Genomic DNA, 72,089 nt, shown 5'->3' on the forward strand with positions numbered 1-72,089 from the left:
ATGGTAGGCGAGGAGGCAATTCAAAGTGCTGCGCGTTAAAAACCCCATCATGCGCTACCACGCGTTAATTGCATTGGACGGACTGCCTAAGCCTGGAGGTTTTGGTTTTGCACCGCGCGCATTCTCAGTACCAAAGTAGCAGAAGATTATGCTCGCTGGGAACTGACGGAATTTTTCCATCGCATACTACCTATCACAATACTGAAAGGTTATACGCACGTTTCTTTTTTCTTTTTTTTTTAACATGGCAATGTAATCTTCACCACACAAATCAAAAAAGGTATTAACATAAAAGTCAAACATCGGCAAGTCCGACTTCTTGCATGTAGTTATGATGTCAAGACCCGAACAGATGGGATAGGATACGAAGATCGGAAAAAGGGCCGGTTTGCTAGGAACAGCGTCTCAGCTTAGAATGGTTGAAAGAAAGCACTCCGCGATTATTTGGCCAATCAAATAAGATTTGAATCGAATACTGTAAATGTATTCTCCGCCATATGTCCACTAACACCAAATTGTTTGTTGACCTGTTTCTATTTACTCAAATAAAAATATATTCTGAGCTATAATCTAGGAGAAGAAGGAATGCCAGCACGGCGGACGCCGTGCATGATGTCAATCATCTCCTCTCGAGTGTCAAACGCCTGTCTTTCCCAATAATATGATTCGAATCAAACTATCGAACTTCGCAATATCCGTACAAATGAAGTACGAGCGACGCAACCCAAACATGTCACAAAACGCCAAGTAACAAGACTACGAAAAAAATAAAAAATAGGCTTCCTCGTCGTCCGAGAGGGTGATATTTTTCGGCCGGTTTTCATCTCAGCAGCGTCTATCAAATGATCAGCGGTGCGCGTCGGGACACCCGGCGCAAACAGGACGCAATTGCCGGCGTCAATCAGATAGATCCGCGCTAAAAAGGGGGGGCGGGAGGGGGGGGGGGGGGGGGGACGACACCGTGTGGCATCGAGCTTTGAAAACACAAGCTTTCAGTTCAACGACGTTTCTTATCTCCGATTATGATCGGACTATTTCGCAGGACTTCGTGCGGATCTTTCAACAGCATGGGTAGGCGCGATCGAAAATACCGTAATATAATGGCGGAGGATTTCCGAGCGCAATTCAAGCGTAAAAAAAAAATGTATAAAGAACGAGCGGAGTTTCTATTTTTTGCTATCGCTTTCCGCTCTTACAGGCGAAGCTTTAGGCGTCTTCCTGTAATATTGTTCTGTGTGCAGAGAAAGAAAAAACAAAACAAGTTATTTTTCCTTTTTTTGCTGAAACGTACACTCATAAAATTTGACTCTAACAAATGCATTAACTAAAGACACATTGATGAAGTGTTTCATGGCACTGCGGTCATTGGTTTATTTATAGATTGTTTTTCACCCGATTTGCGTTTAGAAACACCTTGTATACTAGTCATGGTGTTTCAGCTGCGCCAAAACGTAACGAAAGCAGCTGCACGCTACGCTTGTCGAACCAACAAATAATTTTTCCCAGTCCTAATAAGCAAGTCAAGATATATATATATATATATTTGCGATGAGCCATGCTGGTTAGTAAGAGAAATAATTAGCTAACTAACATCAATGGAGAAATCCAGAGCCGGCAAAAGAGTGACTCTCCCTACAACCTACGGTAGCGAGTGTGGACTGGGTGGTCTCTCACGTGCCTTTCGCTGGTGTCAAATTGTGAGGCAGCGAATTATTGCCCGATGGTCAGCTCCGTTGACGACTTGCCCCCTCCTCCCAACCTCCACAGATGGTCATGTTAACTGCCGCTCATGGCCTGCTCTTCAGTGAACCGTCTCCACAACACGTGGTTTATTACCGAGGGTGGAGTGCCCCCGTCTTTGATGCCAAAAACTGCCCGTTATTTGGTGCGTCAGCGATGCGGCACTCGGCTCATCTCTTGCAAAATCAACCTGACCCCCCGCGTTCTCAACACGCGGAGCGCGGAGATGGAGAAAACGGAGGAGGAATTGCCTCTTAAAGTGTCAAGTGGAGTTAGGCTAGCGAAGTTCTGAAAACTGGGTACGTTATGGCTTTCGCCCCGTGGCGATAGTTATCGTTATTTCCCTGTGCCCTTGGCACAACTTTTCCAAACCTCCCTATTGATGTCCGCACGGTTCCGGCCACCCAGCGCACACGACGATATTGAGGGAATATTTCGACGGACATGTGAATGCTGATGTAAGGGTACGCAAGAATTAAAGGGCCCGAAGGGAAGTTGAGAACTTGTTTTTTGGGCTGTTTCACCAACTTTCTACTCGGAACTTGAGTTTGGGCGTCGTCCCCACTGAGCGTTCATTGCAGGGATTGCGGTGTTCTCAGAAACGGGTGCGCCCTACTTAGGTTAGGGGGTGGGAATTCGGAGAGGCAAAAAGTAGAGCTTGGTTGTCCTTTTCTTTCCATTTGTTTCTTCCACGGAATGCTGGGCAAGACATCTCCTTCTTTTGATGTTCTGATAGTTGCTCTAGATTTTATTTTTAAATTGTTTTGGTGTTTTTTTCGATTGTCAGCGAACCAACGGTCACCCCGCTTGCTTGGGGTGCCCCTTTTTCACTCCCCCCCCCCCCCCCTGTTCACGCCCATGCATGTAAGTACGGTGTAGGCACGAGACGGGGCATAGAAGCCTGCAGACTTCACCCCCTCCACCTAAATTGCGTCTAATGGCGTAAATATTTCACAAAAATACTTTTTCTAGATTTTTTTTTTAGAGCGCAGCTCTTAGGCGCCCGTTTCCAGCTTGAGCGTCGTCGCCGCCGCCGTCGCCGTTGGCGTCGCCGTCGGCGTAACCGCGCGGTGCATTATGGGTAAATTTCCCCGCTAAATCTAGCGGAAAAAATTTCCTCGCTAAATCTAGCGGAAAAAATTTCCCCGCTAAATCTAGCGGAAACAATTTCCCCGCTAAATCTAGCGGAAAAATTTCCCCGCTAAATCTAGCGGAAAAAATTTCCCCGCTAAATCTAGCGGAAAAAATTTCCCCGCTAAATCTAGCGGAAAAATTTCCCCGCTAAATCTAGCGGAAAAAATTTCCCCGCTAAATCTAGCGGAAAAAATTTCCCCGCTAAATCTAGCGGAAAACTTTCCCCGCTAAATCTAGCGAAAAAAATATCCCCGCTACATCTAGCGGAAAAATTTTGGTCACGTGACCCGGGGGGTCACGTGACCTGGGGAGTCACATGACCCCCTCCCGAGGTCACGTGACCTCTGAGGGGGCACGTGTTTGCCCCCACGTGACCCCACCAAGGTCACGTGCCCTCGGGGGGGTCACGTGACCCCCCCCCCCCCCCGAGAACACGTGGCCCTCAGTACCCTCCCCTCCCCCTCCTCAAGAGCTGCGCTCTAATTCGGCGTTACAGGGAGTGGTAAACGACTTTCACTTTCTAATATTCGTGTTTCATCTCAATATTTTAGAAGAATTTTTTTTTTCATTTTATTGTTTTTTTAAGGCAGCCAAAACGCATACCGAAATGAATCACTGTTCTCATCGAATGTTACTTCTCAGGTAAGGTATGTGCACATCTTGCTGTTTGAATTTAAAAATATCTTGTGGGTTTAAAAAATACGTAACTTCTATTCTGATAGCCTATGTTTTAGGTTCGCTCACGTCATTTAATAGTAAAAAAAATCATAAAAAGGAACCATCGGCTGCCACCTTAGCGCTGTCGGCAACTTCTTCACCTCTGATAATAAATATTGGACGTCTACTCGAGAATACACTGGCCAAAACCGAAGCACATCCCCCTTTGAATGTCGGTTTTTGTTACCTGCGTGTTTTTCTTTTTAAAGAACGTGTCTTCCGGACTGTAGTCCTCAGACTACACAGGTTAATGCGCCGATAGTCTACGCAAGGAGACTATGCAAGGGCTTGCTCTGACGGATTTTGTGAAAAACAAAATATTTCAATTTTGATTTTGTAGGAAGGCGTCATAAATATTCTAATATATTGTGCACTAATAAAGCAGGAATTTTGGAAAATGTAATACGTAAAAAGTTTTTTTTTTTTTTTTGCATGCGGATTATACACTAGGTGCATAGTCCGCGTGCCGGGAGCGTACTATCTAAGCGAATTTTTTTTTCTTGAACCAAAATTTGCCTTGGTGGTCTACACACAAGGTGCGAGTGAGGAAAATACGCAAACTCAACCATGCGGCCTTCTCGCAATGGCACCTCAGATCTACGCCGACATTATTATATCTGGAAGGGACGAGTCTCTCCAAAATTATTTTGCGAATTTTCTGAAATATACGAGAGGCTTCCACGATGGCGAGAGTCCGGGGGCTCAAACCCTGTGAGTTGAAGCCCATCACGTCGTTTTCAATCGCGTGATCGATTAATCTGGCTTCGCCGGGAGGCCCGCGGTCTAAACCTGGAACGCTGACCTCTGAGCCAAATCGATAACTATTTCCAACTGGAAAGAGCTCAACGGCGCTGACCGGATCCTAAACCTCCGGCAGCGGCCACGGCGTAGAAAGCCTTCGATTCTTTCATCGTGAGTTTATCTCTTCTAATGGTTGTCACCGGGAGCCTAGAAAAAAAAACAGTTTCGGACAACGAGATTGCTGGAAGACTGTGTTTGTTAAAAACAAAACAAAAACGAAACAAAAACCTATCTCTCATTTCGTCGCTGTCCACCATTTCACTCGGAAAGTTTGACGAAGCAGAAAAACCTGTTAATGGATGACGCTAAGCCTTCTTTCCCTCTACCTGGATGACGGCTTTAACGAATAAAATAACATCAAAAACAAAAACAAAAGCACAAAAGGATTTAGGAGCCAAGTGATCACCGCTTACTCAGAAAGAGAAAAAAAGGGAGAGAGATCCTGCTGAAAAATAGTTTTCGGGTTTCTCTTTTTAAGCTGCGTTCTTCCCAGTGACTTTAAATTTCTTTTATTTTATGTAAGTGCTCAACTTGCACTTTCTCGGTAAAAAGAAACACACACACACACGCACGCACACAAATAAAACGTAGGAAACTTCCTAATTTTGTACCCGTTTACTTTATAGTTAAGAAGTCAGCGTTTTGTCTTTATTTGACTTTCTGATTTGGCAAAAGACAAGAAAGTAGTTGCGATGAATTGTAAAAAAAAAAGCAAAAAAGAAAAAGAAACTTGCTTACCGTAATAGAAAAGGAGTTTTTTGTTCACGCTTAAGTTTCACATTTGATATAACTGAATAAGGTTGGACTTATCTGATATAACTGGATAATGTTGGACCGCTGATTATAAGAATAACTCGTTTAAACGTCTAACTAACAAAAAAAAAAAAGATCTGAAAGTGCATTTGCGTTGTCCTTTGATTATTTATTTACTGCGTCACCGAGCCAAAATTTTTTTTTAATGAAAACCAGGACGCAAGAGTGCATCAGCGAATAATATCACGGTAATCCACTTAACTCCAAATAAACGCCTTTAGTTTTGCGCGTAAATAACTTCGGAAGTCCAGGTCTAATTACGTGTCACAATTATCGTTCGTTTTCGCGTACGCGTAGAATTTAAAACAAGGACAAAATAATACGGACCTTATATAAAGTTATTTTTTTTATGCAATTATTGAATATTCATCGTACGCCATATGGGCAGTGTTGGGAAGTACTTTAAGTACATTGTACTTAAAGTACTACTTTCATGCAGTTTAGAAGACGTGTACTTTACTTGAAGTGCATTCTCTGAGCACGTACTTGTACTTCACTTAAAATACCTTTTCTTCTGGTACTTTGCTAGGAATGTATACCTCCTGACTTCAAAGAATATTCCCCAGATTTGTTCTTATTAAATTTGTATAAAAAATGATGCTTTGCCAACTCTTCCCCTGTCCTTGTATTAAAGCGCAATCATATTTTCTCACGTAAAATATCAACTCGCCTGGCAATAATCACTTGTCAATATTCGCCGCCATTTACGATAATAATTGCTGCACCCCCGATTACCCCTGGGGCAATGAATACCAGTTAATAAGCACTGCATGGGGGAATAAAAGGGCACTATAAAATATTGTGTTACAAAGTACTTGGACTTTACTTTTAAAGTATATTGCATTTAAATTACTTTACTTCAAGTACATTGCGCCCGGTGTACTTCCTTCTTTAACCGAAGTACATAACCTCTAATTTAATTTTTAGATTAGTTCGAGTACTTTTTATATATACTTTAGCCAACACTGCATATTGGAAGTCAATGTTCGCAACGCATGTTCGGAACTAGCTTCCATTTATCGACTGCTAAGAACAACAATTCAGATTGGGTTCAGTTCACTCCATAATGCGTAATCGCGCATTCCTTCCAGTCAAGATGTTTGTTTTTGGAAGAAGGTTAATGAGAACGAGTTGAGAGGATATGTCAACGATAAAAATTATGTCTTCCTGTAAATACCCTTCATACACAAAGCTAGTGGTGATCACCACAAATACTGCAGAGAGAAAAAAAAACACAAGGTAGGGAGTAAAGTTAAGACAAAATTGCCCTGAGGATAGGCCATATAACAAAAACAAAAACAAAAACAAAACATTATTGCAGGCAGTTTGCGTTGAGAACACTTTCGGCAGTGTGTGTGGGTCTGAATTACTTCGGATAAAACGCGACAGTGTCGTTTCGTCGCATCTCGCATCTCTGCGTAAAGGTGGTTGAGTATGATTGCATTGCGGGTTTGGCCGCGTGGTCTCCTGTAAATGTGTATGTTCTTTGCATATAAAAATGCTTAAAAAAAAAACTTTGCGCAGAAGCTTGTGGTTGAGAGTGGCTGTTTGGGTATAAATAGGATGCTTGAGAAAAAAAACCAGTTAGCCGACCTAAACATGTTCGCTTTTGCAGGCCACGTGCAATGCAAAACTGGAGCGCTATTCGCCTTTCGAAGCGAAATGACGGGAACATACCTACACAAACTTTATGGGAGCCAAACGCCCAATTGCCTACGGCCGAATGACTTGCCGATACTTACCTGTGTTTAACTCCGTTCACCTTTAAGTTGAGACTAAGAGCTCCGCATTCAGCGCGAGCTTTCTGCCCTTACTAACACAAGTGTGAACGCGAAATCGCGCGCAACCAAAGCACTGCGGAACCCAGCGAGCTCTCGCTGAAGACGAAGCTCCTAGTCTCTGCTTAGGGTATTCACACGAGGGACAAATCCCGGGGATTTCTCCCCGGCACGGGCATCCCACGACGAAAACATCAGGCTTTGCGATGTGTAAAAGCCTCGCGTTTTCGTCTCGGGATACGCGCGCGCCGGGGAGAAATCCCCGGGATTTCTCCCTCGTGTGAATACCTCTTTAAAGGGCCTCTGACAAGCCATAAAAATTCAAAGTGCCCGCCAGTACCCAGTGACGTGTACCGCAAGGTGTCAGGGCGGTCAGAAGGGAGACATCGACTTACGTCACTAAACGTGGGTTCGCCTGAAGTCACGTGAGTTCCACTCCTCGTGCTCTCCACAACCGTGCCTAATACGTTTCTTCTTCTTTTTTTGTTTGTCCTGGTCTTCTTTACAAGCCATCGTAGAAAACGAAGTTTCAGTTCCACTAGCTTTTTATCGCTGCACCGTTGGTTAGTTTGCGTGCTGTAAAAGGTGAGGACGAAGAGTCGGTGGATCGACGTGATGGAGGTCAATGATAAAAGCGTTGCCAGTGCAAGCCAGTGTATGAGCGAATGCCGTCATTTTGGTGGTACAGGGCCATACTGGGCACAATAGAAGCTATTGAGTTTAAAAAAAAAAATATTTTAGAACGCTCGCAGAAATTAGGATTGCTCGCATACAACACACCCAATCGCATTGTCGAAGGTTCAGACACTGAGGTCGTCGAATCATCGGATGCTCTCCAGGCTGAAGATGCGAAGTGGTGAGTGTACCAAGTACAACTAAACGTCGAGCATAAAACACGTGTTTTGTCTAGGACACTAGTAGAACTTGTTTACTAGGTTCACTGACTTTTCTCCTTCTACCTTTACAGCAACATTAGGCGATGAAAAAGCAAATAAAAGAAACCTTGTATGCTTGGATTGCTCGCGGAAATGCGGAGAATACCAAAAATATAAAAAAAAATATTACACGTGTTCGCGGTAAGCACGAGGAGTGAAACAACTCACGTGACTTCCGGTGATGCCTCCCTTCTGACCACCCCGACATCTTGTGGTCCAGTGTTACGTCACATGGCACTGGCGGGCACTTTGAATTCGGCTTTGTATTTGTATTTTTAATACAAAAACTACGCAACTCAAAAGTGAAACAATTTTTTGGTGATGCCCTGATACACCATTTTATCGCCCAGCATGAAAAACTATTCTTTTTGGCGTGTCAGAGGCCCTTTAAGGATGAACGGAGTATATGCATCTTCTCAATATTGAAACCATGGTTGCAATCACAACAGTCAGCCGATTCGCAGAGCAGCGCGGCCACTTTTACAGGAACCAATATCTTTATTCGCCATCAACACACGCAAAGGAACAAATCAAGACAGATAAAGCAACATTGTTGACGTGGGACGCTAGACCTTGGCCGTCCATATATGAAAACAAGCACCCCCACAGAGCTTCCCAAGGCTCGTACTATCGACAGTTATTTGCTGAAAACTAGGTCAGTTGACAATATCTTTCTTTAAACTTTCCGGTAAAGGCAGAATGACTGGCACTTTTTAAAATAAAAGAGCCATACGAGCTACGCTCGTTGAGCACGCCCGCAACGCCGGCAGCCATGTTTGTTAACGTTTGAAACCGAAGCGGAAAGGGAATGTGGGAATATTTCCGAAAACAGGAATGACTATATCTAAATTATTTGTTTCGGAAACATAAAATAATATTATCTATAAAAAAATGACACCAGGAAGAAACATTGCTAAGAACGAACAATCTACACTTCAATCACCTTCATTCGATGATAGCTCAGAAACGCAGCGCAGCTGGCCACGTTCCGGAGAGGGACTCTTTACTTCAAAGTCAGAGAAAATATGTTCACGAATTCACGCCCATTGAAATAACCGTGCCCAAAGACACTGTTCTGTGAAAATCTATTTCCGGCTTTTCTTTATTTTAGAATGTGCAATGAAGCACCACAGTGTTTTGTATCGTTTTATATGTATTTTCTATTTGATATTTGTTATTGCCTCAGGTAGGTAACAGGAGAAGATATCGACTTTGAAAACCCAAGGTCGTTCCTGTATCCCACGTACGTTTTTTGTGGGTTCGCCATCGCCGGTGTCACCCACTAGGTATTTCGATGAGACGTTGCAGCGTTCTTAAATTGTAGTCACACCGCTCACTGATCCCAAAGAAAGCGACGGAGTCAACTGCAGACATGCTCACACAGGAGTATCTAAAGGCACGTCTTGAGTATGATCGAAGCATGTTTGCCTCATGTAGATGTACGATTCGAACATGTCTGTAGACAGTTTCTTTGCATGATTAATGCTTCGGGACACGCCATACAAGCAAAAAATGTTCAACGATCAATGGGATTGATACGGTGGAAATACCTTATCATTGGCTCTTTCTCACCCCCTTTTGACCTTTTTTTATTTAGGAGCCCTTGCCATTCATTTATCACCGATTTCCTGTCTTTAATTAATGTCTTTCTTCTTCGCTTTCCGCTGCACACTTTCACCGCCTTGCCTCTGCGGCAGCAGCCAAACGAATGCTTACGCTTTCTTCCGTCGTCGCTCCTGAATACGGTCAGCCACACCACCCGTGGAAAGAACCACATCCATCACCGGAGCGGCAACTGAACTGGGCCGCGTTCCAAAGCGGCACGGCGGTCGCTCGTCTCTGACTCCGCGCCAGCTGTGCGACACTCGTATTGGTCCGAAGCGCTGACGGTAGCACGCGTTACCATCTTCCTCTCTCTCCGCCGCCGTAGTGAGACATTGAATTTGTACACACGATACCTCTTCACCACCCCTCACTCCTCGCGACGTTAAATATGGCGCCGACAAACGGACGCGTGGACTGACACCGGCGGGCTTTCGTGAAAACGAGTGTTCTAACGTAATTAAACATGCCTTAGACAATCTCTGCAGACTTCAATTTGTATGATGTACTGGAAGCATGACCGCGGCTTTACGGTTGCCGTGATACGAAGCAGTAACACGCAAATATTGACGAGCGCAGACAAGGGCCCAAAGCGCGCACACGCAGACACTAAAAGGAGCAAAGTCATCGGCGCGCATACTGCGGTTAATTGGATTAACCGGTATCTGTAAAGACGCGACGTCGCGCTCTCAGTCGACTATGTTGCACTGCACCTTAAATCTAAGCGCAGTCAAAAAAAGAAAAAGAAAAGAAAAAAAAGTGCATACACGTCTAGAAGCGTACAGCCACGACGCACTCCCTGCGTTTGAGTGGAAGAGCCGGTGGATAAACACGCACAGGAAGACGGCGAGCGCCGTGTCATTGCGCTTTAAACTCTGCTTGAGCGGCCCTTCGGCTCGTTCTTGCGAGGGAATAATTGAAGCTAACACGGGGAGCGATCGAATTTTTCATATTGAAACAACAACAACATCGAATTCATCTTGGAAGTACGACCTCTCTTTGTTATATTTGCATTCGTGGGTAAGCAACAATCTTACTCATTTTATTATTACATACGTGTGACCCTTTTCCGGTTCAATGTAAAGGAAGAATTTATTATTGATAAATTGTTTATAAACATGCGAGCTGGTTACGTTGTATTGACTCATCTTTTTTTGGCGTTAAAATAAATAGAAACCTTTTTCTAACTTATTATAACATTTAAATTAAAGAGTGAGTCTAAGGTAACGCGTTTGATTTGAAGAAAGCATCGAAATAAGCCCGCTAGTACGACCTATTTTTGTTATAGTACGACGACTGTGTAATCGAAATTTGAAGTTGTTCTAAACCTGCTTCCGATCAAATGCCTAGGGTTATTTTAATGGCGAGAAAAAGAAATAATTAAACGTGACAGCTGGTTACGTTGTATCAACTCAAATTTTTTGGCGTTCAAATAAAGAAACGCCTCATCTTTTATAGAATTCGATTTAAAGTGTGATTTTGGTGTAATGCTTCTTCATTGAAAATACCTTCAGAAACACACCGAAAATACAACCTCGTTTTGTTATATTACGATTAGTGGCTAAACCTACATTTGAACTCGTTTTATTATCACACACGGACAGCAATCTTCAGATAAAATATAGAAAACACCGCAATATGCGAAGAAAATAAATGAAACGCGGAAGTTTATTATGTAGCATTAATTTATATATGTCGGCGTCAAAATAAAGAATGTTAACCTTTTATATCATTCGGAATAAAGTGTGACTCCTTTGTAATGTTAACACGCTTCCACCGAAATAATCTCGCGTAATTATAAGCTTACACCCACACAAATCAATCTTAACGTTTTGTACATTCTGAAGCAGTGAGGAAATACGCAAATCGACACCAAGAGAGGAGAACGTTAACGTCTCCTTTCATATTTCCTCAGCCTCGGATCGCGTAAAAATGTTCAGTTTACACCGGCTCACTCGCGTCCTTGCGTTCCGTTTTTTGTTAATTTTAACTCAAATACACACATATTTACATTCGACCAATATACTTTCTAGCGTGCGCACGTTGTTGAAGTACACGGATGTGAAGCTACGACTCTTCGCTGCCAGCCGCCCTTAAGCGGCGGTCCTACTACCAATAAATCCTGCAGAGGACACGGTGGTGAACAGCGCACAAGAGACAAGGACACGGTAGACGAAAACAAACGGAACAAGAGCTCACTCACCACTCGGTGTATAGAACAAGAAAGAAATGGCCCCTGTCTGTTTTCTTCTACACCGCGTCCATGACTCCTATATGCGCTGTTTACCTCAGTGTTGGATGCGTCCCAACTCACCCAACTCACTCCCTTGCTACATACCAAAGACAGTCTACAGCCACTGACGAGGGCGTGTTTTATCCGCGGACATGTGTCATCCATGTCTGCGGATAAAGATTATCCGAGAAGACGCGGATAATTTCCCATGCGTGTCTGCAGCGACATCGTTTTTTTTTCTTGTTTTTTTGTACGAAGTGCGAGCTGTGTCACCGAGGCTTTCTCAGCAATGGGAACCTCTGGTCACGTGATAAAAGAGCGGAAACAATCGTACGTATAAGCCCGGAGTTCCGGGTGCCGACAGCTAATATACTGGCGTTATTTACAGTGCCCTAACCGACGATACGAATCTGGCCCCGGCACTATGCCGAAGCCTTTTCTGATTTACGACTCGCGCGTTCCCATCCCTGCCCCCAGTCCTCGCCATAAATCTTTCTTTTCCGATTCACAGCTCGCTTATCTCCTGTTCGGGTCTCGGGTTCTTAGCTGATGAACATGCTGGGCGAAACGACGCGGGCCTTTTTTGAGAAGAACCGCTTAGTTACGGGACGTTCACACGCTCGTCACTCAATGGGAAAATTTTGCTACACAAAACTGAGTTTCAATAATGCACCCGAGTAATGATTATTTTTGAGGTTCATTATAAAAATGCAATGAATGTCGTATGGCCCTTGGAGATTCCCCTGAGGGCGCTGGAAATATTTAATAAAATCCAGAAAGAGGACCATTTTGACAGGTTTGAGCGTATTTCGAGGCAATTTTGAAATTAAAAGTACTTATATGACAAAAGTGGCAAAACCGAATGGTAGTACGCACTAGAGGCGATCCTGTTTTGATTTTAAGACCCTGACGCGAAACCTAACTGTCTATGTATTTGCGTATATCTGTAAATAAATTTGACTGGTCCGTTTTCGCTACATTTATTTTCAATGAGTTCAGCGAGATGGCGACAACGACACCAAATGCCCCAAGCCAGAGCATTTGTTGTTGTTGCTGCTTTCACGAGCTTGCACGGACCGCGACTCGCGGCACTAGTCTTTTGCTTTATACCACCGAGGTCAGTTTTGCCTAGAGTGCCTTCATGTGCGCTTCGCTTAAAGTACACTGTTGTGAACTAAATTTATGGCGGCGTCACGCATGCGCCGAACACTTGGTGAGATTGGTCTATTCGGTTGGGCGCCGTTACATATATAGGGAGTATTCACTGGCGGCCACAGCTGTGTGCGCGAATGTTGAGCGCGTGCTGATGGCGAGCTTCCACAGTTCTTTCGCCACGTGCATCCCGCACCATCGAGAGTGGCGGTGTTAGCAGCTTATTGATGTGAGCTCGTTCTGAGCATGCGCTCTAAACAGCACCCACAAATATGGCGTCTCGTGAATACTCCATATAGCGCCGCTCAAAGCTGTACACGCGCGCTCCTCAGGCTTCCTGAAATGCCCGGCGCCTCAGCACGCTCGCTCACGTTGCACGCGAACAATAAATTTCAAATACAAATAAGAATTACAAAAAAAACATCAACCCGGAAGAGAACCATTGTTAGCGTTTTCATAAAACGGTAAATATGGTATACTATGTTTTTGTACTTTACGCTTTATTAGCGCTGGTGAGAAGATGCTGAAAGACGCTTATACACAATTTCTACGTTTACAAAATCACAGCCCAAACTGCTATATCTTTAGAAGCCAGCACAAACTTGTTTGTCGCCTCGAAAGTGAGCGAACTACCCGCCATACCCAGGAGCGCGGAAGAACGCACCGGCCAGAAGCTCTTTCTTTACAAAAGGCTGGATTGTGAAGATTGTACTGCTGAGCATGCTATCTTCACAGCTCAGCAGGCACGTGTACGTCAATTTCGAAAGCGAGAGCAGAAGCGCTGTAGGTACAGGCACTAAAAATGACATCGCGGTCTGAAGCCCTTTTCTACTTACGACCGTGAGTTTATTAGAGGCTCGCATCTAAAGGCTGAACTCAGTGAAGCAAAAGTGAACAGCAAAATATGTGCTGGAAAAAACCAATTACAACATACCCCCGCCGTATTTGTCTAAATCAAAACTCTCTGCGACAAACAAGTGATGAACGCCGTCGAACTCAATACATGATGTCAAGGCGTCAGTTGCGTGAGTAACTCCATCTTCTGCACACAAATGACGCAGTTGCAAACGCTGAAAACCCGACTGCACTACCAACGCACAACAACATCAACAAATGGGGTGTTCACAAAAAACGGTTGAATGTTTCAAACGTGGTTAAAACTTGGGAGCCAGTCGAAAATCAGAGCCTTGGTCCCGGTCGGTATAGTGGCGGACGCCGGGCGAACAAAATCTGGCTCGCATAGATCGGCGGCAAACAGCCCGTGGTTCGAGCCCACCCCGAGCGCCAGACCTGCGCGCGCAGCTGCGAGCATGCAACTCGTTTGTTGCGGAAAAATTCTGCGCCATCTATGAGGAAAAGGCTACGAATAAATAGCGGATGAATCCCCTTCATCAAAGGTTGTAGGAATAGGCCTTTAATTAGGTGCGCCGACTTTGCCTTCCTTTGATTAGTGAAACACGATCAGACAGATTTTTTTTTTTTTACTTTGTTGTCTGATCTTAGCGCCTGCGCTTCATTCTGCCTTGTATGTTTTCCTACGGCGAGAATAGGAAGAGGCTTAGGCAGTTGCAAAAACCAGCACTGTTTCCTCCCGATTGAACTTAGGCAACTAATTTAGTGTTTATACAAAACATTCCCTTTCACAGTTCTTTCTATGTTAAACTCACAAAGCCTTGTAACGCCCCATCGCATGATTTAGACGTGAGCTTGATCGTGAACCACCTTCCCTGCTTAATAACGTTGTCTTCAATTATATGCACGCTTCCAGTGCTTAGAAGCTAGGCAAGGAATGCTGAGTCACTGGACTGTGAACGCTTGTGGGGTGTCTGATTGTCTTCAGAAGAGAGCTACTGCACATGCTCAGAACGCGACTCGGAATTAATAAGGCAGTAATGATAGCGGGGATACGACTAAAGGCCCGTTCACACTCTTGCAACCGAGTACGACCGAGAAAGACCAGACCGGTTTTTAAGCCTCTTGCGACCTCTCAGGACCGGATGCACTGCAGCGGAGCTGGTCCTAAGAGGTCGCAAGAGGCTTGAAAACCGGTCTGGTCTCCCTCGGTCGTACTCGCTTGCCAGAGTGTGAACGGACCTTTAGGGATACCACTATACTTTTCTACAACTTTTCTCGGCAATGGAGTGGAAGGTACAGACACGCGTTCCCTCTCCCATTTGGAGCGCTGAATAAAGCTGTGCACTGTCTCTCCTCCTCTCTCCGGAAATTTCAAGAGTTGTCGCTGAGTATACCGAAATCATATGGAGAGTAAAGAAAATAGATAGAGCTGCATGGTTGGACAGAAACAAAGAACGCAATGCAGAATAAGGAAAGCAGCGAGGAAAGTTTGATATTGTTTGAGGCGGCAAATGAAGCTACACGAGAGTGGAAAACATTTCCTTGGCTGTTGAGCGCTTCAACTCTTACATGTTTAGTTTGTCGTCTCATAGTAGTAGTACTGTGAGCCCCCCCCCCCCCCCCCCATTTCCCCTTCCCACACACACACACACGCACACTAAGAAAAAAATATTTTACCGAAAGTAAAAAACAACAAAAGGGATGATGACCGCGCGCGTTACGGCCGTCTCGCTGGTTTCGGATTTCGACGACGGGTTTAAGTTTGACGTATGCAGTGAACATTTTGAGAAAAATACCGTCAACGCTTTCCCCCTGTGAAACGTCGAACCAGAAAGCCAACAAAGACAGCTTACTAGTGTGCCCAGAATCATGGGTGATTCTAACTGCTCGACCGGGATCAACTGTGTTATGGGCTGCGTTTGGAATAGGAACTACGAAAAAAGTGACAAAACGTTGATTGTCTGCAGAGCGCTTCTGCCCGCTTTGCTCCTTCACACGTGACCACGCAACGCATGCGCCCCAGCAATCAATTAGCCCAAGAGGCGTCCGCCATTATATTGCAAAAGTTCCCCAAGCTTTGAGTTGCTCCGTCTCCTAAAGTTAGGCTCTAGGCTCTCTAGAGCTTATAAGTAAGGTACCGTGTTTTCGGGGTTCATTTTGATTTCGGGGGTGTTTTTTCAGCTTATTTTTTCACATATTCGGTGGTCTTTCGATGTACATTTTTAGCATCGGACAAGAAATTGGTGTTTACTTTGCCTTACATTAAAGAAAAACGAACACGGTCGCAGGATTCTCCCGGCCTCCAGAGAACATGCCTCGAATCCTAAATAATTAAAACACGTCCATGTACAAAAAAGAAGAAAAAAAATAAGAAAAAAAGAAAATGGGTCTTGGTTTCCGAACGAAGTGGCAGCCGAGCGGTCAGTTGAGTGCGGCTGTGTTCGAGGTAAATACCAAATAAAATTGTGTTTAATGATTTTTTTCCCCACAAAGATTGGTGTTTCCTCATTGAGGGACAGCTTGAATTGGGTTTTTTTTTTCGTTTTTTTTTTCCAATTTTGAAAAAAAAGACTTGGGGGTTGGTTTTGGTGTTCATCGATATTTACCGAAAACGTCAAACCCTACTTTGGCATCACCGGGGACACCATCTGAACGCGGCGGTTAATAAAAGTACAAAGTTGAGTACGTGATTCTGGCCTGTCCCAATTCCAGAACTGCCCATGGCACAGCACGCTCAATGGCGTTCCTGATGACGTACATGTCTTTCAAGTGATTCGGCGATGATAATCTCGTGAAAGAAAACCTATGCTCTTTTTGCGTGGGATAGGTATGCCTTGCACACAATTTTCGAGGTATTTATTCAACATCCATGTAGAGCTAGCAAAATGACAACTCGAGACGTCCCAGTATTTTGCTCGATTTTTACAACTTGTCACTTGGATATCCCCTGATGCACCAGGTAATTTAGGGAGTAAAACATTATCAAAATGGTTATAGCAATTTTCTAGCAACATAATGGAGAGAGAGAGAGATATAGAGAAATAAAGAGAAATAGAGATAAAGAGAGTGATAGAAAGAGAGCGACAGAAGGAGAGGAAGGGAGAGAAAGGCAAAGTCACCCGGTGATGTTTTAGTAAAAAAAAAAGAATGAACAAAAACTAGATTTTCACAGGTTTTTCCGCCTTTTACCTTTACCTGATTAAGCTTTATATACTCATCAACAAAACGCTCGTTCACAAATAAATATAAATGAAAAGAGAACAAGAAGATATTCGGGGTGTTTAATGTTAACATTGGAGGTTCAGTCGAAATTTTATCCTTGGGTACACCATTCTAATGTTTACATAATGACAGTCCAGCGTGCAATCTCCACGGCCCAGCACGCTCTTGTTCGTAGTTTCGGAAAGCGGGCAAGGCACGCGCCACACGCGCAAGCACTGAGAAAGAAAGCAGCCAGGAGAGCTGCTTGTCTGCAATGGTCTATCAAGAATTAGAAGGTTTTCGTTTTTTCTGGTCGGTGCCATTTTTAGCATTTGTCCCTATGGCGCTTGCTCTGAGACTCAAAGTTCTACACTCGGCTAGGGAGCCTTCATGTGCGCTTTGCTAGGGTGATGCCACCCTTTGTAATACCACTCGCCGACAAACCAGCAGCCATTTTGGTTCTCGGCGATAATCTCCCAGAAACAAGCACCTTATCTCAGAAGTTCGGAGCAGCGTTGTGGAACCCACGGAGGGAGGATTAGCATTTTCCCCCTCGGATGGGAGGACCGATGGACACAAAGGCCACTTTCCGGCGCACGGGGAAACAATGAGAGAAACAAAATGGCGGTGGAAGAGGGTGTGGGAAAGGGAAACAGGCAGTTGGCATCACTTTATGCGAAGCGCACATGAAGGCACCCTACACTCGGCGAGAACATCGGTGAGACTTTTGACCGTCGCAGTCGACCCTTCCCGAAGTTGTGAAATGATGCATAGATTATGCGCATCCGCCATTAGTTGGTTTTATCGCTTCCGGCGTGAAGCCCGTGATTGGTTCCGAGTTCGTGCCGAGCACTGACGCAACACTCGTGTGGAAGGCCTTTCGATACGAGTACACTCGGAATACTGAAGAAGCGCTTGTGTCCAATCCGTGCTCACAATGCATGACCAACTAATGGCGACCGCAAATAATCTATGAGTTATTTCGAAATTTTGAAGGGGGTCTATTGGCCATCGCCAGACTCGAGCGCGGCGCAGGACAATGATGGTGGTCAGAAATCTCATTGAGCTTCTCGCCGAGTGTGCGACGTAGAGCCCCTGGAGACTGAGAAAAACAGAAGAAAAAGGAAAACCACACACATCAGTCTTGAGGTTTTTCGAAGTTGAATTGTCACCAGCCCGCCTGCTGTTTGAGCATTTTATTAGTGATTCTGCTCGCTTTCGAAAAAGATGGCCACGCGCGTGTTGGACTGTGAGGACTGGACGTTGGTATTCGAACATGTAAATATAAAAATCGCGTAAAATATGTTTTTCGACAAACGGACAGAAAGCGTAAAACAAGCTACAACGGGGATAAAAAATTGCTCGCAAAATCTAGATCAATGGAGTCCGATAGTTAGATAAAAGGTTGCACTGAATCAATCGCATCCACTGATGGTTCCCTTTTATTTGTATCCTACATTATCCAACCTAATGAGTTATCGATATTGTTTTTCCTCTTTGTCATTTTTCGCAGGTATTCACGCGTATTTTAGGACGGCTTCTTGCAACCCCCCTCCGTATTACAACTTTTTCTCATTATTTGACAGACTCGCTAGAAGCCTCTTAAGTTCGGCCTTTTTGGATCAATGATGCTTAACTCTTTTCTCATCACATTATGTCATTTCCGACGACCGGAACAAAGACAATATAAAGCCCAAAACGTAAAACATAAACAAAGAAGAACCCCAGACAAGCCGATTGTGCCCGCACTTTTTGCTCTTTTAGTCGGGGTCTATAACGCCTAACTTTAAACAGCTCGCTTGACATATTACTCTTTCTTCGACTAGAATAAAGACTTCGGAACGGCGTGTACCTACAAACTCCACGAATCCATATGTCGAAGCTCGCTCACTGACTCTGGTACTCACAGGGAGGCCTAACGAAGATTGGAGTTTCTGCATGGTCAAAGATTAGTTTCACCGAAAAAAAAGAAACAAAGCACGAATGTACGAAAACCCTAGGCGTAGTGTGCGTCACCGAATTCTATCAGATAAAGACAACAACAACAAAACCTGTTTGCATACGCTCAGGTTTCAGATATTGGCTTTCGAGATTTCAGCGTGGTCCCTTGCGTCTCGGGAGCGTGGAAAGGACACCACAGTGAGCACTCTCGAATCTCTCCTCCAAAAATTGTAAACAAACATGTGCAAGGACATAAGCAATATTTGATCGTATTGCGTGGCTTTCCTTGATCTCCGCGTCGGTTATGTAAAGTAAATCACATTTACATATTCACAAAACAAACGCGTTAAAAAAAAAACAAAAAAAAAGTTTTAAAGAAAGAAATTGTAAAAAAAACATGTTTCGCAGGTTGGCGTTTGTTTGTGAAGTAGAAATCATAATTTGCAGGCAGCCATTATGGGTTAAGAGATATGCATAAAAACTTAAAATAATGCTTCATTTTTAGAACGTATGTGGTAATTATGTTCTTGTATCTTTGTTTCTAAATTAGAAAAACATGTTATTATAGCCCTCATCGAATTGAATTACAATACTTCGTTAAGTAAATAATTGAATGCGTCACGCAAATAGCTTTAGAATGAACGTGCGAAACTTATTTTGTCGTTCAACCCGGAAACGTTTTCCTACTTAACAGAAGCCTCTATGGTTTCCGCGAGTAAAGAAAAGTTAACACTGTCGTAGGATGATTTAGGCTTCTATGTAATATTTAAATATGTATTATGCATCATGCATATCTGACATATCATAATTATGCATAATTAGCATATGTCAGATATTTATGGCGAAGTACTGAAAGTGATGAAGCAACAATCCACCGAGATTACGACGCTTAAAAATCGGGTCAAGAAGATGGAGGCTGATAACAGTGGCGAAGAAGTTAGTAAGCTAAAGCAGGAAGTAAACAAGCTCGAACAGCACAGTGGACGACAGAACCTGGAAATACCTGAACTCCAACGAAGCTGTAATGAAGATCTGCTTAAAAAATAAATGATGTTGCAAAAGGACTGACACTAGGGGAACTGACTGAGAGTGACATCAATGATTTCCACCTGCTCCCCTCAAAAGACGGCAAAATTCCAGCCGTACTAGTTCGCTTTATATCGCGAGTGACACGTGATCAATGGATGCAGCGGAAGGGGCGTCTACGAGATAACCGATCTGATGTGCGCCTTTTGAATAACCTAACTGCCCAAAATTAAAATCTTCTGTGGATGATGAGAGCAAAGACCGAGGAAAAACACCATCAGTTCGCGCGGCAGAAAGATGGCAGAATGTTCATGCGAAAGAGGCAGGGTGAGCGCGCAGTTGAGATTGAATGCATACAGAATCTGGAAAGAATAGTTTGAGTTGCTGTTTACTATCGCTGGGTTATCGTGTTTTCTTTTTTTCTTCCAATGCCAAGTAAAATAGACTATCATAACCGGAGTTCGTTCAATAGGCTTACTCACAACAGCCTTACTTTCCGAAAAAAACATGGTTTCTTTTTTTGCTTTTTCGTTTCAACGCTAGAAGTTTGAAAAATAAGTATGATGATTTTGAGATTTTTCTAAATCCTTTTAACTAGAGGTTTGATAAAACGTGGTATACAGATAGTAGTGATGTTATTCCCTTTGAAGGTTCTACGTTTGAGGGAATGTATCGTGTTTATCAAAGAGGCGGAGGCGTTTCTCCTTAGTTTCGCGATGGTATTTCTCATGAAGTTCTTTCTGGATATAACAATGTTAACGATTACTGTGAATCTTTTGCCCTGAAGTGTGCCGGATCCATTGTATCTCTCATTTACCGTCCACCCTCTGGATCGCTATATGTTTTTGGGGCTTATATTGACGAATTTCTTGAAAATGTCAAAGCGTTCGATTTACCAGTTACATCGATTGGTAATTTTAACATAGATTAACTGTCCTCATGCCCTATACGTAGGATATTTCTTGATGTTATTCAAACACACGGATGCAAAAATGTAATTTATTCACCAACACGAGTTACGTCAGAGTTGCAAACATTAATTTGACATGTGTATTACCAGCTATCCGTCATACGATATAACTGCTGGTATCTTGACACGTGATCTAAGCGACCACCTACTACTATTCTGTTTTCTACCATCTGCAAGAAGTGCAAAGACAAACGGTCCCATTTTAGATGCTCTAGTTTTAAAGAGATATAGTAATACCAGTAGCATCAACTATTTTTTATGATATGGTGTCATAGTTTAACTGGAATGAAGACGACCCTAATGAAGCTTACGATTTATTTTTGAATAAGTTAAAATACTGCTATGATCTAGCATTTTCATTGACCAGAGTTCGGAAGCACAAAAAATTGAGAAAACCTTGGATAACACTGGAACTTTTTAAAATAATTAACGTTCGTAATCGTACGTACTGTAAATTCATCAAACTGAGAGATGAAAAAATATTGGCTGAGTAAAAAAAAATAGAAATAAATTAGCCTCCGATATTAAGAAATACGAATTGCACTATCACCAAAACGAGTTATCAGCCATCTCTAACGATCCCAAGAAACCAAGGAAAGAAGTGGCAAGCCTTATATCGCAACCAACTAGTAGACACCCCATTGAAATCACTAGTGGTGGTGTTGCATACGCCGGTGTATAATTATCAAAACAATTTAATTCGCACTTTCTACGCTGCGGCGGGTCTTCCTCTTCTCCGGTTGTGAATGAGACTATTAGATCTTATATTCCAAACGTGATATCAAATTCAATTGTTCTTGCACCAATTAGTGAAGAACAGGTTTACTACCTTATTACTAGCATTAAAGAATAACACCTCAGCTGGTCAGGATGATCTTAAAGCAGTACCAATTAAGGCAATCTCGTACCTTATAAAAACTCTTATGTCACTAATTTGCAACATTTCTTTATCTACAGGATTTTTTCCTGATAGGATGAAAATCGCTATACTTTGTGTTTTACATAAAGGTGGTCCAAAGCATGATATGAACAATTATAGGCCAATATCGGTACTACCGTTTTTTTTTCAAAAACTTTAGAACAAGTAATAAACATCAAATTGATTTAATTTAACTTAATTGCAAAACAGCAGTATGGGTTCCGAAAACGCAAATCTACCGAAATGGCCCTATTAAACATAAAAAATAAATTAATTGATGCTGTTGAAAACAAGTTGTGTACAATTGGAATTTTCTTGGTTTTTTGAAGGGCATTTGATTCTATCCAACACGATGTTCTTTTTGAAAAACTACCATTATAGGGTATAACAGGTATTTTACTGGACTAGATGCGTAATTATTTATCTAATCGTTTACAGTATACACTCATTAATTGTTTTCAATCAGAACTGAAGCAAATATATTAGTGTTCCACAAGGGTCAATGTTAGGGCCATTACTTTTTATGTTTTACATAAATGACCTAATCAACATATAAGGGACTCCAAATATTATTATATATGCAGATGACACTAACTTTTTTTTTTTGCCGGCAAAACTTGAAGACATGAAAAACGCTTGGCTGCATTAATTATCATTATGGCTGCAATTAAATCAAAGAACTGAACGTAGGTAAAACAAAATACATCATCTTCAAGCCCAAAAATAAGGAGATGACCAGCACTGTGACTATAAAATTTTTAAATTGATTAATAGAGCAAGTACCTTCGCACAAGTTCTTGGGGGTATGGTTTGATGAAACATTAAATTGGACACGCCATGTAAACAACGTGCGCTCTAAAATATCTAGTTCAGTTGGCATTCTGAATAGAGTCAAGTTTCTTCTTCGCAGCTGGCTTATGTGCCAACTTTATTACTGCCTTATAAACTCACCTCTTAATTACTGTCTTTTAGTATGGGGTTTAACCACAAAAAACCCAACCTTGACAAAATGATTATCATTGAAAAAAAAAAATCTGAACGCACCGTTGAAAGCGTCCAAAGAGCATGCAGCCCGTTATTTTTCGAAGTGTTGCATGCTGCGCATTGATGAGATTTCCAGTGTTAAACATGCGGTAGATATATATAAACAGATTGTTAGTGACCAGGCGGCCATTCTACGAGCTCTACCAACGTAAAAGTACACCTTATAATCTCAGAGATCAAAATTATATGACACCGAAATCTCGAACTAATTACGGTTTACAAAGCTCAGCACATCAAGTTCCTGAATTTTTTAAATAAGTATTTCGAAATTGAAGAAATAGTTAAAAATGCTGTATCGTCGTATAGCTTTAAAAAGAGCGCAAAAGCTTACTTCTTATTAAATTTTGGGTAGTGTTTTTGATACTACTGTATTGTTGTTTGTACAGTTGTGGCGTACACAGTATGACGCGTCTTCATGTGAATGTATTGTTAATTTCGATTGAGATGGTACCCGAGTGTTATGCGTATTTATATTCCTACTATCGATAACACTTTTGCTTTTGTCTGGTCATTGTCTGAAAGCTGTTGAAGATTATTTTTTTAATTTTTTTATTATTATATTATTTCTTTTTTCCTTCTGCTGCTGAACGATGCACACGGCTGGTGGAGCCTCGTCAGGCGGCGTTAGATCGCTTTTTGCCCCACCAGCCAAGACTACTGAGTCTGAATAAAGTTTATTATTATTATTTATTATTGTAGGTGTGTTTTGAGGTTTGACCTATCCATAAGCCAGCGGACGCTCCAACTGTAAAGCTTGCAGAGCTTCACTTGACGTCACTGAAAGGTTAGGTTTTACAATAAATATTTCGTAAACCTCCCCTTCTTCAGGGATGCAGACATTGAAGTCTCGTACACACTTTTCACAAAGGCTGCAGAGTGGGCTGCAAATGGACAGCTATATTCATAACCCGCCTCTACTCATCTCATAGTTTTAAGCCAAAGGGGTATAGTGCCAAGCCGAGCACAATGGTCTGCATTCTCAACGCTCGCTTTAGTTACCGTTACAATCTGATGTAGGAGTTCTGTGAACCAATCCTTTTTAAGAAAAAAGTCAGATAGCATTTAATATCATATGGTGTACTAAAGGTAATTTCTTGAAAACCTACCAGCTGAGGACTTTAAATTTAGAACATCCCCGGCTAGTGTTGCCCGGGAATGTTCTTCTCAATTCAATGCTTATTTGATGAGTTGAGGAGTTTGGTCCCATATTCTGGGACCGGCTACTTCAAATCAAGTAATGTACAATATGAATGATGTATAAGCCCCAATTATAAAATCAGAACACCACAAATAATACTCTCAGTTAACGTACACGCAAAAAACAAAAACAAAAACAAAAAAACATTTCCTTGGTGGGAGAACCGATTACGGAATAAATACACATGTATTTATTCTCACCCTGATCAGCGGACAGTTCTTCCTCCCCTTCTTTCTTTACACAGCCCTATTTACTTACTTTCGTTAGTTTACCTTTTTGATTCTATGTTCTATTTGTTTTGCCTCTAGAGCATCTTTTTTATCTTCTTTGTTCCTGCGGTATTATATTTACAATAGAAATACCATCACGAAAATATCGCGTTGAAGGTCTATAATCAATATTTAAAATAAATATACATACAAATATTTGCGGACACCTTGTTTTTCTAAAATACGCGGAAACATGTTGAAATAGTTTCGCTTACAATATTGGGAACAGCACTGAACATGTTGGGAGGCGCGCGGCAGTGCATCGAAGCTGCGAAAGGGATATAGAAAACATTTCTGCTGTGTTTAAATGATAAAAAAGGGGGAGAGAGAGACAAAAATTAGAGAAAGAAAGAGAGCAGTAGAGATTATGAAGTGTTTATAACATAATATTTTATCGCTAACAAAGGAAAAGCGATTGTTTAGTTAGAAACACTATGCAAATTTCGATTTTGAAGCATCATTGTAAGGTATCAACGTGCGCAGTGAAACACTAAAGGCCCGTTCACACTCTTGCGACTGCTTGCGACCTCTTAAACCTGGGTTCCTTAAAACTTCTTAAACCAGAGAACACACTGGCGCCATCTATTGGGAAGCAGTGTAAACTCGGCGGTCCGGCATATTTTTTTTTATTTCTCGCGCAATATCCTTTCTTTTTTGGCTCGAAAAACTTTTGTCAATGTTATAAACGAGCCTTTCTATGGGTATTACGCACATTTGACCTCGGAAATCCCGCAAAACCTTCGCTTTTGTGAAATGCAGTTCTAGGGTCACCGCATAGATGGCGCCACAATGTCAGTGCGTTCCCTCATTCTAGAAACATTTAAGAAGTTGTAAGAGATCTCGTCACTCTCAGTCGTACTCGGTCGCAAGAGTGTGAACGGGCCTTTAGCCTACGTAGGCGCAGCAATCAAGTGGGGGCAATTTACGCGTCGCACCACTCGCCGTCGCACCTGCGTAGCTGCATATTGCGCGGAACAAACAGCCAACGCTATTGATCGCAGCCTGCGTCAGAGTAACGTCCCACGGGCACCATTAGCAGACCACGCGCCACAACTTTCCACGAATCCAGACGTACGCGTCCCCCGGCTGCAACCAGAGAACCCAATTACCGGAAAGCTTGATGACCACAAAGCTCGCCCAATGCGAGAGAATGCGTCCATTCACACAACGTGAAGTCTGAACCTGCTCCCGTCTGCATGCGTAATGCCCAGAAATGTTCTCGGAATTCGAAACTACGAGTCATTCTTTTCCCTGATTGGCCAGTGAAGAAGGTCAGTGCTGTTGCGTGAGTCTCTAGGCATAATAAAGAGGAGCCGTATTTCTGTGTCTGATATTGCATCGCACTTTGAAGGCGACAACGCTTTCCCGAACAAAATCTAAGATTAGCAAAGTGAAAAAAGAAGATTCGCTTTTCTTATTAAATAGTATTGGATGAAAGATACTGGCAATAATTTTATATTGCTGGCTACTATATAGTAATAATCGCTACATTAAACAAATCCTATAGAAAAACGTGCACAATCGTAATCTCTGTACATCCGTCGAAAATCGAAACATTCTCATATACAGGTTGTTTAAAAAAACTCAGGCGAAATCGCTCCTGCAAAAACTAGTCATCGCAACGAAAAAAGGCTTGTGTCGTTTTGGTCCCGGGCCAGGGGCCCATTTAAAAACATTATTAAAGTCCGAGATAATTAAGTTCTTAATTATTTTTGCGTAACTAACTTTTTTAATATTGTGTTTAAGGGCATGGTTTCAATTCGAAAATTGCGCAGCATCCGCGAAAAACGCTAAATCAACAAATTGCAGAACGATAGAAGGCACGCGAAGCATTTTACGGTTTCTGAGAAACCGCATAAATTCAACGGGTTTTTAAGTTTCGGTTTCCTATCGGAGCGCATCTGGGCCCCGGCGGCACCGCGCCCCGTGGAGAGGTAGTGCAACCAGCCTCTGCTGCGTCGCACGATGACAGCGCAGCAGAGGTTGGTTGCACTATCTCTCCACGGGGCGCGGTGCCGCCGGGGCCCAGATGCGCTCCGATAGGAAACCGAAACTTAAAAACCCGTCGAATTTGTGCGGTTTCTCAGAAACCGTAAAATGCTTCGCGTGCCTTCTATCGTTCTGCAATTTGTTGATTTAATGTTTTTCGCGGATGCTGCGCAATTTTCGAATTGAAACCATGCCCTTAAACACAATATTACAAAGGTTAATCACGCAAAAATCATTAAGAACTTAATTATCCCGGACTTTAATAATTTTCCCAAATGGGCCCCTGGCCCAGGACCAAAACGACACAAGCCTTTTTTCGTTGCGGTGAGTAGTTTTTGCAGGAGTGGTTTAGCCTGAGTTCTCTGAAACACCCTGTATATAGTACTGGACGTACTCATTGGCACATTCATCGAGACAAACACATATACACGGACGCTTCTTTATGCATGCAACTGTAGCGTTGTGTAATCACTGGGAGATGCATACTGTCCGTAGTTTTTTTCTTCATTTGTATCAGTTTTGACAAGAAATCCACGAATAGCCGGCAGCCATCAGTTTTGAAGTACCAGGGATGGGCACGGTTCAAGCGCCTTTTAGAATGTAAAAGGTCAACTGTCCATCACTCGAAGCCGCTGCTCTATCGATTTACGGTCGTTCAAAAAAATAAAGAAGTCCGCATTGAAGGATCATATTTCTTCGATACTTCTCCGTTTTATGTTTCCTCTTTTTCACTTCTTTTTGTTTCCCGTTTTTACTTATGGCTACCTATTATACCAGCTCGCCTGGGAACTTGCCCTTTGTTCAGATTATGCTTGACGGCATTGGGTATTCTGATAAAAAAAAAAAATCAATGAGGTCGTTCCAAGGGCAGCACCGGAGACCGAAATGCCTAGAGGCACTTTTCAGGGTGTGGGAGCGCTAATTCATTTGACAGCCGCAGCTTGGAATACGCGTCAACAAAAAAATGAATATCCATCAATCGTTCTCATATCAACTTTTAAACTGACAAGCAGCCAAACAATGGTTCTGCCCTCCTATATTTTTGCTTGCTCTTGACTTACTACAGTTAGTGACAGGATGCATGAAGCGCGGGGCGTCTCTCAATGATTCGCGGCCTTTAGCCAATACCACGAAGAAGAGAAAACCTGCAACGTTCCCATCCACAAACGTCATTAATAGTGGATCCATGCAGCTCCTCCTAGCTTGCGTTGGCATCGCCGCCAGTGGGGTCTCGCAGCATCTCGCAAGGAGCGCGACGCCAGCGCACGTTGACACAAAGACGGACGCGTCTGCCGTTTTCTTGTGACATTCGTCGAACTTCATCGGGTTCGCCGCTTGGATCGAGTCGGGTATTTAAACGATGATGTCAAGCGTAGAAATGACTTGTTTTCTAGATGGTATTACTCTACCAGGTGCACGATGACTTCCTTTGTGTTTTGCGCATGAGACGCAAACATGCCACCGAAAGTAGGAAGCTCGCGCTAGATGTGGGACAACTGAAAGATACTCCGTGTCTTATCTGGTCACTGGATTTAACTCAAATCATTTAAAGTAGTAGAATGACAGGCCATGGCTGGCGCGCGAACATTAAAATTGTAGCAACAGGCGAATAAAAAAAAACAGAAAAAGAGAGAGGGAGAGAGAGAAACAAAAGAAAGAGAAAATACATGACAATTGTGGAGAGTTCGGCAAAAGAAACAGGAACCAAAAACCATTCCAATGATCGCCTTCTGCGCGGTACCATGTTTTTCTACTGGGCTATGAAACTCATTCTGGGCATGCGCTGTAACTTTCTTCTGCTTCTTAATGTCCGACACTTCCCATGCATCCACAGGCCAGTGACTCGGCATTTTATGCTAAGTTGATAAGTGCAGGAAAAGCGCATAGTTGACATTCACTAAATGCCATATATGAGCTCAGAGCTAGCTCCCATTCAACGTCTGGCAAGGATAACGTTTTTGCCTGGGTGGAACGCACGCTCATGTTTATTCAACCTTAATCGTACTCGAAATAGCGTGCTTTTAAATATTCGCACGCTATATCAAAATATCGATATCCGCACGATGAAGTTATAGAAGCGCTAGGTTATCGACAGCCGCGATCCTGGCGGTGTCGCAGCAGCGGTGGTATATGAAGCCGACGCCTGTTCCGCTGCAGGTCGCTCTTCTAGCTTGACACTCCACGGAAGCTTCGGCAGACAGGAGTTGTGACGCTGCAACGACAACAACGCTCCCGTTCTCTCGCTTTTTTTTTTCTTTTTCCACATGACTTCTACACCCAACCACCAGGGGTCGCGACATCCGATAGCGTTACACTCCGGCTTTTGTGACGTCCTTCGTTGCCACTTCGGGAACACCTTCGATTCATGAACGGAATACACGGAGAGCAAGTTCGTCTGCTTCCTTTGCAGGGGTTGTGGTGGCGTCAGAACGCCGAGCCCTGATTAGTTCTAAATAAAGAATAGTGGGTAGACCTCAAGGTAGGTTGCTTCAACGTCTACTCACTAACCTTCCATCAGAGCCAATCAGAGCTCAGCGTCTTTCTGACGTCACCGCAACTCCCGTGCAAGAAGCAGACGACTTGCTTTGCGCTTGGATGACAAACAGACCAGTCGAAGACGCGTTCTAGGAAGCATATAGTTACAATGTAAGAGCTACAAAAGTGGCTCCATGCAGGTACTCCCAGGGAGCGTCGCCGACATAGGAACGCAGCATTTTGTTTATGTCACAAAAAATTAATAAAGAATAATTGCACAGACTTTTGTTATATTTCCCCACCCCTTGTCGCTCTCCGCCTATCAATGAGTACCGCGACGAAATGAATAACAAAACAAATCGAAAGTTAATTTAAAATTGTCCGTAAGTCTCACAACTTTTGTTTTCGTGGCGTTTTTTTTACCGGTTGAATACCGCTTTAAACTAAAATTGAAATTCACTCACCCTTCGCCAGCAGCACACAATGCTTGGCAGCACCGTATCCGGTAGCGCGTCCGTCTCATTAACGCGAAGCGCGGTTCAAGTTCAAACAACAAAGCGCCATGTCGGTGAACAGCAGCTCCCGGCGCGGATTCTCCCCAACGCCCGTGCGGGCTTGAGCGGCGGCGAGGGCAGACTGAACGATTTACGAAGGCTCAAACATCGGCGTCACATTCTTTTTCTTTTTTATTTCGCGAAAAGAAGGCGGCGGTGTAAACAGGGCGTGAGGACAGGAGCGGCCTCGAAGCCTCGATGGTATTTGGCGAGAGCGAGGGGTTCGAACCCCCGGTTGCATGGTTATTGATTCGGTGCGCAGCCGTCCAAGCCGTCGTCGCCAATGTTATTGCTGTCGGTGCCTCTTCGGACAACGTTTCACGCTTCTGTGGACTCCTAGTGGGATTGTCGGGAACCACCCGTACACGGCCATTAGAAATGAGCTGGCCCAGTGCCCGCAACAAAACATTTCGGGGCGTGGAGGAGACAGTAAGGAATCTGGGACTGCGAATTCTGTCTCAAGAGGGAAACGTATTTCGTGGCTTGTTGGAAATAACTTCCTCAGTTAACATTAAACATGAAAATATTTACTATACTGGAAGAATAAAATAAATAAATAAATAAGAGAAATAAACTTTAATAAGATGGAGAACTGGGCCAGTTGGTTGACGTTATACATGATGGGGAAAACAGCTCAGAAAACACGGACTACGAAGAGGAACACACACGACAGGACAATGCTGTACTCGCAAATTAAAATTCTTCAGTTGCGAGTGCAGCATTGTCCTGTCGTGTGTGTTCCTCTTCGTAGTCCGTGTTTTCTGAGCTGTTTTCCCCATCATGTAAAATAAGAGAACACACGAAGCAGAAAAATAATCGTTTTCCCTCGTATTATTATTTTTTTTTGCCGCACGCGGGCGTTAAACGCAGATATCTTCTTTGAGTCCTAAAAATAGTTCGTAGGTTATTTGTTAAAAAAAGTGAAATAATAAAATCAACAGCAACTCTCTAACTATGCGTGAATTTTCGATCAAATATTTAACGTCGACTCGGCTGAAGCAATAGCGTAGAATAGGGGGATTCGAACTTGCGTGTGGTTGACGTCAAACGTACATTCCTTGTTCTACTTCGCCAAGATTGTAGCTGAGATAACTTTTATAAAATATTTGTGGTTTCTGCAGTCCTACATTAGGAATAATGTCGGATGTATTCACGCTAGAGACGCCTGGTATAAGCCGGAAGCAACCTGGCAGAAAGAAAACAAAAAAACGTTTGTGTACATAAAAAACAACAACTGTACTCACCACTTTGGATGTGTTTTTTTATTATTTTTTAATTGGCGGCGGGTACTTTTTACTACGGTATGCCGCCGCCAATTAAAAAATAATAAAAAAACACATCCAAAGTGGTGAGTACAGTTTTTTTTTTATGTACACAAACATTTTGCCAGATGGATATTATAATAGCCATCTGGTCAGACCTCATGACACCCTAACCTTAAAGTCTGACGTACAAACTTTTTTTTTTTTTTTTTTTATGTAGGCTATCATAGTAACTCCCTTGCCGAAACTGTAAATACTGCCACGCATTTTCGACTAAGACAACATAGCACCGTGCCCCCTATTTCCGGATTGAATAGGAACTAAACTAACAGAGAATAACGAGCGCAAAGTAGCATTGCGAGACATGAGGAAAAGGAAAAACAATGCAAACAAACTTAAAGCGCGAAATCAACATAAGCGTGACACAGTTAGGTTGAACGTATAAGCACAGATGCTTTTCAACATTCATTAATTTCAACAACATTAAAAAAAGTGACGAGTTTATGCAATTTGTTGGTTTGCATGGGACATAATTGGTCGCTAACATTTATATTCACTGGCATCTTCACTAAAGCAGGGCGTAGCGACTCCCACGCATTTCATTATCGTTCTGCAGTCAATTAGATTGTGGCATTAGCCGACAGGAACGTCAAACAAGCCAATCACGAAGCAAGAAGCGTGATTATAATAATAGACCACACCCTACGTTCTTTACCCTGTTGGTGACCATAGCTATGCGTCGCCAACGTTCTCGCTTCGCTTTCTTTATTTTGAATGGGCGTTGACCGGTTTATAAGGTGTATGTGCTTCTTATTTACGAATACGCTCGCATTAAATGTGCAGTGGTTCAGAAATGCGTCTAGCAATTTAGTAGAAATTGTTTTTATTGGTTTCATTAAGCGGCCTTGGTGTTTGCGGTGTGGCTCGTTTTAGGTCACGCCCTTTGTGCGAAACACGCATGCTCATTACTGACTGGTGTCGGACGCTACGCCACGGAAGGTTTTCCGCGGCCTTTAAGCCGCTGCCGCGAGCTATAAGTTTGCGTAAATGACGCTTGCTGAAACGGTAAGTTAAGGTACAATCCAGCGGAGTGATGTACTAAGTAATAAATAATCACGCCGCTGCGTACATTGGGCCATCAACAATGTTGCCAGGTTGGAACATACGCTCCCTTGAACGTGAGTGCATGCAAATGCGTTTTTCCTGTTCTTTAACATGGGAACATGTGAGCTCGATTCTATTACACTGTCCATTCGACGCTCAGGTGTCCGGCAGATCATAAGACTGATGCTCACTATGCAAAATAAAATTGCGTATCCTTCTTTTGAAAGGATACGCAAAATGCGCGAACAAAAAACTGAGGGGAACAAATCAAAAAGATCACTCTAAAACAAATAAAAGAAATACTTCAGTGAGTTTTCTTTTTATGCAGAAAACAAAAACGGCAAATCACGTCGATTAAAAGGAGGATGGTTCTAACGAGTGACTAAGCTCAAAATTCGATTAGACAAAAAAAAATGCCAACTACTTTCACACGAAATACATCATACTCCGTGAAAATCAATGGCCTTGGAGCCGACAACTTTTCCGTAGTTGGAACGGTACGCCACGAGTAGCCTCGGGATTTGCCCTTTTGAACTGGGAGGCGTGGCTGCCGCCATTTATCGCCCAGCACTTAAAAAATAAAAGGATAAAAAAGTTTGGAGTGACGTGTTTTCCTCCCTTCTGCTGACGCGCTCCCAAGCGGACACGAGGAGAAGGGAGGAACGAAATGTCTTTCAAATTCTCCAAGCGGACGGGAGGAAAGTTCCTCGCTCCCGCCTCATCTTCTTTTTGGTTTCGTTTTTCGGGCTGTTTGTAATTCAGCCTCTCAGTTCAAACACGCAGAGCACCGTGGTTGCATTGACGCTTTTACCGCTATTTTTGTTTTTACGAGAAAACGAAGCCGTCCGAAACTGATTGTAACGCAATTAATGCAAAGGTGCAAGCGAGCTGGAGAAAAATTTCTGTTTGTCTGGGGATTACCATTGCCATTGTTGTCCGTCAGAAACAGTAAAGTTCCAGAGCAGTGCCAGCATTGCTATGTAGTACACTTGGCTAAAATAGCCGTTTCTGTACCTTCGCGTTTAAGTCTGGCAGGATGTCCTGCCGGGTGCCTGCAGGCCTTCTGCGCTACGTTTCTGTTTGTTTCCTGTTACCGTATGCCTTAAGACAATAAACGTGATTTCGTATTTCCGTGAGTCACCACCATTGCCATGGCAGCTTGTTGTGCGTCGTTAACGAAGTATGGAATCATCGTCGATATCTCCCTGTGTTTCGCGTCTCAGTCTGAAGGTCAACTTAACTTTAAAGAGTTTAATAAGATCGCTTTAACGATTATGGTGCAATCGATCGACCTGCGGATAGCCATCTTGGAACGCTGGTCTGAAAAGTTGCTCCTATCATACAGTGTCAAATATAACTATCGTCTACGATGCCCTGTTCCCCCCTTTCCGAAAGCGATCGGGCTCTCGGGGAAGAACTGAACAGGCTTGGAATATGACGGAAAGGAAGCACGTACAAATATTTACAGTTTGGAATATTAGCATTAAACTAAATAACATAAAGAGCGACCGGTTAGGTAAATTTGCTTTCTGTTATAGCCGTATAGTCTTTAGTCGACAGTCGGCTTGTAGCCGAGCCCGCGAAACCTACCTGCCACCCTTCTAGCTTTTCCTTTATTTTCGTACTTTACCAATCTCGATTTTAGACGCCACTGCTAAAGGACACATATGTTTAACTACATAAAGTTCTACAGTACCTTTCTTGCAGCAAAGCAACTTTCGTGCTATGTATTTCAATTAAATTGAACCCCGGATCGTTAGATTGAGCTCAAGGCTCACTTCAATTTGGAATGTGCATTTTATAGTCCCCTCGTCAATGCCAAATTGACGAGTTCTGAGAAATTTATAGACTGAACATCGGAAAGAAAGCGATTACTACAGAACACCGAGTGCTCATCGTCATCGATGTCACTCCGTGGATTCGACGGAGGCACTCGGCCCTACAGCAGGCCAGTATCATTTGTTTTCTGCCGCTGACAATGTACAGGGTGTCACAAAAAACAATTTGCAAGGTTTCTATTTTACCGCAAAAATAAACTAGCCATCGCCGAACGCTCATTTTCCGCCCAAAAGTAGGACTAGAGGTGGCAACCAGATGCCAAAGTTTCAGCCCAATCCGATACCTTATTCAAAGTTTTCAGTTTTTTCTAAAAAGTTCAATGGGAAAATGATAGCCGACGGAGTTTTGGAATGCATGGGGCTATATGGCACCAGAAATCGAAAACTGGCAAAAATGGGCTCCATTTTCCCATTGAAATTTTCAGAAAATCACTTAAAACTTTTGAATGAGGTGTCCGTTCAGGCTGAAACTTTGGCATCTGGTTGTAATTTCTAGCGCCACCTTTGGGCGAAGAATGAGTGCTAGGCGATGCGTAAGTTATTTTTGCAGTAAAAAAAAGCAAAAACAAAACGCTGTAATTTTTTTTTTTTTTTGTGACACTTTGTATAACCGGGTACGGCGTAGCTACCTATTTACGCAAGTTATCCCCACCAATCGCTTGTTTTCGAACGCACCACGGCGTAGCTAACCGTACGCAATAGCTTATTTATTTATTTTATATTTTCAATACCACAACCTCATTGAAGTTGTATTAGGGTGGACATTGTGGTATAGAAAAACACACCAATCTCCACCTGACCGCAACCAAAATGTGCAACACGTCGCACTAGGTGCGGCCCGCAGAGTTTTCAATAATCGTAATTTTGGCCCGTCGAATTTTTTTTTTGTTGTGCACTCCTGGCTTAGATGATCATTTACAGAATCGGCACTTTCAAAACGACCAGTTTAAAAGTGATGGGGGTAATGTGTCTTCATGTTGATATTTGCATATACTGTGTATGTGCATGTTCTGGTTGTAAGTGAACTGTACAGTGTCCTAGTAGTTGCACGAGAAGTGTATGTGGTGATAATAACGATGCCAAATTCGCAATAGTAGAGCAAACAATTATCTGTAGCCGATGAATTAGACGGTACCAAGCGCCGCCTAGACTAGATATTTGCGATCACCCTGCATGTGCCTGCCGTCTAGTGACCAGCTATTTAGCCCTCCTTTACGCTTCGCAATGCTTTTTTTGGACCCTGCGCCTGCCACCTGGTGATTAGCTATATATCCTTGTTTTATGCAACGAGCCATGTAGGCTGCTTTGAATGAGCTCTATCGGGAACGACTTTTGGTTTTGGAAATCGTTTACCTCTACTCTCTGTCGCGCGGTGCTAACAAAATAAACGTGTCGCGGGGAGATTGCAAAGATGAGACGTGACGTGCGTACAGTGGCCGAGATTCGGTTATCTCCGTTTAACATTGCAGTGTCGAAAACGAGAAAAGTAAGTGACTGCGTTAAAAACGCGTTTTCTTACCTGCGCGGGAAGCCGGCTTCGGAAATAAATACAGTTCGCGAAACGTTCGTGTTATGTTTACATTTGCTACAGCTCTCGCTCCGAAAGCAGAGGCTTGTCTAAATATCTGCATAGTGGTGTAGTGCGCTTTTTTTATTTTTACGATAGCTCCTTAGCAGACCTGAGTGGCCGCCTGTGGTGCGAGGTATTCGCTTGTCTGAAAACTAGCTAGCTCTTTTCGGTTGAATTGCGACGGTGTACCGCGTTAAGACCGACGATATCCGTAGAATCTTGGCGTTCTCCTTAAGCTTTGCTAAACTCGAATCACTCGATTCGGAGCCGGCATATTTCTACGCTAACGAGGGAGGATCATTGCTGCCCCATTTGCAAAGACAAACGTTGCTCCGTTTCTAAAAAAAAAAAAAAAAGAAAAAAAGAAGATAGTAGACAAGGTCGTTTCTCAATTTAGGGAGGGATATAGAAACCTTTTTTTTTTTATGTGGACAGTCTTCGAAGGAGCGGGCGCCGCCGTCTTTGCTGTCTCGGCGAGTCCGGTGTCTCGGTCCATTGGCGGCAGTCCTCTCCCACGGCGCAGTACAAAAACGCGATGGCGTGGATAGCGCGATGAACGTTCATTTTCCCGTACACGGGGTTTTTTCCTCACCGCCAGGAGAGGATTTGACGCTGTAGACGCGCTTTCTAATAAAAATGAGCGGAGAAGTGGAAATGAGCTTCATGTTTGACTTGCACACTGTCCCTGCGCACATCGCATTTTTGAGATCTTATCACACTCTGCAGATCGTAATTCGCCGCGATCCTTTTATTGTTCGCGACGATTGGCCGTCTTCGTATTCTACAGAAAAGTAAACTCCCAGGCTTATTTGTAGAGTGATAAATAGGGCCATATATAGAGGTCATGGGAGTAGGAGAGCGTGACAAACAATACATATAGGCGGTTTGCACCGTCACGTGACAAAATTGCAAGGCAGTGAAAGTATGAAACTTCTGGAATTAGGCGAGTCTGTACACGGCGTAATTGCGTTTAGTATTTCTGCCTCCATGTTTTTTTGCGTTGTTTTCAAATGTTTATATCCGCTAATCGAAGCATCATTTCGAAGACTGCCTAAGACAGAGTACAATTTAACGCGCAATCTATACACAGTTTTGTATAAGTATAGTCGTAAATGAACCTAGGTTTAGTAAAAAAAAACTAACACATCAAAGGGAACTCACTGCATATATTTTTATTCGCGAAGTAAAAAAAGTAAATAATTCGTAATATAATGCAGCGTCGCCCGTCTAATGGTACAACTATGCCAGGTTTCATCAGCCGTACCGTATCAAACGTCTGACTATGTTAATAAAACTGGGAATAGATTGGGCCTAATGTTCCGAGTAAACGTAAGTATTATTTAACGAGGTCAGGCGGTAATCAGCTTTGCCAGATTGGGTTTCCTAGCACAGCACGTGCCCTCATTCGGCGAGGGACCATTAGGTAGAACGTAGAAGGACGTTGATCCGCACATTTTGTTTCGATAAAGTGGCGTTACACACGGTTTCGCCTTAACGTCAGTGCGATATCAAGGCCAAGAAGAGACGTATACGTGTATAGTAAGGTCACTGACAGGTGAAGAAACTAATGGCGTGGCATGGTACGTTTATGCCCCTTTTGCTTCGTGATTCCTACTTAGGCGTTCTTCTCAGCTCATGCCGCATGCTCATTGACTGCGTAGTTATAATTAAATGCTCAGGACCAACCATGCCGTGCACTCCCGCCTTGAGCTGTTGACGACTGCAACAAATTATGAAAGCAAGGGCGTGGCTTCTCTTAATTACTTTCTTAACGTGAAACGTTCTTTGGCTAGTTGCTCCGGATTTAGTGAAGCTGCATGTCGTGAAGCTGTGGCTTGCGGCGCCCCATAATGCAACGCGCGTAGTAGTGTTGCATTATGAGGTGTCGCAGACCTCCACGCCGACTCAGTTTGTACGCTAAATTTAGCGGGAATCTGAATTGGTGTATAGGTGTGGGACGTCTTATAATGCAATGCGCGCAGTGTTGCATTATGGGGCGTCACAGGCGTACATTAAAATTCAGTTGCTCCGCTAAATTTAGCGGGGAAGTTGAATTGGCGTTTAGATCACGTGACATCATGTCGCGTGAGGCCGATTTCCCCGCTAAATGTGGCACGAAAATTAACCTCCCTTGGCCTACACACCAATTCAATTTTCTCGCAAAATTTAGCCAGAAAATTGGCGTCACGTGACCTGATGTTACGTAAGGCTAGAACGTTTACGTATGCAACACAATTGTCCAGCAATTTGCGATACGATTAATTAATACATTGTCGCGAATATAGCTATTAGCTATATATATTATGTCATATTGCCACACAACAGAACATATACGTTATCCTGTTAAAAATACACGTATTTTTGGTTTTTGTCCTCCACCATGCATCGATTGTCAAATAGAGCATACAAGGCAATGTCAAAAAGTCATATTTCAATTAAATAGATGTGACTCACCGCGGTTGACAATACTTTTATGGTTTATGTGCAATTAAATACGGGTATACAATATTGAAGACTGGGTGACACTCGTGATTTTAAATACTCAGGATTACACTTTGTTTAGATTTTTGTACATATTAGAGTTTGCTATGTGGCCCAAAATATGGGTCATTTATGTTTTTAGACAGAATACATTAAAAAAAAAACACCATCCGTATCTGGCCTGCTGATTGTATAATAAGGAAGAGAAGAAAAACGTAAAAAAAAAGACAGGCGAAACAAATGGGTTTGGGAAAAGTTGAAGTTGTTTTTAACGGGACCGTCTGTAGAAACCACTGTAAAAGTACTGCGAACTACATTTAAAATACACCAACAACACCCTATAAAGACTACTAGCATTTTTTTTTAGCGCTCAGAAATTAGAAACAAGTAAATTCTTGCTAACAAGAAAAATATTACTCAGTGAAACATAACGTTAACTCAGCATTAAAAGTTCGCATCAAGCCACATAGAATGGCAATACGTTTTATAGACAATAACTCAACCCTAAGCACATGACCACAGCAACTATTCGCACGCTCATCAACAATTGAAATAAAACTGAAATAGTAATATTAAAAATACAACTTTTATGATTCTAACTTGGTGCTGCGTGTTTCTCTATCACAATATCTAAACCAGAACCTTTTACGGAGCAATATTCTAAAGACTGCCTTCTGCGAGGTCGCAGAAGGCAGTCTTTACTGCCTTCTCCGACCTCGCACTGCACTGCAGACTTGTTTATTTCTTTAGATCGAGTATTTCGCAAGGGTGCGTTGTATTCATAGCGAAGAGCGACACGGGCGCGATATCCAGGACTTGCACTTATCCGAACATCTATTTTCCCGCTTCCCAAACGGATTGAAATGTAGCCGGCCAAAGAGCACAAAAACAAACAACAACACCAAAAGCAATGGAAATGACAAGACAGATCCACGCCGATCCGGGATGACGCGGTATCTTCCGAGGCACATCGAAGAGGCATCCGCTGGCGAGGCAGAAGAGAATTTTCTTTTAGCAGGACCTTCTTCTCGACTGTGATCGTCTATCACAATTGCGTCCTCGAAACACCGCGCGCGGCATTAAAGTTTTTCCTTTTTTTTTTCTGTGAGAAAACTCTGCGATACTCCGCTGCGCTCACGGCACTTGTCAGTCGGAGCTCAAGCACTTTTTTGTTCAAATTTTTGAATCGCAAGTTCCTTTGTTGAAACAAAAAAGCACGATGTATGATTGGCTTTTTAGTGTTTTACTTTGAGTGTCTCAGAAGCTATCTGAAAGGCGGTTACTTCGAAGGGAGGCATGGAAACGGGTACAATTTGGATGTGGAAACTGCAATGAGACATCGTTTCGTAACATCAACGACAAATGCGTATTTTTCTGCTTTTTGCAAATCAGCCGGTTTTGTAAGGACATAATGCGGTTCTGTCCTTTCTGCCACACATTAAGGGCTTAGAGGATATTCTTGAGTCCCTAGGAATAAAGCGCCGTTCGTGCGTCCTGTATTTAACCTTACCAATGTGTGAAGGAGGTGCACGCGATTGCGCATCATTAAGGCGATTATCAAAACATTGTGACCTATTCACGTTATATACCAGAACAGACCAATGAACTTATTCTGGTAAAAATGGAGAATGATGAAAATAAGAAAAAAATAAAAACGCGTGAGGCTGTTAAGGCGCCAAACTCCAATTTTAACGATTAGTGGATAGTGTGATAACTCGCACATAAGAAGCCAACGATCGACATACTTTATTTAGTACCAACACTCTCAATATATCAGCCGTTATCTCTGCAGGCCGCTGCGTCAGATCTGTCATATCAGACGCAGCGGCCTGCTCATCGAGCTCACGATATCATAGGTAGACGCAAAGGTAGCTGAACGTGTCTCTACTCTTTGTTAACCGTGAGCAGAGACAATTGCGTCTACCAGCTTAGCGGGTAGACGCAGCTGAGCGCCGTGCTCCGAGCTCGGCGCTTTGTCGCCAAGGCGCGCTCACTTCTCTTCCTCTTTCTCAGTCTCCCAGAGCAGAGGACTGTTTCTCTCGGCCAAGCGGCGCGGTAGAGTCCACGAGACGCGACCGCAAACGAGACGCCTCCTCTGGCGTCTCTCAGCGCCTTTCAGCATCTGTTCAAAGGCACTAACGGAGCTTTCGAAAGGACGCCATGCGACGCACAACGAAAACGAGACCTAAACACATCTGATCCCGCTCGCCAGGTCCGCTGCTCGAAACTTGAGAGCGACATGTCTATAGTCCTGCTAATCTGCCTGAAAGGGGCGCCTTCACCGCACACAAAGACTTTATGTGGGGAAGCATCTCTTGAAAGAACTACGGTGTCAAGTTGTATATTCATTGTGCTAACCGCAGTGTAGAACGGATTGCTCATAGCACACCACAAGCCCGTGTTCAAGGTAGACTCTCCGACGTTCTGTCAGGTAAGGTTACTGTAGTTCCTGACAGAAAAAGAACGGAAGGAAGATCCTTCAGTCATCCAGCCAACAACGCGAGCTTCCATACCACTGACAGCGCGTCGGCGTCTCATCAGCCTCGAGTGTGCACGCGCCGCCGAAACACAACGAAACGAGGACGTATTGGAGTTCGGACGTTTGAAAAGGACGCTCCGCCCTTTTCATTCTGTTGGTAGCCATAACTTCTTTTTTTTTTTTCATATTTGTGGAGGGGGAGTTTCACAGTTCTGCCTCAGTCGATGCAACAGCGTTTCTCTTACTGTCTATATCTCTCTTTCTCCTGGAGGCTTGCGGGAAAACGCTGAAGGATGTCGTTCATCACCAGTTCATGGTTGTGGGTTGCAATTTCTAAACAAAATCGCTTAACAATTTCCTTGTCACGTTGTATACAGGTGAGTAGAGATGGTGAAAGTGTAGAGCAGATGAGTATAAGCTTCTAGGGCATGAACTATGAATCATAACCTAAGCACAGATGTTTCCCCCAATGTGAGACGGATACTATTGAAAATAAAACTGAAATAAAGACAAAGGCGGGCACGGTTCTATCGACGTTATTTCGATTAGCTACTTTTTTTCACCTGTCTTTTGTTTCTTTAAGAAGCATAAGACACAGTATGTGGCTGTCTCTGAAGCAAACAGATTCGCGAGGGAAATTCTTAGATAAATATCGACGGAGCCGAGCGAGTTTAGAGGTCATGATATCGCAGCTCGTGTTGTCTTCTAGGAGCTCGGAGATATTTGAGCAACTTATTAGAGCCGTCAATTGGCTCGGAGTTTTTTTCTCGTCGCTGTCAGAAGAAGGTACTCATAATTTAGTTAAAGACAGGATGCGTAAGAGTCTTTAGTATAACCATCTTAAACCTGGTGCACAGAGACGGGGGAACAAACACTAAGTTACGAGAATAGCTTTTTTATTGAATAGGGTTGTTTGTTCCTGAATGGAGTTCAGGGTACAACCGTCACGGGAATGTTTGCGTGCGATAAACCGTTGGTGCCAGAACAAAGAAAGGGGACTCTAGAAAATGGCAAGTATTAACAAGCTTTAGTCAAAATGCTCTCATGATCCGTTAACTAAAAAACGATTCTGCACAGGTAGGGCTGCGCATGCTCCTGGTGCAGTTGAGTTTTCAGGCGAACCAACACCATCGAAGTTCTCACGAGGCCTCCAAGCCGCCGAGATTTAGGAACAGGCACGCATGAACAGACAATAATTCTTCGTAAATGTAAGCTGTCGTTTTTACACCATTCATGAATTGTGAGAATTGTGTAAGAATTTGAAGCATCTAAGTGGACTTTGATTCCAAACGTGTTTACGGTAGTACATGAATTCTTCGACTTTTTTGCAGCCGCACATCTTTGACGGGTCTATGTGCAAAAATTACTCTTAGTTTTGTTCATATATAACGAAAGAAGATTTGAGCATACAGTTAGCTATATACAATGGTATATGAGAGAAGGTCAATCCGCTTTGACATTGTGTTTAATCTTTTTTGTTGTAGAAGTTTTTTGCTTGGTAAGTGGGCAACCAAAATATTAAACATCTTATAATTTTAAATTTGCTTTTTGTTAATACAGATAATCAAACTTTTAAAGACTCATCTTTATCAACAAACACCGCATTAATAAAAAAAAAAATGCAAAAGTGGTTTTATTGTAGTTGTTTTTTTTAATCGAAAGTTGTCGATCCGCAACATCACGGACACGAAAGCTCGAAACAATCGAAGGAACCTCATTGTGAGGGAAGGGTTGCGACGGCCGCGCAAAAGCTTCTAACGCGTGTAAAACACACAAAAAAGGATCAATTGCTTTTTCTCACCCAGAGGAACGCCGTCATCGTTAGCGCAACGACGCTAATTATTTTCGGTGCCGCCGGTGGCAGACCGGCGAATAAAAATAAAACCACCGACGAATAAAAATAAAAGCAGTATCAAACGTCGCCCGTTTTCTCGTTTAGCGCTGAATAATAAACGCGGCGCTCGCATTGTAGGTGCGCGCGCGCGAACGCTGCCAGCGGGGACCGCAGGTAATAGAACCTTGTATACAAGGCCTGCGCCTGACGTCATCGTTCGAGGATCCCCCAACGACCCCATGCGGCAAACGCCGCTTGCTCGCTACCAGACGTGCAGGCGGTGATGCCCACGCAAGATAGGCGACGGCGCGTGAACCCACTAGTTATGACGTTTGGTGGAAGAGGGGGCGGAGGGCAGGGCGCAGGCCTTGTTTGTCGTCTAGTGGGTATCGGCACAGGGAACCGTTGGGGCGCGTCGTTGGCTGGCTGTTTATATACACAGGGCGCCCGTAACGTGTAATAAATAATTTGGAAAAGTGAGCGTTGCGCGGAGACCAGACTGGAAATAAAAGTTTCATTTGCCCGCGGGCGAGTGCCGCGGGACGCGGCGAGGTGGAGAATCGTGTTAACGTTCGCGGGAGTTGTGCCGGGTCGTCATTAGTTTAACAGTTCCGGAATGTATTTATATAATCGAAAAACCAGATAGCGCTCTAACGCTCTGTCTTTGCAAACAAAACGCTAAACTACCCCCCCCCCCCCCCCCCCTCAAAGAAAATCCACAACTAAACAAAACAAACCTCGTTATTTCGAATCAGCCGGTGTATACGACGAGGATAAAGAGTTCGGAACAAAGCCGAAAGGGAAACGGAAAGAGGTATTGTTCAGAAAGATGCTTTTGGAATGCCTTTTACTCTCAATAGGACTTGATTTGCGCAGTTATGTTTTTTTTTTTTTTTTTAGTCTTAAGTAGATGAAAAAGAATCCTAGGTGGAACCGTTCTTTGGGGTAAAATGTTCTTTTGTTTTAACATTCGGTGCCTCAAAAATCCCGAAGAGTCCAATGTAGCGCCAAACTTGACCTTCCTTAGCCAGTGTCTGGGTATATTGGCTCTAATTTGCCAAATAAATACCAATGCTAAGCTTCACTGCTGGTAGTCATATGTCATCTTGCAGTTTTGGGCCTAAAATTGTCAAACAAGTGCCAGAGTTGGTCTTTAGTACTAGTTCGTTTTTCATGAGGCAACTTTGAGAGTAAATTGCCAAACAAGTGCTAGATCTAGGCTTAACTGTTGACTCTTCAAATCATATGTGGCATCTTTGGCTTAAATTTGAAACCTTGGAAATTGTGTGGAGAGTCAAAGAAAAGCCTCAGAAGCGCAATTAAATACTTTGGAACAAACTAACGCCTTGACGATAAACCTTAATAAGCCCAGGTTAGTCCCTTATGATTGCCATGTTTGGGCCAAGTTAGACGTTTCTCTGACATACAACCTGGGTAGCAAAGCTTTTATATTGGTAGTAATATTAATACATCGTCGATGTTATTTATTTAAGCAGTTTGAGGCTTCTAGATTCCTTGCCTAGTCTGACGCTGTATCCTAGAGGCAGTCGAAGTCATAGATATTGGGTGGTCGGTCGTAGTTTGAATTTGAGCAAGTGACGTCTTCGGAAATGCGCATCTATCGAACTCTCAATGTTGTTAATGCGTTGGGAGGCTGAGAGTAGCATTCGTTTTGAAGGATTCGAAAGGTTACGGGTGCCACTATAGTGCTGAGTCTTGATGAGACAAACAAACGGGGGCGCAGTAGAACAAATACAAAATGTCCCCCCCCCCCCCAAAAAAAAAAAAGGAAAATGTTTTGAAGGTACAAGAATAAACTTCTTATCGCCGAACGCTCATTTTCTACCCAAATGTAACGCTAGGGGTCCGAACCGAATGCCACATTTTCAAAAGAAGCCGTTATCTTGTTAAAACGTTACGAGCGATTTTCTAAACACTTCAATCTGAAAATGGCGGCCGACCGAGTCGTCGACTACGTGGAGCTAAATGGCGCCAGTAAACGAAAATACACAACATTTTCCCATTGAAATTTTCCGAAAATTACGTGATTAAAATAAGAACACCGACTACACATAACAAGAAAAACAACTTCATTAAACGTTTCGCCTCCCATGTGGGAGGCATCATCAGTACATACACAGGAATGAGAGAGCTTCGGTCAACGCAGTCCTATTTATCGGGAAGGTCCAAACGTTTCGCCTCCCATGTGGGAGGCATCATCAGTACATACACAGGAATGAGAGAGCTTCGGTCAACGCAGTCCTATTTATCGGGAAGGTCCAAACGTTTCGCCTCCCATGTGGGAGGCATCATCAGTACATACACAGGAATGAGAGAGCTTCGGTCAACGCAGTCCTATTTATCGGGAAGGTCCAAACGTTTCGCCTCCCATGTGGGAGGCATCATCAGTACATACACAGGAATGAGAGAGCTTCGGTCAACGCAGTCCTATTTATGGGGAAGGTCCAACATGGACCTTCCCGATAAATAGGACTGCGTTGACCGAAGCTCTCTCATTCCTGTGTATGTACTGATGATGCCTCCCACATGGGAGGCGAAACGTTTAATGAAGTTGTTTTTCTTGTTATGTGAAGTTGGTGTTCTTATTTTAATCATGACATCTCCCGGCTTTTGGACTATTTTTGCACGAAAATTACGTATAACTTTCGGCGATGCGTCGTTTATTTTTTAATAAGATAAAAATTGGAATTCTTTTTTCTTTTTTTTTGTGTGTGGGGGGGGGGGGGGGGAGAAGGGGGCACGTTCTACTTGAGGTTTACGAGATCTTTTGTGAAACGCGTTGAATATGGGCTAGAAATTTCAATGTTGAGCTTGAGTCCCTTGTGGGCTTTGTCCAAAGTTACTGTTTATCTCGGCCTCGGTTTCCATGTTACTGTAATTTATATAAATGAGCAAGAGAACACGTGCTTACAAGGAAGAAGTCGGGTGCGCAGCCGCTGTGAGCCGAAGACGTCTTTACTCCGTCCCCTGAAAAAGAAAAAAAATATATCAAAGTTAATGCGTTAAGTAAGCCCATTTATCAACTAAATAAACGCGGAAGAGTATAATCGGTACAATCAGAAATACCACGAGGTGATATTATACAAGTTCAGAAAACCTTGAAGGCGCAGTTCATTTACAGACTATACAATAGCGAACGTGCAAAAAACAAAACAGTAATATTGCCTCCTCTCCCTTTTGACGACTGGATGTATGACATTGGTCATTTCACCAGTGTCCTAACAAGTTAAATTTTGGTTGAGTGTTCACACAAGAGGCACCAAAATCCTATATTCCTTTTTGTTGTGACTGGGGCTGTCGTTGACTGTATTAAACAACATTTTGTGTCCGAACTTCTTCAGGGGGTAGTGTCGCATCAGTGCACACGTGAATAGCATGTTCGTCGCAACCTATGTTCGTTTGCAGCTCACGAATCATAATAATAAAAAAACGTTTGGCACCTCGTGAAGCGCTAAGTGACATTTAACAATATGCACATTAAATATAATTTATTTGTTTTTTTTATCAAACATCACAAAAATAATGCAAAAGCAGTTTTTTTTCCTAGGACAACCAAATTGTTAAATACTACTACGCGCAATGCATGTACGTCAAGCGCGATGTTTTTTTCTTTAAATTTTTTAAGAGACCTAAAGTATAGGAATTTACTGCAATAGTTGAAAAGATTGACCAATACGATTGGTCAATAAAAATATGTTATAATAAATATAAATTCAACTTTCAAATATATAAAAAAAGCTCTCAGAAATAGCGCACCGCATCCTATAAAGAGTCCAATATGTAGTACACTGCATACATTGAATATACTATACATTGCACCACACACAATGAATGCATAAACTGAATAGCAACCATACGGCGCATGACAAGACTCTACGTCATAATAAAGAGTTACCTAGGAGCACTGATGAGAAAATCTCAGGTTGATGAGGGGATCGAATGAGTAGTTGATTACATTGACCTTGCGAGGAAAAAGGCAGCAACACACAAAAACTAGCAAGCACTGTGACCGTAAAGTTGGCGGTTATTTTATGTTCCCTAGGACATTAATTTTTAGTCTCCGCTGCCTGCTTATATCGCGCTCCCGCATTTCTTAGACTTACTTTGCAGCTCTAGACAAGCGAATATTCCTCAGAGCTTACAAAGTCATTGAGAATCCGCACAACAACACAAAAATGCGGCCTAGAAAGCAAATCTTCTAAAAAAGTTAACGATCGTAGATTTGTAACTAATTACAAGCTCAATGGGCCGCAGCCCATAAAAGGTGCACTACCCTATGAATCATTAACAGCTTTAGTGAATAACAATACGTTAAACAAGTTCCTGCAGACAGGTGTCAGAAGGCAACATCATTTTATACTGTCTTCTCGGTAATTCCAAAAAGGTAATGAAATGTTAGAGCAATTTCTGAGAATGTAGAGTGATAAAGTATGAACAGATAATATCCACGCAGTTGGCACATCTACTTAACAAGATTATAATTTGGGCAATAGCAGCCCTGCTCTAAACGGGACTTTTTTTTGTTTCTTCTTTTCTATGCATGCTTATGAACTACGCGAGTCCGCCTACGCTGATTTTCCAGCACTCTGCGCCGCTCGTATGCAGTGATATACGTTCTTTACTTAGGGATCTCGTGAACCATGAGTAAGGCCCCAAAGTGCATACCTAGATCCTCGGAAGGAACTTCCTTTATGCATGAAATTAGTTCCGCTGTCACGAGCCTCAATGAAAATCTAGGTTTCTGGCCATTCATTAGAGGAAAAGTCAGCCTAACCTAATGAGATCCGTTGGAAGGTATAATGTTTAAGGAAGGAACATATAAAAAATAATCAAGAAAGCTTATCAGACCTATAAAAAAAAAGGGCCCAGGAGTAGGGTTGTTTTACTTTTCGTTAATACATCTCCCACGCAGTCCATAGATTAGAAGCAGGGATATAAGCGAAACAACGGTCGGTTGATTTGAAAGTTTCAATGGAATCTGAAGAAATTTGCAAAAAGGTTTTTAGAGGCGATTCCTGAATGAGCCGTTCTTCGATTTCTATGTAGCTAGCTGACTTTCCTGTATGCCTTTGGAAAGCGTACGCTAGGGTAACATTTTGTTGAAACGTTTTTATTTAACGACCAAAGGAATTAGCGCTATGCTGATGGGTCGCGAGCGTGACATCTAGCTGCTGTCACCAGGGTCAGCAAGATTTGGAGGCCAAAAACTTGTCTTAATTCGATGCTCTAGATTACTAGAAAAAGAAACATATATTCTTGCTTCGTCATTACTCAGCAAATATGACAAAAACTGTATATGCGTCAATTTAAAATGTCATGTACGGAACATATTTTGTTTTTGTTACAGTACAGGAAACTTTATTGTTCTGCTTTAATAACTTAACTGAGGATTCTTGCCTTGATACCTCTTTATCAAAGTAATACGGCTAACGCAGGTTTCATCCATTATTTTTATGTACTAATTAATATTTAATACCATCTAAAAAAGCGGCACAGGCACGCAGGGATGCATATCTAGATGATCATAAACCAACTGCCCCCCATTTACGTTATAAGATTTATTTATTCTAGGGAGCCTTATATCGCACTTTAACGAAAAATAACCTCAGTTACAATATACAATGATGTCTCGTTAATAGGGACACCTCCGTTCCCCCCATAAATCGTCCATAATGTGAATTGTTCCTAACAACGAGACAAAAATGCAAGCGTTTCCCCAGTTTGTCCCGAAAATGGTGTCAATATAGCGGGATATTCATATTAACGGGGTTCATATAAACCAGGCATGAGGGCATTAAAGTTATTTCTGGAGACAGAAGTTTTTTTTACGAAATACAATCTACCGAAAAACCGTTCTATAATAAAAATTGTTCAGAGCACTTTTTTGAGTTCTCAGATTAGGCTGAAATTGTTTGATGTTTTAACTACATATTGTTTGTTTTTTTTTCTCGATGCCAGTCTTGGTTCGATACAGATGACAGAGGTCCCAACTATTATCCCTTTCATTTTTCGTTCTTGTGAGCGATGTACACTTTCCACAACGATCCGTTTAATTTTAAAGTTCCTTTTTTTTTTTTTTTGGAATACACTTTTTTTACTAAAAGTTTAAAATAAAAAAAAAAACAAAAAAAAAACATACGACATCGCCGGAACATACAAATTTGCCTTTGAATAACTCTAAGGATATGTTTTCACTATTCGAAAATTTTCAGGATTGAAGACCTTTTTGTAAATCACTTTAAGGATATGCCTCGAGTTCCAAAGTGGTGATGCAACGATTTTTGTACTTAGAGCAAATATCTTTAATAACGAATCCCTTAGGTTAATGACCTGTAAAGCATCCGTTCGTTTTTCAGCAGACGCAATCGAAGTTGCAAAAAAAAAGAAAAAGAAACGATTAGCGTTCACACCTTTAACACGCAGCGAGAACAAGCGGCCACGTGATCTGGAGCCGATTATATGGCGCCAATGTTAATCATAGCCACGCACTTAGGTTGGGAAGGCACAGGACACGTGCCGAGTTCCAGACATTGTTATGGCTCGGCTATTGTCGTCATTGCAGCGATTGGACACGGAGCACTCCCCGAATGCTTCTCGAGCTATCGATCATCACGAGCCCAAATCGAGTGCCCGCGCAATGCTCGGGGTGAATCTATGAGCCGCATTCAGATGTCGTCACTGGGCGGTACTGCGACCGCCCAGCTATCGTAATCAAGTTTTACGAAGGACAGATTAAATGAAAAAGCTCGCTTTTTTCCTTGAAATGACACAGCAAGAAATGAGTTTCTTGGCCAGTGGCGTTGCGTGCGAGTATTCTTGAGTCCCACTAGTGCCAGTAAGCCTGTGTAAAGTGAAAAAAAAAATTCAATTGAGTACCGTGGCACCACCTTTTTAAGGTGCAGAGAGAATCCTTTGCTTATATATAAAAGTAGAGCACAACGTTTCGCCGGTATGGCTGTGGCTACATGTTAGCCTTTCTTAGTTACTCAATGACCACGATTAAAGGAGCCCTGAAATGTTTTTTCTACTTTCGCTAAATACTACTTGGATTCACTCCCTAACGCTAAGAACTGAAGAAACATGTTTTAGTTTTTCTTTCTAAGCAATAACAGTCGCAAAAAAAAAAAAATTCGAGAAATACGAGCATCGATTATCCCTTCAACTCGGAGCCAAAAGAAGCGTCCACGTGGTGCCTATCTTATGCCGCCAACGTTAACCCCTAGCCACACGCTGGGGTAGGCAAGGTATAAAAAACGCGTGCTGAGCTCCAGACATTGTTAGAGTACGGCTGTTCGCATCACCGCAGTGGTTGGACTCAAGCCACCACTACCCGAGTGTCCGCCGAGGCATTGACCGTTACGAGCCAAAATCGAGTGCTCACGAAATTCTCGCCTGCAGTCCATGAGCCGCGCTCTCCTGTTGTGAAGTGGGTGATTTCAATCCCACGATTACGTCATCGAGATTTGTGAAGGCAAGACTGAAAGAAATGGTTCCCTTTTATCCTCGCAATTTCACCGCGACCAAGAAGGTACTGAATCAATGGCGGTCTGTGCGAGTATACTTGGGCCAGACTGGGACCTGTACGCCACTGCAAAGTCATGAGTGTTCCAACCCCCTATCGTTTCATGACCCCTTTAAAGAATTAAAGCTCTTTAAGTAAAACTTAGCGAGCGGAATCACTGCCTGACACTTCGTAAAATTAGCGGCTTCAGTTTAAATGACGACGTGATTCTCATTGCGTTATGTTATGTACTGTTTTTCAAGCGTGACCATCAAATACAAATTAAAAAAAAAATAAACTGTCGTGTTTGTTTTTTTTTTTTTTCGCAAATTTCCTTACATTTCTATCGCATGTTGAGACTGGTAGACCGAATTCATTGGGCCTCAGTTCCGATGGGCTTCGTTCATAACATTCCGAATCGGTGCATAGCGGAGGCAACGGAATAATGCCTTTAAGTTTTGTGTGTGTCCGTTTGTCCGTCCTCTCTTTTTTTCTTTTTTCGCTCGAGGGTATACTGGGTCTCTTTTTTGCTTTAGTTCGCATGCACTCTTGACGTAGTTGCCGTCAATGCTGCTTTCGAAGTTTGAATACTAACGACTTCTTCGAAACTCGCGAAGTTTGCCTCTGAAAGGGAGAACTTTATTAGCGCGTACACCGCATCAGAGGGGCCATTGACTCGTTGTATGGGCTGGTGTCGCGGCGGTGACAGCAAACCTTAACGGCAACTAACCGAATCGGATTGAGCCGTCCCTAATCCGATTGGGTTTTTTCGTTCAGCGGGCTCGCGGGAGTGGTTGCGGACGTCTCGCGGAGGCATCGGGACTTGGTTAGTTTCGTTTGGTTAATCCCGGACTGGGAGAGCTTTCTAAATGCGCTGTCAGAGTAATGCGTTACGAGAATGGCGTTTCCATCTATGTAGTCACTTTTGCGAAGTAACGACCCGCCTACTCTGCGAGAGAAGCAACAAGTAACGTGTTTTCGTTACTCTTTGGTAGAGTAACCAATAACGGTAATTTGTTACTTCTGGGGGGAACATGTACGACACAAGTTACCCTATTTTCTTTTACCCCCGCTCACGCCTGTAACTTTCATGACAAAAAAAAAAACGCAAACAAAGAAATAAAGAAAAATGCGCATGATTGCATTAAAAAACTAGGCATTATTATCAAAGACAATTATTAAGAGGCCACTATTATTACAGAAAACAAATCCACAAAAATGGCACATTCACAATAGCGAGGATATAACTCGTTACTTTTGAGCTGAAGTAACAACTTCCATTTGAGTTTGAGTAACGAGTAGCGTACTTAGTTCTTTTTGAGTGAGTAACGAGTAATGGTATTTAGTTACTTTTTAGGTACCCCGTACATGCCTGCTTTTACCTCGTTCCTTCTAGTAGCAAAATAACAACCTAGTCACTTTTTTAAGGTAAGAAACGAGCAACGTATTTTCGTTACTTTTTGATTCAGAAATAAGTAACGGTAGTTAGTTACTTCTGGAGGGGAACGTGTACAGCACAAGTACCCAAAGCCTAGTTGTCACTCCAGCTCGCGCCGGTAATTTGCATGACGAGAAAATGCTAGAAACGCTGACAACGACATACGTCGACCGATGTTTTTGACATCGAATCATATGCGGCGGCCTCGGGTTACAGAAGAGGGGTCACGCAGATCCTTCGCTCCCGAAAGCAATAATTTCCCGCGCGTGCGCTCTGATGACAGCATCTACAGTGAACAAACAAGGGGGTTTCTAAACAAAAGAAAGTGTGTGTATACTGCGGGAGCCATGTCGTCGCTAGCTGAAACAGCTTATTTTTTTTTCTCGATTCGCCGTTTTAGCATGTTTTACAGCGATAGCTGTAAAACATGCTCAAATTGCGACAGTTGTAACACGTGCTCTTCCCACCACTGGAAATGATGTCCATTGTTCATATTGTAGTTCTAGTAGTTGTAGTTGTTGTCGCTGTTGATTCTGTAATCGGCGATGTAGGGCTTCCGTCGTCGAGGTTGCCAAATTCACGAAAAAGATCCTTCGCCGCCCGCTGGAAACGAACCCAGGTCCGCTGTGCGTGAAGCTGGCGAGTTACCACTAAGCCACACTGCAGCTTTATTTTTTATTATTTATTACGAGCCACGCCACAGCGTTAATAACTCGCTCTAAAGTTAGGGTTTTTATAGTACCCAGTACCCGCTTTACGAGCTTTCTGAAAAAAGAACAACAATAAAACAGATAGCCAATAACAAAATATCGTCGTAGCACTGTCAATACCAAGAGCTCGTGTCGGAAGACACGCGTTCACGCGCTCCGGAACACAAAAGGAACAAAAGCGGTCGGAACAAAACGGAAGAAAACAGAAGCGTTTGGAACATAACAGATGTATTTTGTTCCGAACGCTTTTGTTCCCGCACCACACTGATCCCCGGTGCGTGAACCTAACTTCTTCGCCGTGACGTGTCGCAGCTATTGCTGTGTCTGTACTCTGTACTAACGCAGGACTGCTTAGTTTCTTTAACACTTCTCCGCACGTGCGCCCGGCTCGTTTACGTCTCTCTTTTCGATCGCTGTTTTCCATGAACCCAATTTCGGCGCGTGCCGTTGAAGTGACCTGTTGAGCCGGCGAGGGGAAGTAGAGTATTTTGGGAACCTTGGGCCTTCGCGGGAGCACCTTTCGGGGCTGCTCGTCGACGAGCGGAGCTTTCTGTTCTCGAGCCTTGCGTGTTTCCCCGTGCCCTCGGTGGCCACCTCTTTCGGCCGCCTTCCTTCCTCCAGCGCTGGCTAGGCAGACGCCTTCCGGTCGATAACGAGCACTACGCTGAGAGGAGGACAAGTTGCGCCTCCCCCTGGATTAGAACTGGCCATTCCTCTCATGCCAGATTTTGCTGCTTCTTTTTTTTTCTTTCTGCACTTGTCTGAAGTTTTTTTGGCTATATCAGTGACTCGAGCAAATTTTTCATCGTCTTTTTTTGATAGTTAGAGGTTTATGCGTTGCGCGAGTTTAATGCGTAACGAATAAAATGGTTGTACACAGCCAGGTAGCACAGTTCTTTAAGCCGAAATGTAGCCTTTGTCTGGGAATTTAGGGCCTTAAAAAGCCCCCAAAACCAAAGTAGATTCAAACTTGACCTTCTTTGGCCAGAGTCTGGGTATCTTGGACCTCATTCGCCAAACAAAAGTCAAAGCTAGGCTTTACTGACTGGTGTTTTATTTCTGTCATCTACCACATTTGGGTCGAAATCGCCAAACAGTGCCACAGTAAAGCCAGATTCACATGGTGCGATTTCGGTCGCGATTTCCCAGTTGCTTCGTTGAGCCCCGCAGCCTACCACGGTTTTTTTTTCTCTTTTTGCCGCACGAGCGACGTTGCAAATGAGAAATCGCGGGCAAAATCGCACCATGTGAATCAAGCATAAATCCGGGGTCACAGTGCTTATACATTATACAAAAGACAGTCTGCATACAGATTCGAACACGAGTTACCGCGAGATCCGTGCTTCGAATGCCGCGCGGCAATGAGTTCCAAGAAAAACTTTGTACGCGGTATTCGAATCACGGATATTTCGGTGACTCGTGTCTACAGACTGCCTCTTGTATAATGTATGAGCAGTGTGGCCCAGGCTTTAGGCCTCACTTCTGCTTTTCGGTTTTTATGTGGCAACTGTAAGCATAAATTGTAGATTAAGTGCCAAATTGAAACTTCAGTGCCAGTTCTTTGGTTCACACGAGACATCATATTTGACTCGAGTCTGGCCCTTTGGCAATTACGTGGCGAGCCATAGAAAATCCATAGTAACGCCAAAGAAAAGAACTCTGACACCTGCTAACGTCTTCGAGCAAAAAAGCGCATTAGGGCCATGTTATCTCCCTAGGATTGTCAAGCTTTGCCAACTCCGTCGTTTTTTTCTGGCGCGGGCTACTTGGGCAGCGGGACACTCTTAGCGAAATCGAGCAATCACCAGTTTTTGTGTTTTCCGTTTATTTTAGCAGTTAACAGTTGTCGTAAGAAGCTGTTGTTCGGGGCGAAACGTCCTCATTGAAGTAGCAGCCTAGGCGGCAAAGTTGAACGATCGTGAATGATCTTGTCTTTGTCAAATGGAGAAAAGCGCCGACGCCGTGTTCGCCCCGACAGTTTCGCGCAGGAAATATAGAGATTGACACATCTCTCGTCTGAAATAAAACTGTGGCGTCGCCGAATCGCATTTTTCATCCAGTCTAACTGTAACCCTAACTTACGTCAATCTCTAGTATCATTCCGGTTTTCACAGTGGTCAGTTTCGTGTGCGGTCTTCGGGAAAGTGAAACCACGAAGCCACCGTCCCACTGCTTACAGATCATACAAAAAAAAAAAAAAAAAAAAAAACTTCCAGCCTTTCCACTCTGGTGAAGAAGGAAGACGAGCGGAGCTGTACAATGGAAAGTAATGGCCGGCCGCAAGTTGGCAAGCCAGAGTAGAAAGGCTGCCGCCATCTATGAGTGACGGCGGCAACCAGATACGTGGTTTGCCGCCGTCGCTCATAGATGGCGGTAGGTGTCCAGAGTTCGGTGTCTTCATTTCTTAGCGGGGGACACAATCCTGGGGAAACTAGCCTTAACAGCTCCGATGTAAAAGAAACGGTGTTTGATGCCGAGGTGACGGTAGAGTTATCTGTACACACGCCTCACGCATATATTCGAAGCATCTCGATTTCATACATATGTGCGCTTAGAAGTTGTCTTCAGACAGTCTTTGTATGACAATATACACTTATCCAAGAAAGAAACACCCATCGGACAGTGTCCGCAGACGGTCTTTTGTACCATCTGTACGAGTAGCGTGACAGCGGCTTAAGGTTTCTGTACAGTGTATAGACGAAGTAAATCGATGGACGTCGAAACGTCGGATGACTCCTTTCAGTTCATTTTATGGCTGCGTCTGATCACAAGCTCACTAAAAGTGTGTGCGGTGTCTTGCGACTTCATTTTGTTTTTTAGCCATAAATGGACGTAAAGATCCTCGCTCGTGGTTTCTGCTTTTGATACGCATAGATGCTTGCGCTGGAAGATCTCTCGCGAGCTTTCACGGACTTTTGCTTTTTTTTAAAATAAAACTACCAAGACTTCTTCGTGAAACGGCTGCTCTTAAGAAAATTTTATATTGATGCATCCATTAAAGGAAAAAAAACGTAAGAAAAGTTTTGGCACTTGGGTTTATGCATAATTCAAGAGAAAGAGTCTTGGCGAAGCTAAAAAGTCTCGAAAGTTTTCCGACACCAAAGTGGCGGTTTCGAGCTTCGACCCGGCACCTATCATTATCCAGTTAGTCTATTTTATTATTTTTTTTTTGCGACATCCGTGTTTAAGGGGACATCTTCAACTGCAGCTTTTGCAAACAACAAAAAGAAGAAAAGAAAACGCGCTGAGAAAAGCTGGGCGGTTCGTGTAACTTTCCTACTCTTGCGTTGAAATGTAATACTATACAAATATTTTTTTTTCGTAGACTAAAACAATGAAAAGAGAGGACATTTAATTAAAGTGAATAATTTCTCTGCAATACATAATTATCGTCCGCGGTGATCTAAGGACACGTACGTGACCCGATAATTTACGGGTTATAATTACTTTTCGAAATAAAGTAAAACAGTAAAAGAAATGTTTTTGTCTTCTACCTTCTTCCATGTTGTGTCGTACATAATTATGATCTCAACCTTCTACATATTTGCATATCTTAAGTGGAAATATGCGGCCCGACGTATAAATGACCATTGCTGTTAGGGTGTAACGAAACAATGCTGCTTCGGTTTATATGGCAACATACTTAGGTTCTCCGGATTCAGTCATACCCAGGTGGGAAAGAAACCACCGAGCAACTCATATCTGTAAGACGGGGACGTGAGACTTGCTCTTTCTGGTGCAGCTAGGGACGCTTCGCGACGCCGCCAGATCGGCTCTTGGCTACTATCGACGTCTTCCGTTTCCCGTCGTTCTAAGTCACGTGAGTTTCGTATCTGGTGTGCGGGACGAAAAAAATAGTAAAACATTTCCATCTGGAATATGCGAGATAATATAAATAAGGCAAGACAAGAAGGTTATGACAATCACGCTCTTTTTTAAGCACCTTCAAGCGGTGTGGAGAGATCAAAACGATGTTTTTTTACCGCGTACCAGAAGTGACGATGTTCAAGATGGCTGCGCCCTTGTGGAACGTACAAACAAGTCTGCGTCTGCCTGCGCATACGCAGAAACCTGATTCGCGTGACGCGTCTGCGCATGCGCACGTGAGAAGCACGGTGGAGCGCTAACGTTATCATTCCTGCAGCATGGAGCGAAGCCATCGGTGCGATAACGAGCCCGCGCGGTTTTTCCGTCTCTTTATCATCCGCGTTTTCTCAGCCCAGCCTTGTGCCTGTTTTAGGAGTGGCAACCTTAGCGCGCTACCGCGCTTCCCACGCGTTGGAAGTGGTTCTAGAAATTTCTGATTTAGTGGTCCTGAATGACGCTCAGTAAGTCTATGATTAGAAACATATGTTTATTTTGACGAATTAAAAAGGTAATTAACTATGTTTATGTAATAATCTTACTTATCATGACGATTAGCCCCCTTTATTATGTTCCCGGGCCGTATATCTCGCCAGGAGAGACCGGACTAGTGTAGCTTTCACGGCATTTTTTAAAACAAATCTGTAAAGCATTAAAAAAAAAGTGCGTACATCGAGTTGCGTCGTTCTATATTAATCAATAATTAATCTTCCCGTCCGTCTTCTTCTACTCAGAGCGCGGGGAGAACAAACTAGAATCCACGGTGAGAGATCGGCGCAAGGCGATGATTAAAACATGCTTAGTAGCCCCAAAAATGAAGCCCGCGTTGCGACAATGAACGTGATGTTTCACGTGTTTCCGCGGTGCTCAGTGTTATTATAGCCAGCCGGCGATAGCCAGGCGGCGCCAGCAGAATGAGAGCCCACGGTTATACCCTGCCTCGTTGTAATTTGGCAAAGGGCGAACGATAAGCCCCACATTGCGTGCCGACGGCTTCCATATGAGCTATGCAGTATACGAACGTAACGCAAACATATTGAAGCATGACGCAGCGAAAGGCCGATACTTTTTCGCTGTAAACGTGCACTCCGGTGATCCGTAGTCAAGTTCCGATTTGCCCGTCAGGGCAGTAGCTTCCGCCGTACTAACATGTTATGCGATCACGGCTTCCTGGCCTATCCAGTATTTATTGCTTCAGACACAAGGCTAAGCGGCGCCACCAGAGTAATAGCTCACGTTCGAAAAACGCAGCCACCCCTCCCAGACATACCTAATATTTCTTGTTTCAGCCGCCAGATAGCGCCAAACTGAAGAGCATTGCAGGTTACCTATAGCAGACCTCAATTTTAGGTTTAAACATATCTTACGCCTCGTCGTTCTCCAATATCTCTTAGCAGGTCATAGTGATTGGCCCTACGAGTAATCTGCGGAAAAGCAGAAGCCCGGGATCTTTAAAAAGTGATGCGCGAGAGATTCTAATATCATTTTGTACTAGACCGCCTTCTAGTCCAGAGCGCACTTTGAGAGTTATAAAGATGACTCTATCTGTTGCAGCTACAATCAGCTAGTTTCTAAACAGAATGTAACACCCCGGGCTTTCAAGTTGCGACTCGACGATTCTATTTAGCGCCATATTAATTTTTGTTCAGGTCTATATCAGAGGAGATTAGTACAATTAATATGCACTTAAATATTTAAGGGGATGCGAAGAGTGTCTCCGAGTAAGATAGTGGATAGCGGATAGCGGTCATCTTCCGCTTCGACACTGCAAAGGAAACCGGCATGTCGTGGGTTCCACTAGCACTGTGGAGGCTAGGAACGACACAGTGATGTTTTTATTCAAACCCCTCTTCGTATGGCCTCGGATATTTAATTTTACTTGCTAGAGAACGTCAGGCGTTCCCAGGATCGTGGTCTCTGGATCCTGCAAGCACACGTTAAATACTGAGAATGTCAAGTATAAGAAAAAAAAAAAAGAAAGCTAGACTAAGAATATAAAGTTATTGAGGTCCTCGACGAAGCACCGCGAAAGGTATTGCGCCAAACCTAACAAACTGAAAGAGATACCTGTCTCTTTTGTTTTATTATTGAGGGGACTGCTGCGTAAAGTCGCGTTTTGGTTCCTTGAATGGACATTTAATTACCTATAATAATCGCTTCTGAGACTCTGATTATATCTTAGAACCTTAGCGGGGATATTGCACTCGTGTACTCGGTTAATTCGCTTTTCAATTCTCTGAGCAGCTTGGTTATTAGCTGTCCACCTAATAAAAGAGAGATTAGTCTTGCGCAAACTAATTGCGGACGAGGCTTCATTTGGGATTGTTTTCGGGCGAAGGTTTCATCACAATGGGAGAATAGATATCAGGGACGGCAATGAACTTTTTAATATCGGTGACAATGTGGCAAGCCAAAAAGAAAAGAAGAAAAGGGGGGAATATAGCCAAAATATGCGTTGCGGGGTAAGAGCACCTTTCAGTAGTTAAGGGTACATTCAAACTGCTCTTCTCATATTGCTTAATAATTTGCGCATATACGAATTAATTTGCCGGTGATGAAGTTCGCCGCCCGCTATAGGTTCCGCAATTGCTCTCATTCATGCCAAATAAAGGGTCGAAAGAATTCGCAACCGAAGTTGGCGCATTTAGACGAGCCAACCCAGAGGACTTCTTTGATCGCCTAGTCCCCACGGACGAGCGTCGGCCGTACCGTTGCGACCCCGAGACGAAAGATCAAAGCAAACGATGGAAGCACAAGGATTCACCAGTGTTAAGAAAGGAGAGGACGCCATTAGGGAAGGTGATGATGAGCGTTCTTTGGGATTGCCACGGTGTGCTCCTGAGGGGGCACGCCCGTAACGGTCAAGAGGCGGAGGCAACTACTTGCGTAGAAGACGACGCCGGCGGAGGCTTCGCCAGACAAAGAAGCCGGATCGCCAAGCCTGCCCCTCGAGCGCGCTACAATCTGCACCACAAGCTTTACAGCAAGGCTCTCTGCCCGCAACTGCATCGACTGTCTCCGCCTAGCACATCACAAGCTCCTCCTGTTTTGAGTAAAATACCTGTTAACTTTTCACCATTTTTTTTTTTTTAGAAATTAGCGGAAGTTAGCGGACAAAAGGATACGCCACGAGTCACATGCCACATGCCTTGAGACTTGCTTGGACGCGCGCATTTTTCCCAGGGATTTACAAGTTTTTTTCCACCTAATACGACAAATCTCTTCGAAAGCGATTAAAACAAAAATTGAATGCGGTGCTTACGAATGCTTTTCTCGATTTAGTGAAAGTAGTTAAAAGTCACTGTCAGACAACTTCGACGAATGTTCAAAGAATTGGACGTAATTTGCTTCGCGCTAAAAGATCTGTCACCGCATGAGACCCCAGCACTAAAATCATTTGAAGAGAAGAAACGTGGCGGCATCGGGAGGTAAATAATAGTAAACTAGCTAGGGATAATGTTAAATATCTCCCGACGACGGTGAGTGGTCGGGACATAGAGAATAACTCTCTTGATCGTAGCAATATAGGTAATTTATCCAGTCTAGAACTAACCTACGACGAAGAGTCGCCCCTCTCAAGGGGTCTTAACTTCCGCCCGACCACAGGCTAGTACGACGATTTCACGCTCCTCCAGGATCTCGATAATTTCGCACGAAGCCTTCGGCTTCAGGAATTGTTTGAAAAGCCTCACCAAAAAAAAGCGCATCTCCTCTGCCTTCAACATCGTCCGGCTGGACTCCCGGTCCCAACAGAGATAAGCATCTAGACATTTATAGCCAGGCGGTCCAAAAGGCAATTATGTCACCTTATAGAAATCAGCTACCGCATCGCTATAACCTCTCGCTTCCCGAACGCAAGTCGCTCAAGGATCTAGGTAACAGATAACCAAACCAGCTGACAATTGGGGTGCCATAGTTATACTAAACAATTCGGATTATATAAAAGAAGGATATAGACAACTAAACGATGCCAAATTCTACCGTCATCTAAACAACGATCCAACTACTCAGCATACAGCATTTATGCACGAGAGAGAGAAGCAAAGTGAAATTACTGACAACACATTACGGGGCCTAACTGCTAAACACGCCGTACCTGGGCGCTTTTGTATGTTACCTAAAATGCACAAAGAAGGAAATCCCGGCCGTCCCGTTATATCTGGCTGAGGAACACTCACCGAGTCGATTTTTATTTTCCTTGATGACCTCATCAGAGACATCCCGCCTACCTTCCTGTCGTACCATCATGACACGACTCCCCTTCTCTAAGAATTTTTTAAACTTAAAATACCCAATGACACTTTTCTAGTGACAATGAATGTAGTAACTGCTTTGTACACCAATATTCCCAATAAAGACAGCAGAGAGACGCTTTTGAGGGCACATGGAGCCCACTGAAGGGATGACTTTCCGGAGGGCCACGTTCTGGCTACCCTTTCGAGTCTTGTCCTTCAGCTGAATAGTTTTGAATTCGACGGCAAATTTTTCCTTCAAACTGGAGGTACCGCAATGGGTACAAAAATGGCCCCGAACGTAGCAAATATATTTATGGGTGACCTAGAATCAAATATTCTCGCATCCTGCCCGCTCCAACCGATGTTCTACAAAAGATATATTGATGGCGTATTTTTTATCTGGTCACACGCAGAAAATGAGCTTCTCAAGTTTATCGCAGATTTTGACTCCGCGCACCCTTCCACTCGCTTCACACACAGTTACTCGAAAACTGACATTAATTTCTTAGACGTTAAAGTAATAATTAAGGACACAACTCTGGTTACTCAACTGTATCGAAAACCCAGGTACGGACAGAAATATTTGCACTTCGACTGTTGTCATACTCGACCTTGCAGAACCAGTATTCCGTACAGCCAGGCTCACAGGTTTAAACGTGTATATTCTAATAACAATGATTTTGACTCCAACACTAATCAATTACGCGAGGTTTTAAAAAAACAGTACACAAAAAAAAAATCATAAACGACGCAATTAGTAAGGCGCGCGCCCTTGATCGCGACCTCTTGTTATGAGACAGCGGTCCCCAGGCGGAAACAAGCCGACAGGCCAGTCTCGTGCTGACCTTCAGCAATAAGTCTCCGAATGTCACCGCCATATTAAGGAAACATTTTAATATTTTACGTCAAAGTGAACGCCTCGCAAATGTTATTACTATTGTCCCTCTTGCGGTGTACAGGCGCTCGCGCACCATTAAAGATTCCTTAGTTAGGTCCAAGATAACTGCCACGGAGAGCACTGAGAGTCGGCCATGCGGAAAGTCGGGATGTGGGGTTCGCCCACACGTAACCGTAACACCGAGAAACTCCATAGAAAGTGCAAACTCCAACTTCACCGACAAAATTTATGGCAACTTGAATTGCGACACCAGTAATGTTGTATACCTTTTACATTGCAGCACTTGCGGCGCGCAGTACGTGGGCCAGACAGAGACGCCCTTCCGATTGCGCTTTAATAATCACAGAGCGCGTGCAAAATCAATCCCCACACTCCCCCTTTCAAAACATGTTAGCCGCCCAAAACATTCATTCGATAAGCTCGAAGTTAGATTATTACAGTTTGGTTTCAAAAGGAACCGAGATCGCTAACAAAAAGAATCGTACCTTATTCACAAGTGTAACACTATCAAAGCCGGGATCAATAAACATCCCGGCATTATGTCTTCCATTCACGCGGTGAACATACCCAATCCTCCTGTATTTATGTGAGTGTTTTGTTTTATGCAGAAGTAGTTGTAGTAATTTAAACTCAAAAGGCAGCTAGTGGCGTGTTTTCTCAAATGCTGTATTATTTTTATATCTTTGCGCTTACTGACTTTGACCTTCGCCGAGCATTGGGCGCCTGCTGTTTTGTGGCTGCCTCTCCGTTTTCGTTCACTGAGATTTTCCAGTGTTGTACGGGTCTTTTTCTCCCCGGCCGGGGTTACGCTGGAGGCTTATCCTTCGGGCTAGGCCCCAAATGATCGGCTTTTGTGACCATAACTGTTTCGAGTCTATCATGGGCCTTTTGAAGGAGCCGGGTGTTCTGAATTAACATAATTCCTTGACGTCATGGACGACGTGATGTAGCCAAGGTGTGTCAATATTTCGTCTTAAAGTAACCAGTCTTGAAAAAGGTCTGTCTCAGGCCGAAACGTCGACGAACTTTACGAATAACATGTTATAGAACTCTAAACAACCGTCTCAAGTACGTCTTTCTGCCATATATACTTTTCGACATCCTGCGCTATGTTTTCTCTCTCTCTCTCTTATATATATATATATATATATTCATTAAAGTTTCACACATTGACACTGGGAAAAAACTAAAGTAGAATATTTGAACACAGCAAAAAAATTTTTTTTATAATGCGTAACTACGCGTTGAGAACGGAAACGTGTGTGGCTATTTTCGTGCGGAAAGTAGTGCGGTTTTCAGTTTGTACGACAGAATGCGGATGGTCGTTCCAGTCAACGATCTTATGGGAAACGGAGTAGTTAAACGCGTTAGCGCTTTTAGATAAACGGGCAACGGTTCCGGAATTGCTTTGTCGGGCACAGGACCTCAGGGGAGAATGTACTAGGTCCTTGCGAAGCGTTAGACTGTAATAGTGAATATAGTGAAGAACTGAGAGGCTTGCAATCTTGCGCGTAATTTTCGATAGTGGAAGTTTTTGTTGACGTTTTAGAGCGCAAATGCTGACGGCACGGTCATAATTGCACAAGATAAAACGTTTTGCCCGATTCTGAAAGGCTTCAAGATGGCCAATAAAAATAACTGCTGAGATGATAGTGTAACAAAATAATTCACATACTGCAGGTTTCTTTTTTTTTGTTTTCTTACTTAAGTTTTGTGTACCACACTATTTAGTTGCTATAGAAGAACTGTATGATTAGACTAATGCATTTAAAGGCTTCAGCTGTAGTCATGTCGATCTACTCATTTTGCCATAATGGACAGCTTCTTTCCACTGCGTGACTTGCACAACACTTACGTTTTATCTTATTTGCGCTATTTTATATACATCATCCAATTGGTCGCGGTAGCGCGACCCCTCGGAAAATAATAAGGAATAAGAAAAAAAGCAGTTGACTTTACGGTACAGTTTTACCGCTACAAAGTCTCAGCGGTACATTTGAGAGTTCCTAGAAAAGGAACCTCGTGCTCTCTGCTTTCGTAAACTCACCGTTTCATTTTCGACATCTTTAGCGTTGATTTTGTTCTTTGACTACTTTGGATCTATCTCTGCTTTTATGAGGTCTTAGCCACTAACGTGCTTTGCCTTTTCAGCAGAAACAAAACAGCGAACACTGCCGTTGCCGAGTCGCTCAGTTCTCTGGGGAAAAAAAAAGTTCAACAAGTCCCAAAACAAAAAACCTGTTTATATGATTTTTTTTTTGACAAATTATATACCAGCGTAACAAGCAATTCTTGTGTATTTAAGGTACTTCTTGACTGCTAAAAACCCGAGCTCATGTTTTTACTTTTGAAAGTTGCTCCCGCAGAGCAAGCTTTCGTGCAGCAGAGGTGCGTCTCAAATAGCTCTTGCTGGTAGCATAGGAGTAGTACTGCCGTACAAGTGAGTATCAAGAGAACAAGCTGAAAAGCAAAAAAAAAAGAGAGAAAAATCTTAGTCAAAAAATGAAAAAAAAAAAAAGTGTATAGAGCAAAATACGGGCGCCCGTTATAAGAGCAGAGCTACGTTTAGAGCGTAAATCAACCGACGACATGAGACCATGATTTATGACGCATATAGCGCTCCAACATAAGAACGGGGTTCACAGCTGCTTGAAGCTTCGGGGCCACATCCCGGCGAGTCACGGGCCGCGTGTTTGAGATCCTAGGATTAAACTACCGATTAATTAATTAATTGCGGAATACTTTCTTATAACCGATTTAATAACGCAAGCAGAATTTCTTGGTGTATAAGACGCGCACCCTTATAAATTGTGGTTGCCACCGAAAAGTTTGTAGATAAGTCGCACTTTTTCGTACAATAGGCGCGGCGAAACTGCTTTCATAAGCCCTCGGATGTGTATTACGATCGCGAAATATCCACAAGCAGGAATCAGTTTCAATACTCTCGCCATTGAATCGAGCGAGAAATATGACGCCCGAGGCATATTTGCCAAGTTAATGCTCCTGCTCATAGAAACAAGCGCATAGAAGTCGCACCGCCCTGTAAGACGCACCGACTGAAAAAAAGCAGGTGGTGTTTAGACTGGAAATTGAGCTATAAAACACTTTTTTTTTACTAGTTTGTAGGTGGCAACTTGACATCAGTAACAGAGTGTATACATTGATCTCCTTCCTCTCTTCTACCTCTGCAATCAGTCAACAGCACTTTAATGTACGCCAAGGAAATCCATAATAACCAAATGGAAATTATTTCGTGAAAAAATAATTGTCTTGCACCGCAAAGCCCTTAGAAGTCTTTTAATTGCGTTTTCCAAATTATCAAATAAAATTTTGCAATAATTAACAAGTATCTCAGGCTTACCGATGCATCGATTTTGATTTGTAGGTAAAAGGCAACGAATTAAATGGTAAGACATTTTTAATCGGTGATCTGCTTTAACTAAAACCCGAGACGAAGTTCGACCCGAGACGAAGATCGATCCGACTTGTCTTATTTCTCTGTTTTTTTTCTTTTATGCATATCTAATCGTCAAAAAAACAAACGTTTAGTTTTAAGAATAAATAGTTGGCTCCTCATGTTCAGCACTTTTACGTGTCGCTTCAAGATATGGTAATGTGACGAACACAACTGACGGTGTCTTCAATTCGTCTTCTTGCATCATCATCCTCTTTAATCTTCGTTGGAGCCCGCGGTGGGCTCGCACTCACGAAGCCAGCGCCGGATATCCGGTGCTTCTGAACGGCCAGTAAACGGTCAAACAAAACGCGACGGTCTGTCTTCGTCACAATATTCACTTTCTCACTTCAGAGATTATTATTCCGAACGTCCAAACAAGTTATAATACAGTAGTTAGTACAGACACCGTCAACAGGGATATCCTGCTGTCTAGACAACATTTTCGAGGACGTAAATATATTCATTTCTGTCTTTAAGTGTTTTAGTAGATCGTTTGGATACCTCCAATAACGGTATCCGATAACACTACAATGCGTGGACAACGGCGCCAGCAGGGTATCGGGTATCGTCATCGGAGTTATCGCAACGATCTACTAGAACTCCCGATTGTTAAAATCTCACATCATGGACGCCAGGGAACGGACATGTCTATACTAGCGAGAGATCACTGTAAGCGTGCGGGACAGTTGCGGGACGCCTGCTCTTGTTGGCGTGCGTCCATATCATTCGACAAATACCGCCTTGAATACAAGGCCTGCGCGTGACGTCATCGTTTGTGGATCCCCGACCCACCCCGAGCGACAAACAAGCTGAAACTCGAGGAGAACCGCCGCAACGTGGCAGACGCCGCCCTGCTTTAACGTTGCGCTCGTTCTGAGACGCTGCAAGACTCGTTGAGGCTTACGCATGATACGCGGCGCTGCGTCGATTCACTAGTGATTTAGTTTTGGAGAAGGGAGGGGGTGGAGCAGGAGAGAGAAGCCCAGACCTCAGCTTCGTTTGATTTACCTGCACCTTCTGCACCGCTGAAGAAAAGTATAGAGCAGTGCACTTCCGGTATGTACTTCCGGACACGACCGGAGGTACGCCTACCTTCATTTTTTTGCACCGGTGCAGGAGGTAGAGGTAAATCGAACGAAGCTCTCCTCTTCTAGGTGATAGTGATTCTAATTAGCGAGGTAGAGGGGCTTAGAGTGATAAACCGGAAGTTCGAAAGTATCCCCCCCCCCCCCCTCCGGATGCCGCCATATTGTACGCAAAATGACTACTCGTCGCGTGACCTCGCAAGAGCTGTGTCGTCACCGGTAAGATGGCGGCGCCCAGAGCTGGTGGATACGAGTTTGTTCAGTGCGCGGAGTCGTAATATGCCACTGCTTGACGAGAATTTCGGGCCTCGCCGTGCTCTCTGACGCATGTGCAACGTTAAGATATGAAGGAATGAGACTTCATATTCTTTTTGCGTAAGATCGCTTTGAATATTATACCTGTAAGACATCATCAGTCGTGTCGCCTTCGCGGTGCTCGAATTCCCGTATTTGCTCAAGGATAGAGAGAACTTTTAGTGCTTTAAGCGTGCAATTTTATCACTCTATTGGCTCTGTTTGAGCTTTGAAATATCAGAGAATTGATGCGAAATGTATGCGTCGGACGTAGGGTCTATGGAAAGTTGTTTTGGTCCTAGGTTACCACATGATCACAGCAACTTTTAACGAGGAATTTCTTGCGATCTTTGCGTTTTGTACTAATCAACGATTTTACGGTATTACGTTTAGCATAACATTTTTACAATGTTTCAGCTTCGTTTGAACGTTTAAATATCAATCTTAGAATCGAAGCGAGAGGTATACGTCGCGTGTAAGGCCTCGGGGAAGTTGTTTCAGCACAGGGTCACCGAATAACCACAGCAACCTTGAGTGAGGAAGCACCTGCGATTTTGAGCTTTTTGCACTAATCGACGATTTTACAAATCGGCAGTTCTCAAGCTTTTGATAAGACGTGCTTTCATTGCAGTAGCTTGCATTCGATTTCAGTACTCTTTTATGGAAAGATCTGGCGTTTGTTTAAGTTACGTACACTTGAACTCTTACAAAGCATTCGAACCTATCATTCGGGAAAAAAAGGTAATTACTAACGTTCATTAAACGGTTCATTAAACCCCTTGGACTTCAGAGCACAGTTAGCAAGTCTTCATATTTTTGATTGATCAGTGCACAAAATATTACATCCTACGTTCCTTAGAAATTAGTAGGCTCTTGACCTTGTCGACCAATATCAATACTCCACAGTAACCTCCATGTGTATGATCAGACTCCTCTTTGCAGGTTTTCTAATCCATCATTCCACCATCTAGAATCTTAAAAAAAAAATGTAGCCCTACTCTTTAGAGGCCCAGAGGTAGCACCACCGATTCAACAATTAGTTAAATATAATGCAACTCGTAAAAAGAAGATTAACTGCACATTTTGCTCCCTTTCGTGGGATTTATTGCAGTCATAATTGTTTTTCATCAAGAGTGCACTGTATCAGTCGGTCGATTATTTACTTCATCTGATTACTTGGACAAGATGACTTGCATCTCTGTTCGTCCCTTGCCCGGAGAAGCAGTCATGTTGCAAAATGTTAACTACCATTCCTTTCAGTCTCTTGTATAGACTTTTGTTTCTTCAAACACTTGCTGCCTGTACTTCGTTTCACCGTAATTCGGTAAAGTGCAACTGCTGCAGCCCCCTCGAGCCAATCAGAGGGAAGGAGTAAAGGTTTGTGACAAATCTCTACAGAAGGAGAGCACTGTGATGATATGTTGTCATATGCCTCTTTCCAATGTGCATATTGGGTCACTTTATCACAATTCGGCAAACGGCCTTCGCCGTTTGCCAAATTGTGATAAAACAAAGGACAGTAGCTACTACGCTAATTACCCAAGGCCTTCATAATTTGCTAATTTGTTCGACAAGAATGTTACGCAAGCAATCACTCTAAACTCGGTTCAGCGCCTATTAAAATCGAATGCTGCATTAGGATTTGACGTGTCCTAGGGCCCATTCGTGGGCTTAACGCCGAAAAAAAATGTTGACAGCAGGGTGTAAGATAGACAGGTGGGGAAACGAGAGCCAAATGAGTTACCGCATTGTGTCCCCCTCGGTTTTCTCTTTTTCTGTGGCGCCATCTACGTGGAGCACCGCGAACTCTCACTCCGGGTGGGCGACCGATGGCGACCGGCTAAACTGACGGAGATGGTTTCTCGTGGATTTTTAATGAAGGACTGTCGTGCTCTCGGTTTATTTTGCGCACTCTCCTATAGAGTTCCACGCAAATCCGATTCCGATTTTTTTCCTCTCGCAGCAGCGCCATCTGTCGCAAGTCGGGAGTACCCGCAAGCAGACGAGTACACAATACGGTCAAGGCGCTGCGGTAGGCTTCTATGGGCCGTTTCCCCACCTGTCTATCTTACACCCTGGTTGACAGCCAATGTTGCTTGATGGGGTTTCGCAAATGGTCTAGTGTGACATATGTATATGAAATGTATTGCTATTCAGAGAATGCATCAACAAATACTATTAAACTAGGCGCTCGGAAGTGTGTTCGTCTTTGTAATTAACAAGTTACATAAATAATTACTCCTTACGAGTGTAATATTTATGTTCAGTAACTGGGCCCGTTTTGTGCTCAATAATATCCGTGTTCTATTATGTTATTATCCTGCGTGTATAGTTCTAAATATCCTCTATGCAATGCCTACAAAGGCCCTTGGTAGAAATACATGAGTAAATAACATTTTCACACCACTGGAGTTCATTTTCGAATGCACAGCATGTTCAGGAGAACTAAAAGGTGCGCAGCCCCATGCAACAAGTCTGCTAGTCTGGTTTGTCTCATTTATTAATATAGGGGGTTCAGCACTGCGAGTATCCTCAAAGGCCTAACCGCATGCAGTGAACACAATTCGTGGTGTATAGACTTTGAAAGCGTAGAGGCAATTGGAAATATGTTTATTTGGTTAGTATATCAAATATGTTTATTCCCGCTTGATTACATAATTATTGATTCTCATCAAACGGCTCCATAACGAGTTAATTCTGCGACAGTCTCGTGTCAGGCGTTCAGTGTTAGTACCTGTGCTTCTTGTTGTCGGATGGCGCTCCTGGCACGTTGGTTCAATTCGATCGAGCGGTGACTTTGACTGACTGATGCCATCTTGTGATCATACGTTAAATGCTGCCACTGACATATGATGCACTTAAGCTGCGGGGATGTCTTCTAATCCGCACATTTTCCTGGTAGTTTCCTGCGTCAATGTAGCACGGTCGAGCATGTATTGCTTACGTGACTGTGCCTCTATTGCTGTGCCGTTGGCTTGGTGGCTGGCAACAATGTTTGTTTGCAATCAAGCCATTTTACTTCCATTCCACAATGGTGATTCCTTCGGCATGCCGCGACCATTGCAACTTGTGTAAATCTCGTGTGGCAAAGTGAAGTCGGGTGATGCTTGGTGTCCAGCTTTGAGAAGGACCAACCATTCCATTCCTTGAAGCCACTCAACAGCCTTCTCAACCCGGGTTTACCGCTCTAATACCCTGTACCTCGTTGGTTCAAACCCACACCTGGGTAACTTTTAGTTACGCGTCAGGCTCTCGCTACCGTAATACAATATTATTTTCGTTGACGATGTTAAATACGCACCCTTTTAACGGTCACGCTTTCCAACGAAAGCTGAATACTCCCACATAACACGTAAGAGTTTAATGTCAGCCGGTATAGACACCTCAGTGCGGCATTGTTCCCCCAGGGCAAATAAAGATGGAGGTCGGGGAAGTGAGGGAATTCAAACCAGGGTTCATTCTTTCCGTCGGCCTCCTCTGTTTTTATTATGCAGTATGTTCAGGAGCCGTTCGAAACTCCGCTGACTGGAATATCGACCCAGGGTAGAGTGCCCGTCTACTCGCGCACTTTTTTTTCACGGCGTCAAATACGCAGTCGGCAGTTTCGATCCCGATCGTTGCGTAGGCTTCTATTTTTTTTTCTTTTTTCTAGAAGACAACGAGATTTGTAATCTCGCAGTATGAGATAATTCTTTTAATATTTTTTGTCTAGTTATTTGCAACAAAATTTACATTCCCTACCACCCTTCCCGCCCTAAAATCCGTCAAAGTGTATTGACTTTTTACCCTTAGGCACAAACTGTCAGAACTTTGTGCTGCAAAAACAGCCTTCATCCAGGAGTAAAAAAACAACAACAAAGAAAACAACAAGATTGCGAATCTTTATATATAGCCTGCTTTACAACTAAGTAACTATCAGCGTTTATAACTCTAGTCCGGAAACCATATGTGAGACCGACCGTTGCGACATTTCGCTCATGTTTTGTAAGATGCTTTTCCAATGAACAGACATTTATAGGCACGAAACCCCGAAAAAGGCAGGCGCTAGCCATCTGAATAGGCCGGCACACAAGAGTTAAAATTTTGTCTAAGCTTGAAAACTTAGAAAAAATAAAGAATTGCGAATTAAGCTCTTAAGTTTGCACTCAAAACCAGAAACATATTTCTTTATATACATCATGTACACCAATGCTTCGAATCCACATTAGACGATCCGCATAAATCGAGTTTTCCTCCTGTCGTGCAGCGATTTACTACAGTGGTGCAGCCATGTGGCGGAAGTTTGTTGTAAAATATTACAAGTAAATATACCTTGTAAAATATATATATATATATATATTCCTTGAGGGCACTCTACGCTGCCTATCGCAGATGGTGCGTACCGTCTGCGCAATGCACACGGTACGCAGATAGCAGATGTCGGAAGCGTCGAGGTGCCGAGCTCAGCAGGCGATTTTCCGAATGTTTTGACTACGCTTCCTCGGCGCGGCTCGAGTCTCTGTAATGTAGTATTTTAAAAGTAAGATATTGCTTTTAATAAACTAAAAAAAAAGAGTTACTTCACGTACTTCACGTTGCGCCATCTGTCGGGGACGATTCAAAGTCGGCATGCACCACTGTGACAGGGGGCCTTGAATAAATGAATGAATGAATGAATACAAGTTCCAAAAATATTAGTCCTTAAAAATTGGCTGATGATAGTATATATTTCCCAGCTTCGTGTCTTCAGTTAAAAAAAAAAAAGCAAACAAAAGAACCCATTCAGATTTTAATCCGTGACAATCTACCCTTTCTATCTCTACACCATCCTTTCTCGCTCTACTCATCAGAAAATCGCCGTTCCTAAACCCCAGTTCTCTCCAGAAAGAATCTATCTAAACCCATAGCGACTTTTTAAGTTTGTGATTACGCTCGCCGAAAGAAAAAAAGAAAACAAAAAAGAAAAAGAAACAAAGTAAAATTAGTTTCTCAACCAGCCTCCATCGTTGTTTTGTTCGGTTTCGATTTCTGCAGCGAAGACGTGGCGATAAGACGCAAAGAAAAGGGCGGAGGTCTACACTCGGCACACAGTACGGGATGAAACGCAAGAGGTCTTCATCGACCGGCGAGTTAATCACGAAGGAATTTCCGACACATCTAAATTGCAGAAGGAGTTCTCCCGCCGCTGTTCCCATTCGTCTGGGTGCCACAGAAACATGAACACCCCCGTGCGAACGTTTGTTTGCTGCTCGGTGAGGTGCACTCTCATCAAAATTGCGTTTAAAGAAAAAAATGCACGTGTTTATGGAGACGGCATAAAGAGGCTTGTGAAAAAAATGAGTTCCAACCTTCTACAAATGCGAACTGGGACAGGCAGTGTGGCTTTGAATCCGAGAGACCAAAAATAGCTTTATGACCACATTAAACACCTTCGCAGAATGCTCACTACACGCGCACTGGTTTTGATATTTAGAAAACTGAAAGAGGGCCGGGAAGGGGGAAAGGTGTATTTTTATTCTTATTGAGCACGGAAATGCATCGTTTTAAAAGTGTATTTTTGTTTTGTACGTAGAGGCCGTCTACGCATTTAAATCGATCATTGAGACAAGTAAAAAGTGTATATGAAGAATTACTCAACTCGTGAAGTAGCAATACAATCCCGCCAGCTATGAAGCTGCACTTTTCGAAATCCCTTTAAAATGCGCGTTATTTTTTTTTTTGTGCTTATATAGAAACCGGATACAAAAATATTACAGGCATTTTTCTTTGTCGAAGGTGGGAATGTAAGGAAGAGTGCCCGGTTATTCAATGTGCTGTGAAACAATAAAACAAATGTCTATAGGTTTCGTTTTCGTTAATCTATAGGTTTCTCATGGGATTTTGTTTATAAATTTAGAAATAATAATAATTATAGTTCCATTCGCAATCCGCCTTTTACAGTTTGCAGTTGAGTGCCCTTAATCTTTATATATCACGGGGCTCTGGTAAATTAACTTAGAAAGCCGTCTTCCAGAATTAAAGCTTTGCCTAAGGCATGTGTTTTTCGTCTATTAATGTTTCGCTAGAGCCTTGTCATAACCATACTAATTAGAAAAAGGTAAAAGTGGTGAAATTTTTTATGAGAGGAACAAAAAATATGAAATACGTTAACAAATTTCTGTAATGCGAAATTAAGAGCGCATCCCTTGAGGAGGAGGAGGGGAGGGTAAGCCCTTTCTCCTCGTCCTCCTTCTCCTTCCCTCCTCCTTCCCTCCTCCTCTTTTCCTTCTCCTCTCTTTCTCCCCTTAAGTTTCCCGCGAAATTTCCCTCTCAATTTGGCGCGAAAAGTTTCCCCCTACGTCTAGCGGGTTAGATTTCCCCGCTACATATAGCGGGGAAATCAACGTCACGTGACTTCAACACCAATTCAGTTTCCCCGCTAAATTTAGCGGGGAAACATCACATGACTTCCTGTCGCGTCACTCATGAACTTATTCAGTTTCTCCGCTAGATTTAGTGGGAAACTTGACGTCACGTGACCTCAACACCAATTCAATTTTCCGCTAAATTTAGCAGGGCAGTTACGCCGACGGCGACGGAGACGGCAACAGTGACTGCGACGGCGACGCCGACGCCGCGAAACGCTGAAACGGGCGACTAAGAGCTGCGCTCTAAAACTTCGAGAACGGCTGTTTCCAGTTAAACTCAATAATA

This window comes from Ixodes scapularis, unplaced genomic scaffold (assembly GCF_016920785.2).
Source record: "Ixodes scapularis isolate PalLabHiFi unplaced genomic scaffold, ASM1692078v2 PGA_scaffold2__306_contigs__length_199485367, whole genome shotgun sequence".
Taxonomy (NCBI): Eukaryota; Metazoa; Arthropoda; class Arachnida; order Ixodida; family Ixodidae; genus Ixodes; species Ixodes scapularis.